The sequence below is a fragment of the Podarcis vaucheri genome, assembly GCF_965113315.1.
Source record: "Podarcis vaucheri genome assembly, chromosome: 9".
Taxonomy (NCBI): domain Eukaryota; kingdom Metazoa; phylum Chordata; class Lepidosauria; order Squamata; family Lacertidae; genus Podarcis; species Podarcis vaucheri.
In genome coordinates, this window is record NC_138767.1 from 30,995,737 (window position 1) to 31,067,825 (window position 72,089).

The 72,089-nt window shown below is 42.4% G+C and overlaps 1 protein-coding gene across 5 annotated transcripts; it reads right to left on the reverse strand.

Moving 5' to 3' along the window:
- Positions 1-13,310: 13,310 nt before the first annotated feature.
- Positions 13,311-58,248, reverse strand: ANKRD50 (ankyrin repeat domain containing 50). Of its 5 annotated transcripts, none has more exons than XM_082236893.1 (5): positions 58,039-58,248; positions 54,899-56,165; positions 34,189-34,418; positions 16,957-20,507; positions 13,311-16,228 (listed from the first exon to the last, which is right to left on the reverse strand). In XM_082236893.1, exons 2-4 carry the CDS (start codon positions 55,375-55,377, stop codon positions 16,960-16,962), a joined length of 4,257 nt encoding a protein of 1,418 aa, XP_082093019.1. In that variant the 5' UTR covers positions 55,378-56,165; positions 58,039-58,248; the 3' UTR covers positions 13,311-16,228; positions 16,957-16,959. The 5 variants fall into 5 exon arrangements, with proteins under 5 accessions (XP_082093019.1, XP_082093022.1, XP_082093021.1 ...); XM_082236896.1 differs by lacking the exon at positions 58,039-58,248 and adding an exon at positions 57,974-57,995; XM_082236895.1 differs by lacking the exon at positions 58,039-58,248 and adding an exon at positions 56,994-57,098.
- Positions 58,249-72,089: the final 13,841 nt, after the last annotated feature.

Consider the following 72,089-nt stretch of genomic DNA (forward strand, 5'->3'; position numbering starts at 1 on the left):
TTTGGACATTCTTGATAGCTAGTACAGGTAATACATTGCAGAAAAGCCTTAAAGGATAATTATACAATTATACATTCATATGTAGCATCTTCAAATGAGTTTCTACTTCACTCTTTCACTGGCTCCCCTGGCTCTCCCATTTGTAAAAAAAGGACAATTTCTAAAAGCTGCATGTTTTGCTTATTAACTTCCCATAATCACTTCTTTGGCAAAAAAAAAAACAAAACTAATTTCTACAGGACGTTCATTTCCTGAATCTATCTCTACTGCTCTCTAGAGAACCACTTGTCACAAATTGGGGGGTTAATCATTGTGCACATCATGTATATATACCATGTGTCCATTCTCCAATGATTGCAATGACTAATGATGAGATTCGGTACAGTTTTCACTTTGCAAACAGAATATCAACATTGAATTCAAACTTAGGAACCCCCCCCCAAATTCAAACCCCAACACTGATCCCATGAGTCTTTCAGATTGTTTTATACACGAAGCAGCACCTCTGAAGTTTATTGCTTGGAGAGTCATTAGAGGCATTTGTTTTATTTGCTCTGTCTCTGCATTCATAGCTGATGTCTGCATCCGAAATCACAGCCAGGATGCTAAAATAGAAAGAGCAGAGTAAGATGCAATGTATCTGGAGCATCGGGGCTGCAACAAAGGCAAGATGGCATGAGCAGAGGAGGTGTGTTCCTCGGTCTCATCGCTCCCCCTCTCTACCTCCAAAAGCATTCAGTGGCCATGGGGGTTGAAGAGTGAAGGTATTTTCAAGTTTTTGAGTGCCAAAAATCCACAGACCTTCAGCATAGTAACTGAGCATGGGAATACTGTATCAAATGGATATATAAAAAAACACAGAACCCTCTTTATGTGCACAACCACAATGGCAAGGATTTTGCCAAAAAACTTGGAAAGGTGATGTAATCCCCACAAAAACTGATTGGCAAGCAAATATGATAGAATATTCAGAACTTGTAAGGGTGACTGGGAGAATAAGAAGAAATACTAACCAGAAATTTAGTAAAGATTGGACAACGTTCAAAGAATGTCTTAAAAAGTACTGTAATAACACAAATCTCCTGACAGATTTGGATTGAATATTGAAGTTTAAGGAAATTATAAAGAATCCCTCCCCCCCCCGATAATTAACTGAAAAGAATAATAAAAATGCATATAGACTACAAAAAGCACAATGAGGAGAAACAGAAGTAATGTCAAATGAGGTGTTGTTAGTCAGTGCTATGGTCTGTTTATGTTGTTTTTTGTTTTGTTTACATTCTATGTAAATTATTTTGTAATAAAGATTTTTTTTTAAAAAAAAAGAACAACTGAGCATGGGAAACCTCCCTGAGCATGCAATGGTACATGTGAAAAGGGGAAACAGGGAGACTTGCTCTTAATTCCAGAGCCCTCAGTTGAGAAATATGTTTGAGAATGCTATAAAGGTTTCCATCTGAGCAGTAGTGGTGGGGGGGAGAGATTGTTTATCTTGTGCCCTCTTATCTCTGCAGACACTCATATAATTCTATTGCTATCACCAAGACTCTTTATCAAGAAAAAGATGAAGACAACAGACAGAAACTGGTTAGTGTGGTCTGTTTTCAGAAAAGCTTCTGGTTGGCTCCAGGCTACATTAAGCTGTTGAGGTTTTCTCCCCTTATGGCACCCATCAGCCCATGTGGAGACAGTAGAGAGAAATGTGGTAGCATCTCATTTTTACATTTAGATGCAAAAGTCATCCCCTCCACTGAACATGGTCCAAAGAACACACGGCTGCAGTGCAGAAAACACAGATCCCGGGCAGGAAATGTAGAAAAACCTAACTTTAATCTCTATACTAGATCATAACTGTAATTCAGGGCCACAAGGCTGAAATAGAGTCGACATAATCTGCTAAAACTTCAGGTGCAATGCAGAGCATTCCACTAAGTGTTCTGCAAACTGCCTGCCTATGTGTCCAAACCTGTGCATAGGGAGGGGAGATGAGGAAATAGAAGGAAACCGCACTTGGGTGCTGTGCTTGAGGTTGAGGTAGAATTGGACTGATCCCTTAGAATTTAAGGGTCTATTCCATGTGGTTGCAATCCAATGTCTCCTGCTTTGGAGACTCAACAGTATTTCACCCAGCTGATTTGATGAATCACAGCAAGCAAATGGGCCTAAAACAAATATTCAAATTTCACCAGCAATCTCACCACTCAAATTGCGAATGTGACACTTTGAATTTCAAACGTAAATTTACATTCTGAATGTGATATGCCTCCAAATAACGGAGCTCTGTGCATGCTAGTTATCAAATACAGTGGTACCTCGGGTTAAGAACTTAATTCATTCTGGAGGTCCGTTCTTAACCTGAAACTGTTCTTAACCTGAAACTGTTCTTAACCTAAGGTACCACTTTAGCTAATGGGGCCTCCCGCTGCCACCGCACCGCCGGAGCACAATTTCTGTTCTCATCCTGAAGCAAAGTTCTTAACCCGAGGTACTATTTCTGGGTTAGCGGAGTCTGTAACTTGCAGTTTATGTAACCTGAAGAGAGTGTAACCTGAAGCATCTGTAACCCGAGGTACCACTGTACAGTGAAACACTGGATACTATTACATTCCAACAACCGTATTAATGCCATTGCATGTCAACTAGCAGTGGCTTGTGACGGGGATGGAAGAGTAGGAGCAGTGGCATCCTCCTAGAAGTGATCAGAATTATCAGGATGAGGTCAGGCAATGATAGCAAGGTCAGAGTAGCTTTGGGATGGCAGTGGTGACCAACCTAGAACTCCTCAAACAGACCTCACCAACCTGGTATTGCTTCACACTGTCCCATCTCTTTCCTGACGAACACACCTAAATAAAACTACAACCAGCAAAGATGATTGAAGGTTTACCTAACAAGTAAACTAAACTACAACTCTCATTTAGTGCTGAACCAAAGTAGCCGCACAAAGTGCATGAAAAGCTTTCCTTTTCTGAGAACTCCCCCCCCTCCTCCACACAGACTGTAACAGCTGCTTACTATTCTAAGCAGCAATCAATAGTATTACCCGGGGTTTGTTTTCAAGAAAAATAATCTCTGCCTTTACTGCAAACATGACTTTGAGCAGATCTCTCAGGATTAAACTGGCATTTTGAAAGGTGTGCATGCATTGGTTTGGCTCCTCCAAAACAACATAATCACAGGGGAAATGTTGCCAAAAGTTGATAACTAGCTATCCTCCAAAGAACACAGAGAGAACCATAGTACACACCTGTCTTCAGAGATACAGTAAAGAAGAGCTAGTTCAAAGTCACTCTTTCTCAGTGGTTGCTGTGTTTTTTGATCATGTGACTAAGTATTTTTGCCCGAGGCCAAGTACATGATTGAACCCTGCTGGATCAGAGCAAAAGCCCAGCTAGTCTGGCATCCTGTTTTCACCCTGGCCCATGACATGCCTATGAAAATCTCCTAAGCACAGGAACACTCATCTCACACATGGACCCAGTAATTAGTTCATTTTTCATTTGTCACTAAGGCCTAGAACTTCATCTCTTGCAACCACCGTTTCCCCCAAATCTTCAGACTCTCCTCCTGAGAAACTTAATTCAGGTGCAGGCATCTGTCTTACCCAGCAAAAAATAGACGCAAAGAATGAACACAAATGTATGAAGTTACTTTACCCTTGTAACATGTAGTTTGGCCCCATCATCCTGTAGTTCAAAATCATGGCCTCTTCTCCAGTCTTGCCCTTAAGATACCTTTCATAAACCTTCAACACACCCTACTTTACAGGGCTACCCTGTTCAGGAAATAAGGCCCACTGACTTCAGTGGGAGTTCCTCATAGGAAAGTGAGTATATGATTGCAGCCTAAATCTTTTCCATTTCTGACTTGGTGGATGATTTCTTATATGAAAGAACTAAATTGTGTCACAAGAACATCAAGGGGCTCACATAATTTGGCAAGTTCTGTGCCCCATAATCATTTCCAAAGCCCGGGTAGCTTGGAATAAAATGGAAACATTAAAAGCTATCAAAGGAGATTATGTGGACTAGAGAGAGCTTTCGTGGCAAAATGGGAGCACAGAAAATGAAGAATATCATAAATCTTGCAGATAACTCCCCCCCCCCACATCCCGTGTGTATGGTGGAAAGAACACCTTTATTCCATTTGCATCTGCACACCGGTTTCCATTTAGAATTGTACCTAGAAGTCAATTTCCCACACTCTGAAGGCTGGTGGTGCATATCAGGTAATTGAAAATAAACATGAAGCGAATGAAGCAGAACTTACATTTACCCCAATTTGTCCCTCCACGCTATCATTGCTTGGCTCCATTGAAAGGGAATGATAGCTATGGAACATGCAAGCAGCAAATAACAGCTAATGAATGTTTAGAAATGGTATATGAAATAAAGCATAAAACACCCTGATGCAGCCACAGCTAGGGGGGCCACTTGTGCAGCACCAAAAAGGAAGAGAGGCATTACCCCCAAAAGGGCACATATCTGTATAAGATCCTTTATGATGAATATACAGATCCTATATGATGAGTATGGGACGCGGGTGGCACTGTGGGTTAAACCACAGAGCCTAGGACTTGCTGATCAGAAGGTCGCGGTTCGAATCCCCGCGACAGGGTGAGCTCCCGTTGCTCGGTCCCTGCTCCTGCCAACCTAGCACTTCGAAAGCATGTCAAAGTGCAAGTAGATAAATAGGTACTGCTCTGGCGGGAAGGTAAACAGTGTTTCCGTGCACTGCTCTGGTTCTCCAGAAGCGGCTTAGTCATGCTGGCCACATGACCTGGAAGCTGTACGCCGCCTCCCTCGGCCAATAAAGCGAGATGAGCACTGCAACCCCAGAGTCAGCCACAACTGGACCTAATGGTCAGGGGCCCTTTACCTTTACCTATATGATGAGTACAGCTGCAGATTTAAGCGGAAGGAATGGGCACCATTGAAATATAAATTATACAGTATTGTTTTATTGGATGTTGTTTTGTTTTAATATTGTGGGCACCACTTTGGTATCCGTTTTTGTACATGAAAAGCAGTACATAAATATTTCAATGAAATAGTGGTAATTAATCAATTAATTTGTATTGCAATCATAAGGAAGGCTAATCAGTCTCATCTCCAGATGTGAGCTTTGGATGAGTAGCATCAAAACTCCTGCTCTCTCTTTAAGGATTCTTTAAGCCAGACTTGGACCAGACAGCTCTTCAAATAGAGGACTGCTTTTCAAATTGAGGATGAAAAATAGGGCAGTGATGGCTGCCTCTGATCCGATTTGGGGGCCTTGTATCATGATGCAATGGGGGGGAGGATACATGCATCTTTTTCTTCCCCCTCCTGGCTGCATGTTTAAAGCAGGAAAGGGGGAATGAGGGGGCACACCCAGGCACATCTTCTCCTCTCTCTCCCTGCCACCAAACTGCCCTTGGGGTAGATAGTGCTGTTTTGACTCAGGAATGGCTCAACCCAATCTGGCCGAATCCTGGGTCAATGCGAATGCACCAGACTGATTTGGCTGGATCTGCTGCACAGCCCTTGTAGAACCCATTGACCATCCTACCCACAGATGGAATATTATGCAGACTTCAGGTTATTTATGGGGAAAGGCCCAATACATGCTTCACCTTTCAACAGCCGTTAGCTGCCTGAATCCTTCCCATTTTCTTCCAATAATTAAGCTTCCTTGTTGCAATGATACAAGCATTGATTGCAAGTGGTACTCAGATTGTATGGTTAGTTTTCATGCCAGCACTGCACTGGCACTGAAGTCACTGTGATGAAATGTAACACACATCATCTGGGTGGCCCACACGACGAAGGGTGATTGGTTAGGGTGAAGGGAGCACTGCCCCACTAACCTCAGTCAGCTGACCTGCCTGCCTTCTTACATGCTACCAGTTCAGTGGATGGCACTTACTGACAGCTGCTTCCTCTTTAGTCTCAGTGTTGCCTTTGTCAAACTCAGCAGGGAGCAGCAGACCAAGCGGGTTCTGCCTGTCATTGTCTCTGGCTCCACTTCCTGTTGGCCATCCTTCCTTCTACCCTGTCAGTTTCCGCTGGGCCCTTGCCGTTGGTATTTCTAAGTGCATGATGAATGTCCCTGTCTGGTTCATGGGCAATTGAAGTCCCAGCAAGGGACGTCAGGACCAGGGACAAGATGGCAGGGTGGGAGCAGGAATGGGAGTCCAGAAGCCGGGAGTCAGGAAGCCAAGGGTCTGAGGGTCAGAGAGCTGGGAGTCAGAAGCCAAGGGTACGAGGGTCAGGAAGCAAGGAGTCACAAAGCCAAGGGAGCAAAGAGTCAAGAAACCAAACGCAGCAAAGCAGGAACATGTTGGTGGCAAAGAGCTGAAGGGAAATGCTGACCTTATTTCCCATCCCAGTTCCTGCCACCAGGTGCTGTGAGTTACCAATTGGCCTCACCTGTGAGGCCCTGCCTTGCCTCTTCAGAACAAACTTAGGAAGGCCCCAGTCCTGGTCACAGGACCTGGCTCCTGCATGCACACCTGACAATGATAATGAGGAGCCTAAACACAGCAAAGTGTGGTATCCCCCACTAGCCCCATGCAGCAAAGGTAGTAAATTACGCCAAGAAGGAAATAGTATTTGGGTGTGGGGTGAACCTCAATAATGTGTATTGCAACTTTTTGCAGCAACGCCTTCCATCTCTACTTGATGAGTAGTGTATAGAATTATTTTTCCTTTGAAGTTGGGGAATATCTTTGCTGCGAGTTAATAAGGTAGAAAGCCAGTGCGGTATAGTTGTTAGAGCTTTAGACTAGGGCCTAGAGACAAGGTTCAAATCCTCAGTAATCTATAAAACTAACTAGGTGACCTTGGGACAGTCACTGTCTGATCTACCTCATAGGGTAGGTGTGAGAATTAAACAAGAAGGGGGAGAACCATGTATGCCATCTATCCTTGGAGGAAAAGTTGGGCTATCAATGCAATTTCATGGAAATATTATTTGGTGCTACTATTGCAAGCAAAACATTCCTGTTCTCCTAGGAACCTAATAAACTGCACTTCTAAAGAAGTTCAGGTGGACAAGTGAGAAGAAGAAGAAGAAGAAAGCAGTGTAAGTGCAGTGCAAAGGTTAAAAAAAAATCCAATTACTGCAGGAGTAAAGAGGCAGTAGAGAAGAAGCAATGTGATCCAGTCATTAAAGATCTAAAAGGCTGCATAGTAAAAAAAGAAAGAAAAGTAAATTGGATTTGGTTGCACTTTTTATTGATTTTGTTTTGCTGAAGTCATCCTGCAGAGCTTGGCTTCAGTTGGGGAAGAAAAGCAGAAAACAAAACATTTTTACTGGTTTTACTTGGGCAAGTACTTACCTGGAAGAATGTTATGCTCTGAAAGCAGCCTGACCAGCCATTTCTTGAACATGTGAGGGAATTATTTACCTTTAGATGCTGTTGCAGCTGAAGTACACAAAGAAAAAGAAAGGTCAAGCCTAAGTGGTAATACAGTGTGAAATACTAGCAAATTGCAGAACATATTGCAAGACAATTAAAATCCACTGACAAACTTGGATCTCGCATACATCTGAGACATATGCATCCGTTACCTGCCTTTTACCTATACTTACAAAAGAATTTTACATATGGAATTCAAGAGTTTGTCACTCCTTTTTATGGCACTACAATGATATGTTTCACATGTTTATTTATCAATACAATTCGTATCCTCCTCATCTTTCAAATATTGGTGAACACTGACCTGCATTATCCCATTTTAGCTTCATTAAGACAGTTAGGGCTGAGAGTGTGTGACTGACAGAATATCACCCAACAGGCTTCATGGCTGAGTTGAGATTTGAGCTCTGATTTCCCAAGCCAGCTCAAAACGTGAGTCATTCCATCACACTGACTCTTGGTGTCCAAGTTTTAGCCTCAATCTGTGGTTTCTACTTTTCATTTGTATATCAGAACTATGATTTAACCACACACAGCCTCATTATCCCCACTGAAATCAGGTACTATTACTACTACAGTGGTACCTCGCAAGACAAATGCCTCGCAAGACAAAAAAACTCGCTAGACGAAAGGTTTTTTTGTTTTTTGAGCTGCTTCGCAAGACGATTTTCCCTATGGGCTTGCTTCGCAAGACGGAAACGTGTTGCAAGTTTGTTTCCTTTTTCTTAACACCGTTAATACAGTTGCGACTTGAATTCGAGGAGCAACTCATAGAACGCGGTGTGGTAGCCTTTTTTGAGGTTTTTAAAGACTTTGGTGATTTTTGAAGCTTTTCCAAAACTTTCCCGACACCGTGCTTCGCAAGACGAAAAAAATCGCAAGACATCAAAACTCGCGGAACGAATTAATTTCGCCTTGCGAGGCACCACTGTACTATTAAGAATGATGTATTTCAAGTATAGATCACCCTTTATTTAAAATCACAGAACAGTTTACAGGCATGTGTCAATAGTTGGGTCATTTCCCACTTGGACTTATGGGATATGGTTCTTGAACGGATAAATTTATATCCATTTTAAAACACAAGACTGCAAAAATACCTTCTCCCATGCAGGTCATAATGGCTGTGAACTATCTCCAGTATCAGAAGTTGTATGGCTCTGAAGTATGTTTCTGAGAAGCATGAGTGGAGTGAATGCTCATATATATTCTCTTAAATTGTCAGCAAAATCGGAAAATGTGAGTGAGGAGACATCTGTTAGTAGAAACATTAAGAGGTCCTGTTTCCCTGACTGGTAGCTCCAAAGAGTTCTGGAGATTATGATTTATACCAATACAACTAAATTCCCACCACACATTGCAAAAAAAGTTCTGGATCTTCTAAGCCTCTGGAAACTTTTATATATTGTGGGTTATCTTTTCTGGAACTGCAAGGTCCACGCAGACTATTTACAAATCTGACTTCAGCCCAAATTTGCCAGCTTCCAAATGAGAAGTTCTGATCAAGTGCCTATTTGAGAGGTGAAAATTTTCCTTGGACAACAGTCCTTCTTGACATTTGAAACACAAAAAGAACAAGTTAAAGAATGAATAAAGGGGGGGAGACAACCCCAATTGGTTATAATATGCGGATGGAACAGTGGGAACATTTGTGAGAAAAAGGTTAAAATACACATTGTACTATGATTTAAAAGAGAATTTTTACAAAATGATTTATCATTGATACCTAACTCCTGAGAAGATATTTAGAATGTACAAAAATGTTCCAAATGCTTGTTGAAAGTGTCAAGAGCATGAAGCAACATTTTAGCATGCCTGGTGGATGTGTAAAAAAGCTAAAAGATATTGGATACATAGAGAGGATTTTGAAGGTTAATGTTCAACTGAAACCAGAACTGTTCCTACTGAGACTTATGGATCTACAGTTAGAAAGATTATGGGACTTTTTCAATATATGATTACAGCACAAAGATGAAAAGATTCATCATTACCTACCATGGATGAATGGTTGTTAAAATTATTCGACTTATCTGAGATGGTGAAGTTGACGTGTTTAATCACAGAAAAATCATTGTCAACGTTTACTAAAGATTGGAGGCTGCTTAGAGACCCTTTGTGTGAAAAAGAAAATGAACATAATATTTGGGTTTGAGGACTGAAGAGAATATTGGTTTATGGAAAGTGGATTTGTGGGTGTTTTCTTGGAGTGGATATGTTGAATAATTTTTTACGTATGGCTGACAGGTGAAGAATGGGAAGTTCTCCTTTTTCTTTTGTCTTCATCTGCTCCCCTCTTTCTGCTCTGTGTTATTATTTAGTTTTTCAGCCTTGATAAAAAAGATATCTGATGATGATGATAATAATAATAAAATAATAATAATAATAATAATAATAATAATAATAATAATAATAATAATTTATTTGTACCCGCCCATCTGGTTGGGTTTCCCCAGCCACTCTGGGTGGCTTCCAACAAGGATTAAAAATACATCAAAATAGCACACATTTAAAACTTCCCTGAACAGGGCTGCCTTCAGATGTCTTCTGAATGGTAGTTGTTTATCTCTTTGATATCTGATGGGAGGGTGTTCCACAGGGCGGGCGCCACTACCGAGAAGGCCCTTTGTCTGGTTCCCTGTAACTTTGCTTCTCGCAGTGAGGGACCGCCAGAAGGCCCTCGGCAGTGGACCTCAGAGTCTGGGCAGAATGATGGGGAATCTTTGCATTCCCCCCAAACTTCAGTAACATTGACTTTGAACATTTCCCAACTACAGTTCCTGCTGTAATATGTATTCCAGAGGAATTCATAACTATGCAAGGCAGGTTAATGCAACCATTTCTCCACCACTTTTCACCTTTTGCTATCACATTATGTATTTGTCATCTACAGCAATTTCCATTTTTAATGAGTACCACTTCTGGAAAGGGCAGATAGTGAACTGAATTTTAAAATATTGTGACTATGACAAGGAGTGAACCTTCCAGGCTACCTGGATTAGCCTGGATTTCTTGGTGGTGGTAGTTTTCAATAACCCTCACAACAGATCACTGGATTTAATTTTCTTCTCTCCATATATAAGCAAAACATTTTAAGGGCACACACCATTTCCCAGCAAGTTGTTCTGTTCTGCCAAGTCTCTGCAAGATTGAGTATGCATTTAGATGAATAATTTACAAGTCACCTCAATCAATATAAAAAAATTAAGTGCAGAGTACTCAAGTCCCCACAAGCAAAACCACCTCATCAAGGAAAATTATTAGCACACCTCTAGAGTCTACCATATAGATATTGATTATTTAATTATGTAAATAAGGCACAGCACACAAGTGAAGTTTAAAAATTAATCAGAGCTGGAAGGAAATCCAAGCCAATCTATTTTGGCTTCTTGTTTTAGAACATCACACATCAACCAATGTGCATTTCATAGAATGACATAACCCTTCACAGGTAAGTGCAAATATTGTAGCTCACCGAGCTGCACATTTAAATGTGTCATGGTACAACAAAAACCATGTAGCTAGGGCAAGCTAGTTACTCAAAAAGATTTGTGTAGCACCTTGGACAACAGGCTACTTACGTTACCCTCTGTCATTTAGGATATACAGGTCATACCTTGGTTTTCGAACAGCTTAGTTTTGAAACGTTTTGGCTCCCAAAAGCCGCAAACCCGTAAGTGACTGTTTCGATTGGCAAACTATTTTTGGAAGCCGAACATCCGACGGGGTTTCCAATAGGCGCTCCTGCAGCCAATCAGAAGCTGAGCTTTGGTTTTCGAACATTTTGGAAGTCAAATGGACTTCTAAAATGGATTCTGTTCGACTTCCAAGGTACGACTGTAGATGTCTGACTGTGCTTTCTTGTGATTCAAAATCAGAAAGTACTGATACTCAAAACATCTGTATGAACAACTGTGGGTTGTTTGGCATATTTGCTTAAACATTCAATTTGAAATCAGCTCCATTTTCAAACCCATCAACACTTTCCTCCTTAGATGCCATTTGCCTTTGCTTAGATTGGGCTCCTACCAATAACTCATTTTCAGGTTGTTGTTGGTTTTTTTGTTAACTCTGGGCAGGGGGAACTGAGGATGAAAGCCATATTTGGTATTAAAAAACCCAGATTTTGTATCATGCATCTGACACATATCAACTCAATACAATTTTACTTCAGTTTTGGAGCATACTTGTAAACATATTGGGACTTGTGTTTGGTAAATGTGCTGAAATCTCTACCTTAAGGCAAGTTCTTTATGAATCCAGCACAGAGTTAGTTCAGTAATTTTTAATAATCACTTTTGGTCTTATAACTCATTTTGGATTCTGACAGGCCCTTGGGTCGTTAGAGGAATCTCCATAACACAACAATCATGCAAAATAAACGATGGAATTTCTTTTGAAACATGCAAAATAAATCAATGCAAGTCCTGAAAATAACTATACAGTATTACACTATACAATCTCTATCACATATATACCCCCAAACCTATTATCATCTCAGGTGACAATAGATATATAAATATGCTATCAATGGATACCAGCTTTGATTTGAATTAGTGCAATGTGGATCATTATAACGTGTTTATAATGACAGATAAAATCTTCACAGAATTTCTATAAAACTTCTCAGAAGATAATAAAAACATTGGCACACGTGTAGGCTTTTTCTACTGTGTATCCAGTTTCTGGCATTGGAACGCTCTCCAGCATTGCAAAGTTGGAATCTGTAACCATTTCAAGCTTTCACTACTGTTGTTCATAAGGACTTTGAAAAGCTTCACATAATTCACTCTCCCAACTAGTCCCAAATGCAATTCACAAGTCAAGCTGTCCTAATACGAATAATAAAAGATATTTAGAAGAGACAAGAGATATTTACAAGGTTTGAGCATACTACACCAATATGGGCCCGACTGCACTGGCTGCCAATTAGCTTGTAGGCCCAATTCAAAGTGCTGGTTTTGACGTATAAAGACTTAAATGGCTCAGGACTGCTATACCTCAAGAACTGCTCTCTCCATATGAGCAAACCCAGACCTTGTGATCACTACCCAAGGCCATTCCCCATGTGCCTCCTTCACTTGAGGTCCCTGAGGGTGGCAACACAACAATGGGCCTTGTCTGTAGTGGCTTTCCATTTGTGGAATGCTCTCGCCAGGGAAGTTGTCCTGGTGCCTTCAATATATATTTTTAGGCACCAAGCAAAAACAGTCCCCTTCAACCAGACTTTGGGCTGATTAATATTCTAGGTAAAGGTAAAGGGGACCCCTGACCATTAGGTCCAGTTGTGACCGACTCTGGGGTTGCAGCGCTCATCTCGCTTTATTGGCTGAGGGAGCCGGCGTACAGCTTCTGGGTCATGTGGCCAGCATGACTAAGCCACTTCTGGCGAACCAGAGCAGCGCACGGAAACGCCGTTTACCTTCCTGCTAGAGCGGTACCTATTTATCTACTTGCACTTTGATGTGCTTTTGAACTGCTAGGTAGGCAGGAGCAGGGACCGAGCAACGGGAGCTCACCCCGTCGCAGGGATTCGAACTGCTGACCTTCTGACTGGCAAGTCCTAGGCTGTGTGGTTTAACCCACAGCACCACCCACATCCCTTCGATTAATATTCTATTAATATTATAGAATAGCATTAATATAGAATATTAATATTCTACAGCTTTTTAAATGTGTCTGCAGAAAGGAGGAGTTATTGTTTCACTGTTTTTATTGACTCGTTTTTATCCTGTATTTTGTTCTGTGAACCACCCAGAGATCTTGTGATGAAGGGCCGTATATAAATCTAATAAATAATAACAAGATACCACATTGCGTGTCCACATCCTTAACAGTATGCCATTTCCAAGCATGTTGGTACCTTTGTACCTAATATCGTTGTGCAGAGGATGAAAAAGGAGCAAGCAAATTGAAAACAAATGTCTGCTTGAAAAGCAAATATATTTATTATGCACTTTCATATACATAAGGATTTTTGCTTAATATAATACAAGAAATAAAATAAAAATTTTACAATGTGAAATTCAATGTACATTATAGGCTATTTACAATCCAATCCAGAAAAAAGTCTTAACTGTGCACCATGTTATTTGAAGAGTTTCAATGGAGGATAACGAGCATGAACAGACATTTGCATAGCAGCATAGTTGACAAGAGAAAATGATGCTTTAAGTAAAAACAAAGCCATTTCCCAATACTGATCATGACAAGGGTATCACTATAGTGTAAGATGATAAGGTTTCGACAGGTAAATTTGCCATTCAATTCCCTTTTCAGGTGACTTCCCTGGCACACATATGGTACAGATATTAATGCTCATCAGTCTTTTCCCTAGTCTCCAATTATGAATTGTGACACTTTCTTTAGTTTCCTCTAGGGAGGATTTTGGATAATATAGGGAAAAGAAAGGTGAAAGCAGAACCATAGATACAGAGATTTGTGAAACGAGAAAAAAAAGTAAGAAGTCTTGAATTCTGCTGCATTATAGCTGATCAGCCCTGCCAAGTCATGGCTTAGCAGAACTGAGCCACACACATCAATTCACAATTGCAAAGAAGACAGACCTGCCAATAATTCAGGGTGATTAATTTTACCTTTTTTTGAGAGAGAGGCCAGAGAAGCCAATATATTTTTTAAAAATCATACATTAAAGCAATGCGGAACAATCTCACACTCTTGTCAAATGGCTATTTTTAAACAGAGAAACACATGCTGCATTCCTAAGCGTTTCTGAAAATGTGCAGGAACTTTTTTTTTAATTATCTGAAAGGTAGCACTTTTCAGCTGACCTTCCTATAGCTGGTGTCTGCGTTTGGGCATGTTACCACCACCAGCTCTTTTAGAGACATTAAGATTATAGTCCGCTGAAAATCATGAAGACTTCTGCAATGTGTAGCCTTCTTGTGAAAATGGCCAGAAATATCACCATCTAGTCACAAGGTACATACTGTAATTTAAAAACACACAAATAAACAAATAAATATAATCTCAGCGACAGCTGAGATCCAGAGAAAAAGGCAGCCTTTAGGGATGTCTTTCTACAGATCAATACATCTAACATGAAAGAAGAGCTATATTCTTGTGCAGTGTTGAAAATATCCAGTACTTAAGATCAGAGCAAGTTGGGAGTAATGATTTGACACTCTTACCAAGCAACATTTTTATCTCCGGACTTAGCTCAAGAATGGGGAACCTTTGGCTCTCCAGATATTAAGACTGCAGCTCCCATCATTCCTGACCAAGATAGGCCTGATGGAGTGGGGGAGATAAAAGATCTGGCCTGCCAGACACTAACGGTTCTCCACTCCTGTTTTACATGTAGAAGGGTCCATATCCAATCCCTTGCACTTTTAGATAACGCAGGGATGGGGAAACTGGGCTTCCCCATGTTCTTGGACTACCACACCATTGGCCATGCTGACTGGGACTGATGGGAATGGGACGTCTGAAGGACCAGAGGCTCCCCAGCCCTGAGTTAAAGGATCTCTGTTACATGGCTGGGAACATACAGTGCTGGACTTAAGGGACCTAAGACCTGACTCCACCTGGAGCTATTTCATATGCTCAAAAGCAAAACCAGATAAGTCACTTTGGGTTGCCCTGGGCAAGAGAAAGCAGCTAGCAAATTTAAATAGTTACCATCATTTGAGTGGGTAGTATGAAAACTGGCCTCGATGCTGAAGAACTGTTCCTTCATAAACCACCTTCAAAACAAGTAGCAGAGACAGGACCCAATAAATTGCACTGTTGTGCTCCACCCCAGGCTGAAGGTAAGTACTGAAGTTAGCCAATACTGTCACAAGAGTTGCTTTCCTTATGAGAAACATCTGAACAACACAGAAAACCAACTGTACATTACAGCAATGCAAATGTGATTTTACGTGTACAGAAGAGTAGCTTGTGTTTTGAGCCAGTTTACATCTTCAAAATCTGCCCCACGTTACATGTTTGCTGTGGCTTCTGTTGCTTTACGCTCCCATGAGCAGATACAGAATGCAATGCATAAACCAGATTCTCCACAGACTCAGACACTGGTGTCTGAGACTGCAGTTGTGATTTATGAGCTACCACAGGTGGTGTCGACTGCTGCTGTGGCTGTTACCTGGGGATGGGCCAATTCACATTATCTATTCTCCATGCAAAGAGTACTCTCTGAGGACAGATGGGGTCTTTTATGTGGATTTTGATCATGATGGACCCTGCAGGAAAACAACAAAAGGTCTAATGGCACCTAAAGTCCTACATCAAAAGTATGCCGCAACACTTCTAGAAGTGGGTTCAAATAATTAATGGGAACTCTAGCTTCGGTCAATGGAGGAGGGGTTCCCTTAGTCTTTGAGGTGACATTGAACATTCCTTGTCTGTTTGACTGTGTGCAGAGTTTCTTTTGCACATGAATGTAAAATAAATACAGAAAGCATTGCTGTTTGTCACAAAGTCCACTGTGGCACATTTACACTGATAAAGCCTTCTGGAACAGAGAACTCAAATTTCTAGCTCTTAACAACTTTTCAGCTGTGTGAGTGGAAATACAACATATCTTGTTCTGCTACTGAGGAAGAAAAGAAAGTGCTTATTCTGTGTAGTAAGTACAAAGTACACAAAATAATTTTTGTTTTCTGAAGCACAGAAGGTTACATTTAAGAAGGCAGCCTTATTTTTTTTTTTCTTTAGGCACATTACAGTAATCAAGGTAACTGTACTGCAGTGATCACATTCGTAATTTTCAATGTGGTTCGACAAGCAAGACATGCTTTGATTCCAGCCCGGGTGACAAAACATTCCAGGCAGAAACTCTTCATTTTATTCATGGTGTCATGGAGCTGCCTTGAAAACAAAAACAAAACATAAAATTGTTACATTCTAAGTAGATCATCTCAAAACTATGAATAAGCTGCTGTATGTGGCAATCTATCTCATGTAGTCGTGATCACTGAAAATCTTGTACTTTACATTTGCTTATGCATTTTCTTTTGCAGGGATCAAGTTTGAAATGATGACACACACAGGGTCAGATAGCATGTTATTATGCTGCTTCCAGAAACAGCACCATGCTAAGCAATACAGCTAATTAACAATGGTAGCTTGGCCATTCAGTATGAGATAAAATTCATTTTCTTAAAAATATATGTGAAGCATACACATCAAATAACTCATGTTAATAATAATAATAATAATAATAATAATAATAATAATAATAATAATGTACACACAGCATCCAGACATTGGTCAGAGGTGGCTGACAGATTGGTGTGCCAGACAGTTATCAGTCAGTGCTTTTGAGCAGAAACTGAGCTACAGGACCCCACACTCTTATTGGTGGGAGTTATGCAGAGGCATTGGAGAGAAGACTATTGTTATCAATGTGGATGCAATATGATGAGACTTACATAGAACGCCTCTGGCCAATTAATACCATGAGCATGTAAGGTACTGATCTGGCTGCCCCCTGCCTCCAGTCCTCTTGCACAATGGTCTTTGGTAAGGACATGAGGTCTTCTCCCCCTTAGCTTTTGATGCCTATCTGCACTGCCACCCTGCTGAAAGTGCCTCACCTCTTACAATGGTGTTTCCTTCTTATAGTTGAAGCTTGGGTCATTCCCCTCAATTTGAAGTTTTAAGGCTTGCTTAAGGCTCAGCTCCGTCTCTGCAGAAGGATAGCCTTCCAAAACTTCCTGATGCCCTCGATCCTGTACTGTTCGTGGGACAGAAACTCTGCCAAGAAAAACCTGATTGCTCTGAAGGTGGTAGTTTGGATTAGTCATTATTCCATTTCTCTTTTTCTGCTCCCCACTTTGTTGGTGGATCAGGAACTGCTGTTGAGACCGGCAAACTTCCTGATGGGCCGGAGGGACTAAAATTTTACACTGAGTGTCACTAGGCATTGATTTAAGGGGCACACCAGCCCCACATTTGGCAACAGGTATCCTTTTATCAAACTGAGTCATTTCATATTCAAGGACTTTTGGTTGAGAGGAGGTGCTCTGTTTCACCTTTTTCCCAGCGGACCCGGATTTGTTGGAATTCTCTGTTTTCCCCGTTTTGCTGGCTTTTGTGGATTTCAAGCTGGGCTTCACCTGGCTCCATTCAAATTCGCTGTTTGGCGAACTATGATTCTGACTTAAGGAATGAGTTGTGGAGGAAGGAGAAACAATAGACTGCCTACTTCTACTGCGGGGTAATGAATGCTGCTGTATTTGTTCCGTAAAGGACATACTGTGGAAGCTGTCGATCGGTACTGTCTGGGCAGTTGCTGTAGATGAAGTTGTGCGTAGAGAAGAGTTTTTTGAGCTTTTCAATGAATTATTGGATAAGGAGGACTTTTGCCGATCAACTGTTGAATCGGGAGATTCAGAAGGAGAACTAAAGGCATGAGCTGGCCCATTAGACAAGCCACGCAAAGCAGGCTGCGTATCTCCCCCACCAGTGCTTCCCGAACTATTGGATTTTATGGTTAAGGATTGCATCTTTGAAGATGCTGATTGCAAAGGTTTTTGTTCCATTGTATGGACCGGAGAAGGAGTGCAGCCATTTAGAGTAGAAGCACCATATTTTTCCAGTAATTTAATTATCTGCGTGTGTCCATTTTTTGCAGCCACACGCATAGCTGTGCGCCCAAATTGATCCGCATGATTTGGATCGGCACCGTGCTCCAGTAATATCTGCACAACATCGATGTGCCCTTCTTGGGCTGCAATGCAGAGTGCAGTAGCACCCTGATTGCACGTGTGGTCCACTAGGGCCCCACGCTCTATCAAAAGCTGAACTACTTTGACATGGCCCTGCCATGCGGCAGACTGCAAAGCTGAGCGTTTCTCATTGTCTGCGGCATTCACATCAGCATGGTACGTGATCAGCATCTGTACCATCTCCACATGGCCCTGCCAGCAGGAAACATGGAGCGCTGTCCTTCCTTCAGCATCACTGGCTTCGACATTTGCACCATTTTCTAAAAAATACTCAGCCATTGTTAGCTGGTTTTCTAGAGCCAAGATATAAAGCGTTGGCCGGCCATCAGCATCTTTGTAATTCACATCAGCTCCGTGACTGAAAAGTAGCTCGACAATGTCTCTATGGCCTTCTAAAGCAGCAACACGGAGAGCGTTTCTCCCATCATAGCCCCTGTGATCAATGTTAGATTTGTTTTCCAGCAAGGTCTGCACACAATCATAGTGACCTTCCTGGGCAGCCAATATGAAGGCTATGCGCCCGTCATTATCAATTTCATTTGTTCGAGCACCTTGTTCTATAAGTGCTTCACATATCAACCTGTGTCCTTCAAAAGCTGCCATGTGCAAAGGTGTCCATCCTGCATCGTCCCTATGATTCTCATCCAGCCCTCTATCCAGCAGAGTCCGTACTACTTCAACATTGCCTTGTGCAGAGGCTATACTAAGAACCGTCCGTCCTTCACTATCAATGCTATCCACAGCTGCCCCCCAAAACAAAAGAGTATTTACAACTGATGCATGGCCCATGGAAGCTGCAGCAAGAAGAGGAGTGCGGCCATTGTTGTCCGTATGGTCTACATCTGCTCCGCCTTCCAGAAGCAAATCAACAACATCTACATGTCCTTCGTAGGCTGCCACTAGCAGTGGGGTCATGCCATCTTTGTCACAATGGTCCACCTCGGCGCCCCGGTCAATTAAAAGGCTCACAACTGAAGCATGTCCTTTACTGGCGGGTACACAAAGAGCAGCAACGGAGAGGGCAGTCCTTCCATCCACATCCTCATGGTTTACTTCTGCTCCGTGGTCCAACAGATGCTCCACAATCTCTTTATGCCCCATGTATGCTGCTGCAATTAAAGCAGTTCTACCTTCATTATCCGCTTTGTTGACCTCAGCCCCATGTTGCAACAGATTCAGCACAATATCTTCATGGCCTCCCCAAGCTGCTGCTCTCAAGGCTGTCCGACTGTCAGCGTCTGCACAGTCTACTTTTACTCCAGCATAGAGGAGTGCAGAAACCACCTCGGTATGCCCGCCCCAAGCTGCCGATCGCAGGGCTGTCCACCCATCATGGTCCGTGTGATTTATGTTAGCGCCGCACCCAATCAAACAGTTGACAACTTTGGTGTGGCCTTGCCGAGCAGCTAGAGTAAGTGCGGTCTGCCCATGCGTGTCTTCAATCTCTAAATCTGCTCCTCTGGAAACTAGCAGATTGACTACATCAAGATTGCCACTATATGCCGCGTTAGCCAAGAGTGTTCTACCATTCGAGTCACACTGGTTTACCGAAGCACCATTATCCAATAGGGTTCGAATAGAATCTTCTCTTTCCAAAGCCTGCCGTACAATGCAAGATGTCCGATCGTCCTCACTGTTGACATGAGCACCGGCTTTTACCAGCAACTGTAAAACTTCTTGTTCTTTGGGGATCAACGTTGACAAAGAGTCCTTGACAGGCGTACCATTCCAGATCATCCACAAAGCCAGTTCAGAGGTTTCCAGTTGCAAGTTGGAATCAATTAGGTGCAAAGCAAATTCTTGAGCCTCCAGAGGCGATAAATCCTTGGCTCGACAGGTGTAACTCATTGCAAGCATTCTGTGCCCTTCTGCTGCGTTGCACAAATATTTTTGTGTACAGTGCTTTACATCCAACAGCCATTCTGCAAAGCTGTAGTGAAAAAGGATCTTTGTGTTTCCGAGACCATCGACAAGAACTTTCGACAGAACATCTAGCTTGCGCTGGAAGTCCTCCATAGATAATGCCATGTTTTTGGTCCATACTGCATGGAACAATTCAACTGTAGTTAGTGGCCTGCAAGCAGCAAGGATTACATTCAGAATAGGTTGGACCTTTGCAAACTGTTTTCTCACAAAAAGTCTTTGACAAAGCCAAAGATAGAGGCCGTTGAGTGTCCCAGGGATATCGCGGATTTCTCGTAACATGATAAAGTTTTCCACTACTCCATCTAGGACACGCTCGAGATACAGAAAACATCCACTGCTTTTAATGTGAAGCTGATTCAACATTTCTGCAGTTTCTTTTGTGAGATGTTGTCTCAGTGCTTCTTCTTGATCTAAGCGATGAAGAATATACTGTTGGACATCTTTCACGATGTAAGCCTTTCGGAGATCATCAAGGCTTATCTTTCGAAAGCCTATAAGAAGAAAGGAAAGAGGGGAGGAAAGTAAGTTTTTCTGAAATTTAGTTGCAAAGAAGCTTATAATCGCTCATTGTATTTTTGCTGTTCTTAAGACGGTAGAAACGTTATTCTAAAAAAGTGAAAGGAAGATGCCACTGAAAAGGTCTACCTAGTCACAAGAATGTAGTGCATATGTGCCATCTACATGTTGCAGAACCACCGCTCCCATCAGCCTCTACAAGCATGGACAATGACCAGGAATGATGCGAATTGTAGTTCACCAATATCTGGACGGCCAAAGATTTCCCATATCTGATGTAGGAGAAGGACAGAATATGGTGTTTGATTTGAAGATATGAGCTCAGTGTTGCTGTTTGCCCTTGGAAATAGTGTCTGGTTTTGGCATTCCTCCCAGAACTTTTTTTTTCAGACTTAGAAAACATTACATAGTCTGCACGTACTTTTCTGGAACCAGTTCCAGAATGAAAGTAACAGCAAAATTTCAAGTGGATGAATTGAAGACTGCTTTTATATAGCTATTGCAATCTCAGCTCTCTTTTTGCAAGCAACTAACTTCAGCTGTTCTGGTTAGTAATTTGCATACTGTTCCTGAGAGTCACCTAATCGCTAACGATCTGTGGGTTTCAACTTAAGATGGTCAATAAGGCCAAATTATATTGTGGGTGAAAGCTGTTAAATGATCAACAGCCCACCCCAGTTTAAACCATGTATCCAGGGGGCTATAATAGTTAGGTTGCAATTGTTTTGAGTCATGTTTATTGTGTTTACAGCACTCTGGGATCAAAGTGCTCCACTTTCCAATAAACCTTCTTTTGGGGTATAATGGTATAATGGGATAAAGGAATCCAGCTGGAATGCTCAAGTCCTATGGGCAAGAGTGCTGCAGTAATACTAAGGGACACGAGAGATTTTTACAGCTGTTGTGCTGACTGCTGGAATTTACAGTGTCCAAACACAGCAGAGGTCCAAGGCTGGGTGGATTCACAAACATGCAGCAAACAAGTTATGAAGGGACAATTTGATTCTGGATAGAAACAGGCAATCACTCCAAAATTTTGAGAGAGATTATCAGCCACATGTGTCCAATGTCAGCTGCTTTCTGATAAGCACTTGCTACCTGATAACCACAGTTTGTGCATTTGGTCAAAGGCTGGGGAATGTCTGGAGCACAGGCCAATATGGGCATGGCAGCCTCCCCAGTTTGGGTAAGCCATGACCATCTAGCCTACATGTGACCCTACAAGTAAGAGAGGGGCTTGCCCAAAGCCTAAATCTGTATCCTAATCTTTCCCTGACAGTGCAACACAAATAGACTCCAGCTTTTATTCTGTTAACTGTGATCATGCCAGAAGTGAAATGCAATTAAGCATTTGATTTTGAAAATGAAGATGCACAACACAGGCCACTTATGCAATTTTAATGGAACTAAAGTAGCACTTTGGCATAGCAGAACCATGCTATCACGACAACATTCCAAGAGAAGTCACCGCATCCAGGAGTTGGAAGGGGGTCCTCTGAAGATTTATCATTTCTCCCAAGCCCTTTCGTGTTCAATACTCCAAGGACAAGATCATAAATCTAATACCTTACATTAATCATCTAAAGACAAGATAATTTGCTAGCCTACTTTATGTTGTTGGCTACTGGAAATCCTTAACGATGTGTGGACAAGCAAAGTGACAGAATGGGCACGTACGATTCATAAGACATTTTTCACGGCATGGAATAGCAAACAGCCGCTCCATCACTAAATACTTCTGGGGAAGCATGAGAACTCTCTAACTAATAAAGATTCACCAACTGTTTGCCAAGGCCTAATCTGTGTACAGCTGGGATGGAGATGCAGGTCTCAGAGTCCTGGGATACTTCTGAGGACACATCCCCTCCCTCTTCTAGGCTGCACACCCCTAACCAGCCTTCTCCACACTCTCCTCCAGAGTTTCTGCCTGTCTGGAAAATGTCATTGAACTGTGAAAACACTTCTTGCTTGGCAGGAATGTAGTTTATTGTACAAAGTTAAGAGTCACCACTTTTGTTTCTTTTTCTTTTCAGAAATACAGTCGTACCTTGGAAGTTGAGCAGAATCCATTCCAGAAGTCTGTTCAACTTCCAAAACATTCAAAAACCAAAGTGCGGCTTCCTACAGCTGATCAGAAGCTGCGGAAGCCCTGTCGAATGTTCAGCTTCCAAAAATAGTTTGCAGACCAGATCAGTCACTTCTGGGTTTGCAAAGTTCGGGAGTCAAAACGTTTGGGAACTAAGCTGTTCAACTTTCAAGGTACAACTGTACATACACGTCACTTTGTTTATGACAGCTAATGGACAGCAAAACCAGAAGACAATAAGGTAAAAAGCAGGAGTTGCTGGATGTGTGTGTGTATATATATTCCAATCCCTGATTTGAACTTCACCACCCACGCTAAACTAGCTAGCCACCAGTTTTCCACTGTGATTCAGCAACAGTCATCACTGGCATTATCCCTATATGGTTTGGCATTCAGATCTAGTATACCTGGAAGACGGAAAATGTGTCCACCTGGAAGCATCCTGAAAATGTATCTTAACATATTGAAATAAAATTGCTTGGTATACACATGCAAAGGCTCACAGTCTCTCTACTACGCCCAGCCACACCTAGCTGTTCTCATGTCACTCAACCCAGTTGATAGCCAGGCAGATTTGAACTCTGAATCAATCTTACATTTTGTTGAATGTATCTAGACGCTAAACAAGTCTAAACAAAATTATGTAAGATTCCTTGCCAACTGCTTCTGACTAACTCATAAAACACACACACACACACACACACACACACACACACACACATTAGGCTTGCATGGACAATAAAGATAAAATATTATGGGAAAACTCATTATGTTGCAAAGCTTGTCTCACGAATTCTTGAACTCAGCAAGTCAGGAACAGCAGAGACAACTTACAATCTCACGACCCAACTTCTGCATTGTTTAGATTTTTCCTACAGCACATCATCTTTTCCCCAACAGGAGCTCAAAAATCCATTTCCTTGATTTATTAAATTTGCTTCCAGCTCTGTAAACAAATCCATACCAAATTTAGCTTCTGGCATCTCACAGGGGTCTTGGGTCGTTTTAAGAAGTATATGGGCAGTATGCATTCTATGAAGAACAAAATACCTCTAACAAAAATGCTTTACCACTAAAAACAAAACAGGAGCCTTGTGGCACCTTGAAGTCACACAAATTTATAGCAGCATAAGCTTTGGAAGACATGATAAATCTGTGTGTCTTCAATGTGCCACAAAGCTGTTTTCCTTTTTACAACAGACTAACAAGGCTACTTTTGGGAACTACAATGCTGAATTTTATTATATTGGATCTGTTTGCCTCTTAATCCTATGCATTATGGAAAATTCCAAAACAACCCTTGTTCATATTTCTCCTTCACTCAATGCATCTTAAATATGTAATCTAAATGATGAGGCAATATTCCAGTGCCTTAAGTATGAATAATTTAGATTGCCAAGCTAAGCTGATCTAAGTAGAATTAGACATTTATAATAACATTTTATGCATACCTACTCATAAGGAACTAATCTCTCGGCAGTGAAATATTAATCAGAAAACCAAAGCCCCTCCTTACACAAGGCCATTTTAGTGAGGACTGAAGTTAAAACAGGCTGTGCACAGAGGACATTCACAGAAGCAGAATATGAGAGAATTTGCCAGAACAGGGTTAACTGAGTTTTTGAATTGTGTACAGAGGCTGACATTTATACCTGGCACAAAACAATTAGAATGCAATTCCTTTGAAATATAGTGAACTTCCCAGCCTGCTATAACTTCTAAAAACCCATTCAAATGCAAATTTTTTTTAATACAGTGGTACCTCTGGATATGAACGGGATCCGTTCCGGAGATCCGTTCGCATCCAGAAGCAAACGTAACTAGTGATGGCACATCTGCACATGCGCGCAACATCATTTTGAGTGTCTGCGCATGCGCAAGTGGCGAAACCCAGAAGTAACGCGCTCCGTTACTTCTGGGTTGCCGCGGAGCACAACTCGAACACGCTCAACCCGAAGCACATTCAACCAGAGGTATGACTGTATAGAAAATGGCTGCTTGGAATGCATTTATTTGTAAAGTTTCATTGGGGGCAACATTTCATTGGATGCAGTTTGTTCACCAAAGGAGAAGGCTGACGTTCTATCTGTTTTGAGGGTGCTAAAGGGACTTATCATAGCCCAGTGTTATATTTTATATATACTGGTTGGAGAATTTGTCATTTAAGGTATTATGAGTGAGCTTCACTTCTCAAAGCAGCCAGGCTGCCACTTTCAAAAGCAAGCATCCCGTTTTAAAGGCCTTGTTACTAAAATCTTCATGTGTTCCTCATGTGAAACAGAGTTTATCCAACTGGAGATTGCATTTCAGCAGAACATTGTAAATCCAAGTATCTCTATCTATATATTTACAATACATGCCTACTCTGAAAAAAAGTTCCAGGGGCAGAGCAATGCAAAGAGTATAAACCTCTTCCCCCTGCACATCAATACTTCTAGAGGTAGAATGCACAAGCCTATGGAAGTAAGTTTTGGGAACTCTCCTCCCTCCACCAACCTGAGTACACAAGGAACCTGGTGGACCAGACTAAAAGCCCATCAAACCAGCAATCTGTTTTCACAGTGGTCAGCCAGATTCCTGCAAGCAGGACATGAGTGCAACAGCACTCCCCCCATTTGTGATTCCCATAAGCTGGTAGTTAAAAGCATATCAACTGACACAGCAGGTAATACATAGCTGTTATGGCTAGTAGCCATTGATAGCCTGATCCTCTGAGGGTTCTCTATACATTTAGTGGCATTCTAATCAAAACATCTGCAAAAAGAATGAAGGCTACTCCAGTACACAAATGCTCAGTGCAACTTAAGGCCACACAGTTGAAGATATCAGTGACCCACAACTAATATACCTCTAAAATAGATACTATGCAAGGAGAAGAGAGTGCGGTGCCTTCGTTCAATGGCGGAGCATGTGTGCTTTGTGTAAAATGTCCCAGGATCCATGTCTGGCACTTCCAGGTAACGTGAAAAGTTTCAGCCTACAAGCTTGGAGAGCCACTGTCAATCAGAGCAGACCAACACTTTGAACAAACAGTCTGGGTTGATATAAGACCCTTTTGCTTTGTGCATTTGAAACAAAGTGAGCCAATATGATATAATGCAGGATGTTGTTTCTATGATCCTTATTAATGGTAGTACTTGATTCACCTATCAATAGTTAATCTTTCCAATGAAAATAAAAGGGATGTGTGGAAGGATTTGCACCGTCTTAAAACATTCCACTGGTGAGAAACTAGATTTGCCCTTCAGCCCTGGAGATGTGCCAGTTAGATTAGATACACATTAGTGAGGAAATTGCTGCCGTTTTAATGTTACAGCCAGAATAATATTAAACACTTCAGGCAATGGTGCTGTTTTCAAAGTTTGTCATTGTCATAATTGAATTGCAAAATTTTAGCCTTCTCCTACAGTAAGCTTTAACTTGGAAAATCTCCTCTTGGCTTCCGTAACCATTCTGTTTAATGCATCACAAAACCTCTAAGAACTATCTGTCTACATTTGCAATTTTCATTTGTGTTCTTTTCTGGGTAGATTAGATATATCGCTCTTCAAGCAATGTTGCTACCATGCTTTCTTATGTCTTTGTTTTCATCTTCCAGTTTATCTTCTTATCTCCTGCCATTGTCTGAACCAAACAATGAAGCTGGCTGGAACAAATTTCTATGTTATGACTTTTGTGTAGACAAATCACATTTAACTGGTGATCACCTACCCACGTCTACTTTTGCTCTCTGTAATTAGGATGTAAAGAGCAGCATATATGTAGTGCTTGAACATATGTGCTTTATTATGTATACTCCAATGACAAACCTTTCCCCTTCCTACAGAAAAAGCATTGGGGTTGTATCCCATTGTGTGTGGCCTTCCCTTTGGAGAAAGCAAAGGCTGGACATTTTACAAGAACTCTGGGGAGGGAGGGGAATAACATGGGGGAGCATGGTTCTATTATCTGTAAAGGTCATCCACCAGGGCAACCAAAGCTGTCTCAGTCCCATGGCCAGGTCTGAACCCAGATAATAACAGATCTAAATATTTTCAAATAATTAAAAAACTCTGACATTAAACACAGCAACATATTTAATGTATCATCTAGTTCGGCTGTACAAGAGAAAAATATGCAGCACCACACCATTTCCCAACAAAGGTGCCAGAAAGTCAACCACAGCAGCAATCCTATGCATCTGAGATTTAAGTTTATCTCATATAATTCGGCTGCAGTGAGCCAAGGCATAGTCCTAGTTCCTGCAATAATTCCACATTAGTGCTTTGCACTTATCCCTTTTGAAATCCATCTGTTTAAATGCAACTGATCAAAACCTGAACACAGTCATCTTAAAAATGACTATGCAAATGCATGGTGCTGGCATCAAGATTTCCTATCGCTAAGGGACTCTATCAACATAATTTCATGTGATCATCCTGTTTGTTGCATGTAGCTGGCCTGATCCTTCTTCCTTTGATGGATAACGTATTCCTCCCTGCCTCCCTCCCAAAATAGTAATGAAAATTTTGAGTGAAAGAGTTTCGAAGAGCCTGTGGGACCCTATTAATAACTTCTCTCAAATGTGAATGTTTGCCTTTTAGCAACATTCTTTGTCCTTCCTGCTTTGTTTACATGAGATCTTATCTTGGGATAACAGCCTCTGACCTTGCTTCAAGTCAGCCTAACTTGATTAGGAGATGCAGACACCATCCTGAAGCCAAAAATTCAAAGCAAAAAGATCAACTTGGAAATAATCAAAGACTCTTGATTGGCCTTGCTGTTCATCTCAAGATAAGTGAGTATGTAAACAACAGCAGAGTTTATCTCTGGTGGAGGGAGCCCGCATTTCCACAGGGATCTGTGAATGACCCAAGGGGGTCTGCAAACAACACACAGTAATGTTTTGCTTGCATAACAGCCTTAAATTCTCTACTGTGTGCCATGCTTGCCCTGGAGACTTGCTCACAAATCTTACCTCCATCCTAAGTGCAATTGGGTAGCAAAGGGCAGCTGTATGTGAAGGATGGAATGCCTTCCTGGCTCAGTACAGTTTTTACACCAGTGTTGGCAGACCATTATTTGTCACTTAGAAAGAAAAAGGATTAAGAGCCACAGGCATAGTATAAAATCAAGAAAACCCATGATAACGGCCCATAAACATACGTACTGAGCAAAAACAATGGACAGAAAAAAACAATTCTCATATAATATGTCAAATGCCTGGGAAACTTTTAGTGTTTTAGCCTGGCACCAAATTGTGAACATTTCACAAATGGGGAGCCACAACAGAAAAAGTCTCTCACCCCACTCTCTTGCCCTCAGGTGGGGCACCCAGAGGACAGCTTCATATGAAGACCGAACAGTTCATACCTGAAGTTCTCCCAATATACTAGAAACTTCTATCACACCACCATTATAAGAACAGTTGATCTTGAAGTAAGTGCCCCATTGCGTGCCCCATTAAGACAACCAGGATTTCTGGTCTATGGGCAAAGTAATGAAAAATGTCTTATAAGTCATGTAAAGTGGAACCCTTTGATACATGTACACATAAGAAAATGCTCACTTCAAATGAGAAAATTCCTCTCTTCTACACAGCTTTGACAAACACCCTACCCACTAAAACTCAGGATGCAAGGGAGAAATGTGCTAAGAGGAAGGCACACTTGGCAAATCCACACCATGATCAACTCTCACCCAGAATAATAATAATAATAATTTATTATTTATACCCCGCCCATCTGGCTGGGCCTCCCCAGCCACTCTGGGCGGCTTCCATAGAAACCAAAAATACACTAAAATATCACACGTTAAAAACTTCCCTGAACAGGGCTGCCTTAAGATGTCTTCTGAATGTCAGGTAGTTGTTTATCGCTTTGACATCTCGTGGGAGGGCGTTCCACAGGGCGGGCGCCACTACCGAGAAGGCCCTCTGCCTGGTTCCCTGTAGCTTTGCTTCTCGCAATGAGGGAACCGCCAGAAGGCCCTCGGCGCTGGACCTCAGCGTCCGGGCAGAACGATGGGGGTGGAGATGCTCCTTCAGGTATACTGGACCGAGGCCATTTAGGGCTTTAAAGGTCAGCACCAACACTTTGAATTGTGCTCGGAAACGTACTGGGAGCCAATGCAGGTCTTTCAAGACTGGTGTTATATGGTCTCGGCGGCCGCCCCCAGTCACCAGTCTAGCTGCCGCATTCTGGATTAGTTGTAGTTTCCGAGTCACCTTCAAAGGTAGCCCCATGTAGAGCGCATTGCAGTAGTCCAAGCGGGAGATAACCAGAGCATGCACCACTCTGGCGAGACAGTCCGCAGGCAGATAGGGTCTCAGCCTACGTACCAGATGGAGCTGGTAAACAGCTGCCCTGGACACAGACAATGTCCCCACTGTGGAAGGACGTGTGGATCCAAAATTGGCCTCCACAGTCACCTATGGACTCATCGTTAAAACAGTGTTTATGGAAGGCAATCTTACTCGGCTACGAGTGATCAGTGAAGAAGAAGAAGAAGAAGAAGAAGAAGAAGAAGAAGAAGAAGAAGAAGAAGACCCATATGATGGTTTTATAGGTTGGCTAATTTGGTCCCAAGAAGCTCCTGTAGATCAGCTGAATGAATTACACAGGGGACCACATGACTGCATCACACTGAACAAGCCCCTGAAAAATACCTGTATTGCTGTCTCTTCTCCCCATTCTGGAATTTAATTAGCAGTTACCAACATGGTGGAACTGTACCAATGCTTTAATAAAAAGTTTTGTCTTGCTTCCCAATACAGTGCTAGCTAGTTTCAACTGTTAAATCTTTTTACTTATCAGGAAAGTTGTTAAACATCATTTGTTGCCACTGCTAAGAAAGATTTATTTTAAGTTGCTAACATGCAGCATATTTTATGATGTCCCTATTAGTAGGGCTGAAATGTGAAAATAACAATAGTTTTTAAAAATGCATCTGGACAGCTTAGAAATAGTCTAGATGCAACTTTGATTATTTTTCCAAAATAAAAGGCAAGCTAATAACAGAAATATTGTAAAAATGAATTTGCCTGCTAAAAATGTGTTGGATGAACATCTAAAAATAACTTCCTTTGAGAAACTTGACACTTGGCAAGCAGGCAAGTATACCATGATAAATTAATAGCTTCAGGTATTTTAGAATCAGACGCTTATTGAAGCTACTTGGCTTTGAGGCACAGGTGGTATTTTAATGCCTTCTTTTTAAAGATGTAACTGTTTATAAACACTTACAGTCAAGCACAAAATGCTTTTTCTAGCATTCATTTCAATGGACATATTTTGAACTTAATCGTTTTTTATTCATAACGATCACAAATTGGAACAAAATTGTTACCAAGGGTTACAAATGTTAATTGCATAAGCTCAAACTTAATTTACTGCATTCATAGTACAGTAAGTAATTTTTCAATAAGAAGGCAAAATCAAGGAAAGATTAAACACTTACGCCTCACTGGTATCAACTGGACAGTGCAAATCCATCAATATGATTTCTAAAATGTTTTGACATTGGCTACAGCTAATGTTATTAATGACTTCCATAATAATTTTAATGTAGGAAGTGTCTTCACTCAGAATCCCATGCATTGTCATAAAACTCAGGGGGGAATTGTGCTTCTTAGTCCATCCATAGTGGTAGTTCATGTGCTTTCTGTACTTGAGACACTGAATAACACTTGTCAGTCAGAGCAGATGATACTATGCTCAGTGGGCGGATGTTCCAATTTGATATGACAGCTTTTTATAGGTTCACATCATAGGTACTTGGGTTTACATCCCAAATATTGAGAATTTGTAGTCTAAAACTGTCACTTCTTGTACATAGCTATCTTCCTATTTGTAGGTGACTTTTCAGCCCACAGGTTGTTTTGATTTTGATTTTTGTTTGTCTGTACATTTCCAATTTTTTGTGTTTTATGGTGGTGAAAAGAATCTGGGAAATCTAGAGATAAAGTAAGTGGGGCTGTACAGGCCACTCTGTTCCATTTGGTCTCACCGACACTCAATTGTAGCTTCATTGCGTTCTGTTTTGTGTGCATTTCTTTCTCAGAATCCACAAAACATTTAAATGGCATGCATTTTGTAAGCACTTTTTTTTCCTTACAGAAAATATGCTCCTTTCAATAATTTGAAAAGAAATAAAATGCATCTACTTGCATGCACTTTTTGCACACTAAAACTGCATTGCAAAAATGAGAGAAAGAAGAGAGCAATGTGAATAGGAGTTGCATTCCGACCCACAGGCAAATTCAGCATATCACATCAGACTGGTCTTCTGAGAAAAACAGACCAAATAAATTCCTCCCCCCCCCCCTCTGTTGCTGAGCTATGATCCTTTCCTCTTGCAAGGGACACAAATGCATGCATGCTGTAAAATGCATGCTATGAAAACTATGCAAAAGTTATATTTCAAATTGCCTTAGCTCTGCAATTTGCTCACTACTCAAAATTATGAGTGTGTTTGCCTATAAAGAAGGGGAACCTTCCCTTTTCATCTTCTGAAAATAAACTGCTCCACCCTGTAACCAACTACATACTAACATACTTCTGGAAAGTTCTCGACCTTCAGTTGTCTTAAACAAAGACACATCTGTACACATTGGATGGAAGAAGCAACATACCTGAAATGTTACCTCCTTTTTTGTATCTAGGAAGGGGATGATGGATCGAGGGAAGGCAGGAGAATTATGCAATTTGGGAGCAGCAGCAGGAGGAACAAAAAAGAAAACACTGGAAAGAGGAGAGGACAATGCTGCTCACAGTGCAAATGCACGTGTTTATTCTCAGGCTATAGAGGAAAGCAATCATGGCTGCTGCAGCTACTTATAAGAAAAAACCTATTGTGCATGTATAAAATTACCGTATTTTTCGCTCTATAAGACGCACCAGACCATAAGATGCACCTAGTTTTTGGAGGAGGAAAACAAGAAAAAAAATATTCTGAATCCCAGAAGCCAGAACAGCAAGAGGGATCGCTGCGCAGCAAAAGCAGCGATCCCTCTTGTTGTTCTGGCTTCTGGGATAGCTGTGCAGCCTGCATTCGCTCCATAAGACGCACACACATTTCCCCCTACTTTTTAGGAGGGAAAAAGTGAGTCTTATAGAGCAAAAAATACGGTATATACAAGACACTACACACGCTCCATTAACTTGTGATTAAGTGAATCAACCAAATTTGCATGCCTCGTTTTTTAAGAAATATATGAAATAGTGAAGGCGAAAAGGATTTAAATCAATTATGAAGCAAGACCTTTTTATCAGAGACTGAAAGATCAGCTCCAACCCTGAATGATGCGCCCATAGCAAGTATCAGAAGCAACCAGACTCAGTGGGTGAGGCTGTTATACGAAGGTTGAAGAAATGAAAGATGCGCCCCTGAAGCATAATTCATTCATTTTTTCCTGTAACCTTTCATACCTTTGGGGGCAGGGGGAGTTGGAGGGAAAAGAATACTTCAAAGATGAAAAAGTGAAATGAGATGCAAAGCAAAAATGCAGTAGCTGTATGCTTTCAAGTTCACACCTTCTTTTCAAACATCCACATGGGCTAATAAAATATTCCATTCAAGGAAGCTGTTATCAGATGGATTGCGGGCCCTGCAGAAGCTACTATGCTTATCAACAAGGTACAATTGTATGCCTAAACAGCAAAGGGAACATGTAACTTTTCACTGAAAGGACCTGAAACTGCTCAAGAAATTCACTCAAACACGGTGCCGTTCAAAAGCTCTTGCCATACAGGAAATGATAGCTCAGGTAAGTCGTTCATAGATCCAGAACTTCTGTTATAGTAGGTCAAGTCCAACTCACCACTCAGATGCCTTGCCCAAGACTCCTACATTGCTGCCAACCAGTTGGCATTAACCCGGGACAGGGCCTTCCTTGTGGTGGTTCCTTGTTTGCGGAATTGCTCTCCCTGGTGAGGTGTGCCTGTCTCTCTCATAAGTGATTTTTTGGAAATACGTGAAAATATTCCCGTTTACACAGGTATGAGATGGCCAAGATATACTGGTTATGGCAACCGTGAAATAAGTAACTGTCAGGGTATGTGATTGCGTTTAAATGTTTTTATTTGATTTGAAATTGCACCGTTTAAATATTTTGCTGGGCTCCCACAGGAGAAAGGGTGGGATACAAATTTAACAAATGATGATCATAATAACAGACTGCCCAGGACTCTCTTGGATAGCAAATCAACTCAAGACATTGCTAGTCAAAGCACCATTGCACCCTCTTTCCTGCAACGTCCCGTGGTGACAGAAAAAATCAGCCAGTGACATGCATGGAGGACAGACTGGCGTGGAACACAGAGGCCAAAGAGGAGATTTAGAGGGTCGAACTAAACAATATGGTTGAAACCAATGATGCCACTGCAAGAACAGAACCAATTTCTCTTAACACAAGGAACTTCCTCTCACCATAGGCACTTCAGGTTGGGAGGGCAGAAAGGAGAAGTTCACTCACACAACATTAGACTTCACCATATCTAACACCAAGGCTTTTTTTAGCCAGCACTCACTGGAACTCAGGTGGGCGCCATTGCCATTATAAGAGAACAAGGATGGCATTTGTGGTGAGTTCTAGCACCTCTTTTTCTACAAAAATAGCATTGTCTAACACCATATGTTAACTGTGCGATCACACAATTAAATGCACCTCAGTTTTTAAATCTCCTCTAAAGAGACATAGGGAGGCATTCTTGATTTTGACTATGGTGCATTCAGACTGTCTCAATCCTTCTCCTCTCTCCCACTTCAGACCTAGTGTATATACACAGCACCCCTGCTTGCCCCAGGAGAAAAGTTGCCAATGGCATTACTAATGCCTTTAAGAAATTAATAATAATAATCTTTATCAATTTTCGAAATCAAATTATCATAACCAAATGCATCATTGAGCTTTGCTGTAAGGGTGAAGAGACCAGGGATTTTTAATCTATTTATTATTATTAATAAATTAATCTACTTATTATTATTAATCTATTTATTCTTACTGTTAAAGCTTTATTATAACTGCAGTTTTATTCCACTCATTGCCTGGTTTCAAGCTGGTTTCACATGAAGGCTGGGAATCCAGTGTTTATGCTTCTCTACGTTTAAGAAAAATCCCACGAACAATAGCAGCGGAGTGATAAAATGAGCTCACAATTCAGCAAAGACTAGAACAACAAGTTGTAGAAGATTCCCAATAGTCTGCCAACAGCATACTCCCAGGATCAAATACAGCTACACCCATACAGTGAGCTTGCAAAAGGTAATCCTCAACTCCCAGAAAAGAAGATGACAAATCTAGATTTTTAGACAGAAAAAAAAATTGCTGCACACACACCAGAATAGTGGATTCAAGTCTTCAATGCTGTCATGTTTCATGCACTCTTTTACTGGGGAAGAACAGCACAATAAACCCCATACAATATATCAGCATCCATGTAGATACACCCATGTAGCACTATGTACAATAACCGCTGTCAACTGGGTAAAGGCTCCAAGAAAATGGAGATTCCAGAAAGTTAATTGCTGAAATTTAGTGATGAGTAAAACATTTCAGAAAAGGATAAATTTTCATTAGTATTTGTACTCACCGGTAAACATTTTTGTAACAGCTTTGCTCTGCTTCCGGGCAGAACACAGGAGCAGCAACCATGGAGGGAAAAACTCATAGTGACTAGCTAGAAGCTCAGCTATAGTTCCAGATAAGCCCGTAGATGTCTGGTCGCCTTCTGCAATGTTACATCCCTCATCCACGGAATCTACAAGGAGGAAGAGACTTTGTTGAGGGGGCTTGGCTCCGAGAAGAGGCAGCAAAATGCACCTGCAAGGAGAAAAAGAAAGGAGAATTATAACACGCACACATAAAAATCCAGAAATATATTCTATATGGGTAGTTTTGTTTTTCAGCAAAGGAACGTGTGTGTGTGTGTTTGTTTGCGTGTACACAAAGAGGTGCTCACAGTATGTACTAAAACGAGGTCGCTAGGGAATTCTTTTTCCAGTGTCGTCAGGGAGTGCAGACTCACTTGCAGCCACTTTAATATTTGATTAAGCCTTTTAACATGTAAACAAATGCAGCAGTTCAAGTGCTGAGGCCAACGACAAGCACGTCTGGATTACGCTTGTGCAGCTACCCAACATGGCCATAAACAGGGAATTTCAAGTTTAACAGGAGCTGGATACGCCCAGCAGAATGTATGTGAAATCTGAATAGAGGTTTTATTAGTACCAAGCGCAATCCCAGCTAAAGTTCTAGTAACAACTATTCGCAGCAGTGCTCCTGGTCTGTACAAGCCCTATTAGAAGGTACTGCAGATACACAGACCAGCATTGCTCTCTTGTGCGAATGCCATTCATTTCCATGGCTGAGTGCGCAACAAGTGGATGCTCTCATGATGAGACAGTACACAATCACAAAACCACCCAGTAAGAGCCTCTTTGCATGATCTCTGAAATAACATTCCTGAATTCAAGTCAGTATCCAGTTTGTTTACTCTAGCAAGCAGTTAAGTCCAAAGCTAAAGTGAACTGAAGGTGAACCAGCAACTCTTGGCAAGATCAGAGGTGCTTGCTCACCCCTTGTTCCTTGGAAGCTACATGATTATTCACTGTATGAATACAAGATATTGCAGGGCCATCTCCCCAAACCAAACCAGACTGTCTACCTCGTTTGCCCCCACGCAAAAGGTCATGGTGGTAGATGTCTAAGTCCTTGCATCAGTGCTAGGAAGCAGGCCATCACCCCCCCACCCAAACCGGTTGGGGGGGGGGTGAGAGCATATACTAACAGTAAGTACAGCATCAGAGCTATGAAAGCTTCAGAAATGAAGAAATAGCCCTTCAAGGGAAGGCAGCTCTCCCCTCCCCCAACAGCATGGTTCTCTCTGATCACAAGATTTGCAATTCTTAGGCTGGGGATGGGGGTGGGAAGGAACAGGCAAAATCCAGAATCACTTAAATAACTCAAGGGTGTGTTCGTGCTCCGGAATTCTTTATGACAGCATTTTATCAAAAGATGTGTCATGATAACAACCTGGATTATCCCCTTGGAATATAATTATAATTATAAATCCCCAATACATGGGATTTAAGTAAAGTGTGAAGTAAAAAAAGTACATGCCAGATAAGAAAAAAAATACACAACTAGCTCAAAGTCTGTACAGTGATACCTCGGGTTACAAACACCTCGGGTTACGGACTCCGCTAACCCAGAAATAGTACCTTGGGTTAAGAACTTTACCTCAGGATGAGAACAGCAATCATGCGGCGCCAGCGCCGGGAGGCCCCATTAGCTAAAGTGGTACCTCAGGTTAAGAACGGTTTCAGGTTAAGAACGGACCTCCGGAATGAATTAAGTTCGTAACCAGAGGTACCACTGTACAGCCAATGAATAATTAGATGTTAGAGTTGCAATCCTGATACATTTGCATTCTAGTTAGTCTCACTGAACTCTATGGGGCTTGCTTCTGGTTGAATAAGCCTAGGACTGCACAGCAAACCTCTGAAACACATGTTTCCTTCATTATCCAAAGACCTTACTCATCTAATGGCACTTTTTGCCACCATGAAATGCGAGAAAGTCTTGGTAAACTAGTGAAGAAAGCATGTTCAATTATCCAAACGTCTGATTACTCAACACAGCTATTGGGATGAATAAGGCTGTAGTACTATTTTGTCAACTGGCAGGGATGGGGGTCGGTAGAGCCTTCAACGCAACTTGCATTTTTGCCATACCAAGGAAGTGATTCACCAACCGCTTCCAGTAATGTAGCCCCACTGGCTTGACCAGATGAGTGAAAAGGCCTGACACACTTCCGAAGTGTCGTTTTGTATTACTAACCATTTGCCTTTTTGTGTGTGTTTTTGGACTGGAATTCCCCCATCACCTCCGAGAATCCATAATTTCCATCATACTTTTTCTGTGTGCAGCTCTTTATGTCCCTATTTAAGACCAATTTTATCATAGCGGTGATTCCTAATTTATTTGAAATGGTTAAAAAAAATCATCGGTGCATATTTAAATGGAATAGATGAGCATCACTTTCTAATACAGTGGTGCCTCGCAAGACGAAAAGAATCCGTTCTGTGATTCTCTTCGTCTAGCGGTTTTTTCGTCTTGCAAAGCAAGCCCATTGACGGATTAGCGGATTAGCGCTATTAGCGCTTTTAGCAGCTTATCTGCTGATCGGATCAGCTGATAAGCGGCTTAGTGGCTTAGAAAAAGGGGAGGGAAAGGGAAAAAACCAGCAGGAACTCGCAAGACATTGTCGTCTTGCGAAGCAAGCCCATAGGAAATTCGTTTTGCGAAGCACCTCCAAAACGGAAAACTCTTTCGTCTAGCGAGTTTTCCGTCTTGCGAGGCATTCGTCTTGTGGGGCACCACTGTAACTGTAAAGAGCTAGGCATTCCATATGTAAGGTAAAACACATTCCATGCAAGCTCACCACAGTTCACATTTAGAACAGTTTGGCTATTCCCCATTTCCACCAGTGCTTTCTGACTAAGATTTTTAAACACAAATTTAATTCTAGCAGGGGAAAAAAGAATGCATTACAACACATTACAGCTACCAGTAACTCCCCAAGGCTAGAGCATCATTACAACAGGAGATATCACACAAAAAGCAGACTCTTTTAAGTGTCTGCTTCAGCGCATCCAGAATTTTCTAACTTCCAACTGCATCCTGACCTCAGGCCTATTCAGCAGATTCTTCAATAAGGCAACTGTTCCTGCCATGAAATAGTCTTGACTAGAAAATAATCCCTTTATTTTCAAAAATGCCATCTTGGTTTCAAAGCAGAATGAACTGCGGCAATTCGCCCCCTTCTCACGCCAGCCAAATGTTTCATTATCTCTAGAGAAGGTTAGCAGTCATCTTGAAGACCGTTTGAAAATAATCATGAGCTCTGTAAAATAAGATGTAAACAATATGCCATCAAACCTAATTATATGTTTTGAGTGAGAAATCAATCTTCAGAGTGACAATGAGTGGAACAAAGGGCTGGGAGCACCTGAAACTTCTGCATCTCCACTAACACTGGTTTTACTTCCAAATGCAGATGTGCAGCTACACTGTTAGGTAAAGGTAAACCGACTCTGGGGTTGCGGCGCTCATCTCGCTTTATTGGCCGAGGGAGCCGGCGTACAGCTTCTGGGTCATGTGGCCAGCATGACTTAGCCGCTTCTGGCAAACCAGAGCAGCGCACGGAAACGCCGTTTACCTTCCCGCTGGAACGGTACCTATTTATCTACTTGCACTTTGAACTGCTAGGTGGGCAGGAGCAGGGATCAAGCAACGGGAGCTCACCCCGTCATGGGGATTCGAACCGCTGACCTTCCGATCAGCAAGTCCTAGGCTCTGTGGTTTAACCCACAGTGCCGCTCTTTATTCACTTGTTTCTACTCTTTCCCTTAGATTACCTTAGGTAATCATTCCTACCCTTCACTCCTCCCTTCAATTACAAAAACACTTTTATGAGAAAGGTTCTTCATGTTAAGCAGACACTCTTTAAAAATATGTCACCAAAGAGCCTTCCTTTCAAATCCACAGCACTAAACTTTTCCATCTGTGGGAATCCGCCATCCATGCCATGTAGCAAAAAGGTCTCCACAGAACTCCATTAAACAGCAGCCAGTCATGTGGCCTTGGTTGGGAGATGCAACCAGGCCATGCCTTTTATTTCATTTTCCCCGCCTTCCCACTACATTCACGCTTGTGTAGTAATTTGTGATAAAATGTTCATGGCAGCAGCAGCTCACACTAAACACGTTTCCCTAGAATGGCTCATTTTGGAATGATCAGCATCAACTTTTCCAAGAGAGTGCTATTCAAAAACGTCTCCTGCAACCTTTACCAACAGTCCTGCAAGTGGTAAAAACCTGCACTGCTACACCAAGAAATGGGAATCTGTGGCCTTCTGAATTTTGGCTGCCCTAGTCGGTATGGCAAACAGTGAGAGGTGATGGCAGTGGGGTCTAGCAACACCCGAAGGTCTCTGTACTACATATTTTACACATGATTTTCTTTATCCGATGTAAATCAGGTTAGCCATGCAGGCATCAAAATTGCACGACACATTCAGTTCCTAAGAAACAGCACAAATTGGTTTATGTGTTCATTGATCATTTGGATATAATTTCAGCCTCATCTCACCAGAATAGGTCTATAAATACAGAAGACTAATTCCCTCATATGAACCTGTCTGGGCTCTGAGATATTCAGGGGAGCCTCTTTATCTTGGTCCCACCACCCTCAAAGGCATGGTTGGTAGAGACGCAGTACAGGGCCTACTCAGTGGCTGCTCCCAGAGTTTGGCTGCTGCCTTCCTAGAGAATTAGATTGGCTCCCTCCTTGTTGACTTAAAAGGGCTAGTGCTGTCTTGTTTTTATTGTAGTGATCTATATGTTTGTGTGTGTAAGGGTAAAAGTAAAGGTACCCCTGCCCGTATGGGCCAGTCTTGATAGACTCTAGGGTTGTGCGCTCATCTCACTCTAGAGGCCGGGAGCCAGTGCTGTCCGCAGACACTTCCGGGTCATGTGGCCAGCATGACGAAGCTGCTCTGGTGAACCGGCACCAGAGCAGCACACGGAAACGCCGTTTACCTTCCCGCTATAAAGCGGTACCTATTTATCTACTTGCACTTGGGAGTGCTTTCGAACTGCTAGGTGGGCAGGAGCTGGGACCGAACGACGGGAGCTCACCCCGCCGCGGGGATTCAAACCACCAACCATGCAATCAGCAAGTCCTAGGCGCTGAGGTTTTACCCACAGCGCCACCCTGTTTGTGTGTGTACAAATGTTTAAATGTTGTTTTTTAAATGAAAGCTTTCCCCTCTATGTTTCACCTGTTTCTATTTTAGCTGTAAGTTGCTTTGGGTTCCTGTCAGGGAAAAAGGCAGGATATCAATAATGATATAAATTAAGAAATAAATGAAGATCACCCACAGGAAATCTCAATACACTTTTCCAGCAGCACTTCTCCTTTTGTGACATTTGGTGCCATTTTCGAACTGCTCAACTGCACCAATTCTATACAGCTTCTGAATTCACCTGAATTGCCAATTCATTTCAGCGCTAAGAGAAGTATCTTGCCAGAGTTATCCGCTGAATGTTCGGACTTACAAGATTTACAGTTGCCCCTGGATCTCTCATTTCCTTTCCTGAATCTATATCTTACAAACAAGGAAGAGGCTTGACGCATCTGAAAAGAATTTAATGTGATAAAAAGAGGATGCACTTCTCCAGAAATCAAAGGACTTCCCTGGATAGATATGAAAAGGAAGCTACAGACAATGTAAGAGTAAAGACTTCTACTCACAAAGGCTTCCTCAAAGGACACAATAATTCTTTATAAGAAGTTTAGAGTAACAATACTGCATTTTATTTTATTTTTGCACCAGTAAAGCCACTGGTACCTCTCCCCACTTCCTCCATATATTTCAACTTTCACCTTAATAAATTTAACATAACTTTCATTGATCTAAGCACTTGAGGGGAAGTATAAAACCACAGAGAAACTGCACAATGTCTGGATAGTTCAGTGCAAGACTTTGTAGTCATTCTTCGGAATTAGCAGACTGTGAATGCATCCTTTTTAACACAGATGACAAGAACTGGTTGTAGCTTTCAAAAGGAACCAGTGCCATCTACGATGCTATCAGAACTTCCTTTTCCCTGCAAAAAAACACCCCTACCTAACATTCAAGAATTTCCCTCGTCTCCTTAACAGCCACACAAAACTGCTGGTTCAGTAACCCTGAAGTGCACCAGGATCCCTAGATCCTCTCTCGTTTTCCCACTGATACAAAATATGCTATAGCCCCCAAAGCATATGACACAACACTGGGTGCTACTAGATTGCATTCCATTTCTTTCATTCATCTTCATGACATCATTCCATGCATCCTGCACAATTCCTCAATGTCCATTTAAGTTAGCTATTTCATTGGCAACCCCACACTTTCCTTCCTAAAGATACCAGCAAAAAGAATGAATAAAACAGGTTTAATGACTATGGCTGCAACGCTAACTTTGTCTGCTGAAGTTCTGCTGAATCCAGTGGGACTTATTCTCTAATACTTAAAGGAAGGGCACCAATTCCTACTTGATTGTTTATTTCTCTCCTTATCTATTTCATACACTTCTTGATTGCAACCAACAAACCTCAAAGTGGTTTACAAAGAGATTTTACCATGTAGTATTTCCCCATCTTCGCTTTGTTTAGTTCTTCATTCACCTTGCACTACACTGCATTACTAAACTCCAAATGGATTACTCTACCTATCTGTTTAAGAAAATGCAACTTTGCTCAAAATAAGTAATCATAAACCTGTCTGGCAGGTGTTAATATTCTAGGTGGAAATCCTTCTGCTAAAAACACACATAATAATAATAATAATAATAATAATAATAATAATAATAATATTTATACCCCACCCATCTGGCTGGGTTTCCCCAGGTGAATCAAATAAGATCAGGGTCTGATATCCTATGGTCACATGTGCTTGGCCTTTTGGGGGTGAAATTGGAAACACTATCTGGGAACAAGTCCCAATGAATTCAGCAGGACTTACTCCTGAGTAGATGTGCACAGGATTGCACTGTTAGCCTGCCTTTTCTAATTGCATTATAATTTATGAGCAGGCAAGCAGAGTGCACTGTAGTTCATCTTTCCATAACCGCTGACCTTCTTCATAGTCTTTTTGACAGCAGAAGTGCTCTGAATGGGAACGACGAATTCAGCACTTTAAAGGTTGCAAAGGGAAGGTCTCACACAAACCACCATGTAACACCCTGAATTTATCTGTACTGACTTTCATCTTCCTTTTTCAATTCCCTTAGTTAATCCAGCCAAGCAATGAGTTCAAATGGCTCACTATCATCTTATAACTTACACTTGGACACCAACACAGCAACCATAATTATGAAATTTCAGTGTCTCCTCTTTCACCGTTACTGAATCCTTATATAAAGCTGCTTTAGCCACAGTCTGCTTTAGACATAGATATCTTTGTTTCATCATTTTACAGATCATTAATATGTTAAGCTCATGTCCTCCAGGTTTATTAAATGGCTGCAATCTATACTGTAACAGTCAGTACTAATACAGAAACAGACTATTTTGACATGCACTTAAAATGGTAAAATTATAGCAAAGGTAGTACCTCTCTATTTTTGGTAACATGCTCTGTAAAATCAAGCTTTCCCCCTTATTTGTTCTCTTCTACTCACAAGCTGGTTCTCTAGGTCATAACATACGCTAAATCAAGCAGAATTCCTTCTCTACACCATCTTGATTTATAACTAAAGCAGTCTGTAGCACAACCATGTATGGTGGTTTGTTCCATCTCTCCTAATGAGTCCGTTAGAAAGGAGAGAGAGAGCACTATGTAAAAAAGATTCACTTTTTGAACTGACTCATACATAATAGAACCAGTAACAAAAACTTAGAGTGAAACTCTGCACCCAGCAGAGCTGAGGGGAATTAAGAGTCCAGCAACATTTTAAGAACCACAGGTTCCCCACCCTTGGTGTCAGTTTTTAAGGACACTCAGTGATTTCAAAGAAAACAACTATATTCCCACAATCCCTTCTATACCCTGATAATCAATTTTCTACCTCTTTCCCTTAACTTCTGGTATTATGCATTGCCTATTTGTCAAAAACAACAACTGGAACACAGCAAAATTAACCTATGTTCACTGTATGTTTGCCATGACTGTATCTTGCTGTAGTCATTTTTGCTTTTCTTAACGTTCTGCAGGTTTCAAAAATTATGTGCAAGTACAATTCAGCCTTCCAACTTTGCCGCTGGACAAGTTGCTTCTTTCTGCCATTCATCCTTCCTCCTCTGATTCCTTTCCCATCTCCTTTGAAGTAGTGGGTTGTCACAAAGTGACTCACCTCAGCACCAAAAGCTGAGGCATAAATCACACTAACGCTGTTAACAAAATCTATTCCACAATTTATGTCTTCAGCCTCTTAGATATACCATGATTGCAAGAGGAAAAGGAAGACTTTTAAACAGCACTGTTCCACCTGTGCTACCACCAGCGCATATTTTATATGGCAATTTCCCCCAAAAGTCCTACTAGTGATTTAATGCAAAAAGTTCTCGGAAGTCCCAGAAGTCTGGGTTTGGAGATTTAGTAAAAATGACAGACAAAGCAAGTTAAGAACACCAAAATGAATTGAAAGAAAGATTGTTCAATTTTCTCTGCACTGCGTTTTAAGCTGTTTATATCTATCCAAGCAATGGATGTTGGGGAGGGGCGAATTCTCATGACATTAAGTCATACTGAAAGCAGTTGTGTCCAGCTGGATACAGTGCTGGCCCTGGATGGCAAGGGCTCAAATCCCAACTCAGCAATGGGTCACTTGAGGTCTGGGGTAAGTGACTACTGGCAAGCAACACAGAGTTGCTCATGAATAAACACAATAGGGACAAAAAAGCCCATTACTGACACAGGAGTCATAGAGAGTCAACAAAAAACTGCAATCTAAAACATATATAAATTGTGAATGCTTATGACTTAGTTATTTACTTTGTTGCTTCAAAACAACAGAATTCTTGTTAAAGTGTGGATTATGAAGTAATCTAGTTCACTCCTACTTGTTCAAGTTATTCCTTGTGCCAAATGTACAGACCACGTAGTTTAGTGGGGAAATGTTGCAACCTGGAAAAATGAAAGAAAATTTGTCACTTGGTACAACTAGAATCTCCAAAGGGTGAGGCTGGCTCATTTTCAAAAGCCAATAAATGCACTGATGAATTAGGAACAGAAACGTGTAGCTGAATTGAAAGGCAAGGATGAAAAGCACAATAGCAGGAATGGCAAACAGGTCAGAACAAGGTTGATAATCATCATTTTATTTATACACTCATGCATTTTGATCAAATGATCTTCAAGGTGGCTTACAACCTAGGTAGTGGGGTAGGAAAGCTGGGGGGGAAATCACATTTGGCAACCAATGTGCCCTATTGGTTTCAGATAGCACAAGGGTAGCCAAGTCTACAAAGCCCGGGACACAAATTTTCACAGCCCTCTAGCAGCTATGGTGGCTCATTTACAAGAAGTTATGTGTTTTGTGTTAATTCTGGGAGTGTGTACTAGATTCTGACCAAGCTTAGTCTCCTAGAGCACAATATACATCAGGAGGCTTAGTTTGGTCAGAATACACTACGTTGCCAGACACGAAATATATTGGCATTATTTTCAGCTGTCTGAAGGAGACCTGGTTTGTCTGGCTGGTGACAGAGGACAAAAGATCCCCAACCCCTTGCTTCTGCAATCTCAGGGCAACTGGGGCACTGGTTTTGGGGGGGCTGGCGTGGAGTCTGCAGCTCTTCATTCACTCTTCAATGGCTGGTGAAAGGTTAGTTCTTCCAGGATTTAGAACAGCTGGTGCACAGTTTGATGACATACTCATCCTACTCTGTGTTCACATCTGCATTGGCATGAACAAAGGGAAAAAGCATTAGGTATGGGCTCTGTACAGTTTGCATACCTTGTTTGGTGCAGAGATATATTTCCTGGTGATGTTAGGTAACAATACCCCAAAGCTACCATCTGCTTAATTTTGGTCTCTAATGGGCACCTATAACGGAGATCCCTGAGAAAGGGACATGTCTAGTCAGGCAAGGTTGGGATTAACTTTAACCTGGATACAAATCGCCCAGACAAACCTGCAGAGATTGCGTTGCTTCATGTTCATCTGTCTACAGTCTACTTCCATTAAGAAAGACGGCTTTTCTCAGCCAGGAAAAATATAGTAAGCCCAATTCCCAGCACTCAGAAAACTGTCGCTTAATCCTGGGGGGCTCATGTAAGTTTATCAGAACCAAAGCTGGTTCTGAACAGTGCCTAGTTAAACTATGGAATTTGTTTCCACAAGATGTAGTAATAGCCTCGAACCAGGATGGCTTTAAAAGAATTAGGCAAAGTCAAGAAGGATAAGACTCTCAAAGGCTCTCAAAATATAGCCACAATGGCTATATTTTCCCTCCACTGGTTGGGGTAGTATGCTCTGAAATACCAGTTTCTGTGGGCCAAGAGGGAGTCTGTGCAGCACATTTCTGTGGTAAACTACGTAGATTTTGCATTAATCTAAGTCTCACTCATCTCCTGAACTGCTCTCCCAATCAAACGGAGTGGACTATTCTCTGCTTATTCCCATGAATATCCAGCAAATATGAAGCACAAAGAGTTGAAACAAGGGAAACATTTGCTTAAAAACAGCCTTTTTGTGTGAGCATGCTGGTAATGCTTTGAAACCCAGTGACAGAGTAATAGCATCTCATTTCTCTAGAATGATGGTTCAACAAGACAGAAAGCGTATCCTGGTAGGAAAGCCAACATCCTCCCACTCCTCTAACGCCTCAGGCTTCTCTACTGGGATTTCTTCCAGTGAGTTATCCCCCACACACACACACACCAACAGCTTTCAATTATTTTGAAATAGCAAAAGTCATCCTAAAGGAATTAGGCTATTACCTCAGATCTAGTGCAGCATATTTAAAGGAGGGAAATCTAGCCGTGAGTGAATGCTATCGCTTATGCAAAGGAGATACTATAAATTTCAAACAAAAACAAAAACAAACCACATGTGCCCCAACCATTAAAGCATGGGCAAGAATAAAACAAGCAACTGGCCAAAATCCTTGTTACATTTTCGACAAACAATTTCCAAACTTTATTTTAATCATATTCATTCCCTCTAATAGTAAACTTTGTGTTGATCAAAAGCGGAGCCGAAGTCAAACTGGGACAGAGACAAGGCAGAGAGGGCTCTGTATACTTTGGAGCTTTGCCAAGAATGCATTTCCTTTCTGGTTCTGGGTGTTTTGTTTTTTTGTTTTTCTTAGAAAAGCAAAAACAACAACCAAGTCCTCCTAGAGGAAAAGAATGACGTAAGGAACAGTTAAGAAGTCTGAGAGTGACAAAAACAATCACCTCCATCAACAAAGACAGGAGGCGGGTGGGTAGACATAAGATGAAATAGGAAATACAAGCCCTCAGTGGGTTAAATGACCATTAGTTCCTAGGGATGCCACTTGCTTCCCTTCAACCTGAGGCCTGATGGGAGGGGAGAGAATTAGGGTTGAGGCCTGCACACCGGCTGGAGCCTATTTGCTGACCCACTCTTCTCCGTCCTTCAAGTTCAGTCCCAATATGGGTGTGCCCTCTTTGCAACATAAATGGTCCTTTGGGGGTGATTAATAAGAAGGGGAGGATAGAGAAAGCACTTTCTCCAACCCAAATGCATTGCTTCAATAGAACATTTTACACTCTAGGGGAAAGATTCTCAAACGGGGAGCAGAAGAAAAATTGGGAATTCACTCTCAGCACTCTCCCATACAGCACCAGCAGACACATATAAAACTACTCTGCCCAACACTGTATCACTCAGGAATGCTGCATGGGGAACCTCAGTACTAACTCTATTACAACATAATTTAGCCAGCAGGCAAGCCTAACATTTTCTTCTTTCCCACCCTCTCAAAATCTCCTACCTCCAATCCTGTCATACCACACCTAGCTCTGGAATGGACTATGGCAAAATACTTGTGTGTGTACCCACTTATAATTCTCTCTCTCTCTCTCTCTCTCTCTCACACACACACACACAGGATGGAAACTTAAGTGGCTGTTACTGTCATAAACTGTCCATGCCATAAACTGCCCATACCTGAAAGCACAAAGTCATTCACTGATTGAATGTCAGGCTACTACAAGATTAGCATTGCAATGCTTGATCTCTTAAAAAAGAACACTTGAATTCTTTGCGAAAGCCAAGTGACTGCTCTGTGACAGACAAGTCCTGCTTTGTCAGTACAAGCTTCCTTCTGCTTCCCACATCACTGATTTTCTATATGGTCCAGGTATATAGCAGGATGGTGGTACTTGCGTTTTCTGGGGCCAATATATTTGCAAGCCATTTCCAATTAAGACAGTAAACCTCTCTCCAAGGTTATATTGCTTTCTGTCATACTGGTCTAACCAGTTCTAACCAGATAATATACAGAGAGCATTAATATTTAGCATCTTTATAGCACATTCAGGTGTTCAGTGCCAACGTATATTTTCTCAGTTATCCTTACAAAAGCCTTACAAGCCTGTTTTATCAAGACTGGAGAACCTCCAGACCAAACTAGACCCAACAGGAATCCTAATTTGGCCCATGAGGCAAATCCTCACAAGTCAAACCCAATCACCCTACACCTGATGTCATCTATGACAGCCACTATGTGGCAGGTTGCAATGAAATGAGGGGTGTGGAAATAATCACATCATTAATTGTCTTAAATTTGAAAATTACATAAAATAGCAGACAATGAAATGAGTAACTTTGTATTTGGCAGAAATCAAATTGCAGGAGAACGGAAACAGCACTGATTGTGACAGAGACGGATTGGAACAGAAATCCCTAGTTACCACTGACTTCTAGGACTATATACCGCAGCTAAATTCTTTAGCACTGTTATGATGGAGAGGAGAGGTGCAACCATGCCAAACAAGAAGGGGATCTAGACTGATCTGGCCACTTCTGATTCTTCCTCACTGCACCCACAACTCCATTGTTTCTCTCTTCTTTCCCCAACATCATAGCTACTGCTGCTTCACCAATTTAAACTTGCTCCAGTGTATCATCATCATAATACTTCTTCGTGCTAGAAACTTGAGCTACATTAGCACTGCCATAGGGGTTTTAGTTGCAGTCCCACCATCAACCAGGTAGCATAATGGTACGAGTCACATAAGCATTGGTAAAGTGAGTCATGAAATTAGCCATCTAGGGCTTGCCGATCAGAAGGTCAGTGGTTCGAATCCCTACGACGGGGTGAGCTCCCATTGCTCAGTCCCTGCTCCTGCCAACCTAGCAGTTCGAAAGCATGTCAAAGTGCAAGTAGATAAATAGGTACCGCTCCAGCAGGAAGGTAAACGTCGTTTCCGTGCACTGTTCTGGTTCGCCAGAAGTGGCTTAGTCCTGCTGGCCACATGACCTGGAAGCTGTCTGTGGACAAATGCCGGCTCCTTCGATCAGTAAAGTGAGATGAGCACCACAACCCCAGAGTCATCTGTAACTGGACTTAACTGTCAGGGGTCCTTTACCTTTTTAAATGCAGCTTAGAACTAAGAGTTATAACAAACTAACACTCAGTCCTTTCCATCACCTACACAAGGCAAAACCTTTGCAATAACCATTTAGCTAAAACTTTGGCCACAATGCTTAAATCACAAGACAATCAAAAGCTGTCAGCAACATATATATATAGGGATCACCAGGTCAAGGGATAATAAAAAAATCACACAGGTACATAGAGGACTGTAAAGACATTAACAGCACCTGCTGTTATGGCAAATCAACTTTTATGTTTTAATCTGGACCACAGTGTGCGGATGCATTTTGATCAATTTGTTCATATCAAAAGTTTCCTATTGAACTCTATTCCTACCAAGCAAATGCTGGTCTGATATCTGAGCAGGTCACCCACAAACATACCACAGGCAGGAGGAGCTCCAGGTTTTTCCAGTGATGCACAAATGGTATAAAGCCCAGAGAGACCAATGGCCACACAAATTCTCTACCATATATATATAAATCCATACTATAAGGCATACTGTCCAACTATTTAACCCCTTGTCTTCAACAGATATTGTGCTGGCTTCAAGGTTGTCTTTTATCTCAAGGCTTAGTCCCAGAGTAGCCTATTGTATTCCACATCAAGCTGCTCTTGAAAAGAAAGGGGGATTGCAGGACTTAAGTACCAACAAATGATAAGGATAGAAGTTGGAAGGTGTGAGAGACAGGAAGACACCAGTACAGAAATGGAAGATATGTACTGCACACCTGAGGGCGATAAAGCAAGTTGATTAGGATCTCTCTCTGGGAGCAGAGAAGAAAGTTCTTGGACTAAATTAAGGACTAAAAAGAGGACAAAATAAGAGCAGTGTGTTACTTTGTATCTTGTAACATTTGTTTGTAACTTTTGGGGAATGCTTCCAGTAAAGCTCTGAAATTCATTCTTGTGGTGGAGAGCTTATTCCTTTCTGTTCTGTGCAAGGTCCAGATCATGGATTCTGTTGCAACATCATACTAGCCATGATGACTATGATTTGCTTCCACAGTTAGAGGCAGTAATGTTGCTGGAAAGCGCTGGGGAGGGGAGGGGTGGAGGAATGTCCTTGTGCTCAGGTCCTGTTTGCAGGTTTCCTACGGGCATCTCGTTGGCCACTATGAGAGCAGGATGCTGCACAAGATGTTCCTTTGATCTGAACCAATGGACTCTTCTGACTGCCCTGAGGAACTTATGTTTGCAATCCTAAAAAACATTTACTTGCAAGTTCCATTCAATCGATAGGATTCACCTTAGGGCTAAACTGCTAGTTATAAACTCTTGCTCCAACCATCTTGAATTACAATCTTGAGAGCAACCACCCCTAAAATGGTCCCAAGGAAACATGCATAGGAGTTGGGTGCATGGCATGCCTAATTTACTCTGATGTGTACCTGCTTGAAGAGGCTTGCATTTTCTGGAAACTCATGAACAGCTGTTAGGGATGGTACAATCTGATGCACTTTTGCAGCTGTGTTCAAGTCTATTAAAATTTAATTTTCATGGCCTTTGAAGCTTAGAGGCTTGAAAGGGAGGCAAAGGGAAACACACAAAACAAAGACTGGGAAAGGACAACATGAGATGTTTCATGCAAATAAAACCTCTGTGCACTGCAAACAGGCAATTATTTGCCTGGACTTTCATCAGATACCTTTGCTAGCGAAGTAGCTCCCTTCTCTGCTACAGATGGAGAGGGAGCAGATAATAGACAAGAAGTTCCAGACAACATTTCCTCCCCTTTCTGTTACCTCTCTCCTTGCATATACCTCAGGCAGAATGTAACAGACATTTCTCTTTTGTACCATGAACAAAGGCAGCATGATTACCAAAGGATTTGCCTGCTTTATACCAAAGGTGAATCCGTATAAGGCTTTTGATTTGATAACATTTGTAGAGTTATAACGCATAGGCACAATTACAGCCAGATGCCTAACTTGTATACATGTGGCAAAATTCTGCGATTCACCCTCCACATGTTTCTGGGCTCCCATCTCCCCTCAGCCTCAGTGAACATTGATTATGGGAACTGTAGTTCAAAACATGCGCAGAGCACCACATTTGCTACCTTTGAGCTATAGCATTCCATGGCTTGTGCCACCAAGCTTGATGTGTTTCAGAGCACAGAGATGCACCAAGCCACATTCTTCTTTGGCATGAGTCCAGGGACAGCTTTTACTCAAACTTCAAGAGTGCAGTCCTTAAATGTTTTAAGACACACAAAAATGTTTTTCTTGAGTCAAGATTGTCCAAGGGAGCTTTTGTTTCCTCCTTCACATGCAGCAGGTGGATTAGCTCACCTGTACAAATCTGGAGATCTACCCTATCAGCACATTTCTTCAACACTGTTTAGAAAAAATCTATAAACCCCTTAATAAATAATAATAATAATAATACCTATGTGGTATACATAAAATACACACACCACCATCCTCAGGATATATATTGCAATCTGGACTGCAGAAGTAGATCTGCAGGAAAGGTGAATTGCTGAAAAGTAATGTACCACAACTCCTGCCAACCTAGCAGTTCGAAAGCACGTCAAAGTGCAAGTAGATAAATACCACTTCGGCGGGAAGGTAAACGGCATTTCCATGTGCTGCTCTGGTTCGCCAGAAGCGGCTTAGTCATGCTGGCCACATGACCCGGAAGCTGTACACCGACTCCCTCGGCCAATAAAGCGAGATGAGCGCCGCAACCCCAGAGTCGGCCACGAATGGACCTAATGGTCAGGGGTCCCTTTACCTTTACTAATGTACCACAACAGGAGTTGGGACACTCATTTTCCAATCCCACAACCACCACCAGCAGCTTGAGGCAAATATTGCAGGCAAAATGAAAAGGAAAAAAATACTTTGCTTTCTTTATGTGCACAGGAGATAGAAGATGCTGTTTGTGTGCAGTGTCGAGGCAAAAGATGCTCTTCTTGTCCCCAGGTTCGTTGCTTTTCAGGCTCAAGTGCACCTCTGCAGCTGATGACCAGGAAAGCAAAGCCTAGACTACTTGCTCACCTTAAGACCCATATCGTATATTTGGCATATGCTGTCTATATGTTAAAAACCACTGATAACACAAAACACATTTCAGAAGTATATTTATGGAGGTATTAGGTGTGCAAATGAAGCATCTTGTCACAGCTGTGGGTAGATTGCATGCATCTCTTGAGGACAGCACAAGTCCTTCCGATTCCTTCCAAGAGAGTTTGTTTTTTTCCAGGCAAATTGCATCTCAGTTGTTCCACAACAGTGATGATACTTAACTACCCACCTTTTCCAGCTGGCCCTAAACAGGTTCAGAATCTAAGCTGTTACAGTATTATGCATACAGTCTCTCCAAATGTCCTAAGCACATACAGTATTTAAAGTAGTGCGTATCCTTTCAGAGTCAAATAACTTCAATTAGCAATACACAGGCTCAATCCTGCATCTGCATGTAGCCTTATTCATTCTGCCTGTGGGCCTAACACTGGTGTCCATTTCAAAAGAAACCTCTTTACATCCTAGTTTAATAGAAGTTTCTTTTTTAAAAAACAGAGAGAGAGAGCGCTACAAGAGTTGAGGCTACAATATTTTCTCAAAAGGCAGAATGGCTTTCAATGATTTCCACCATTTCTATAAAAAAAAGTGAGAAAAGACACTGAACTCATGTAAACACAGTTTATTCTCCTCAGTACAAGGCCTGCTTTTGAAGCATGATCATGTGGGGGTCCTCCACACACAACAAAACAGCTGGAAGTCTTACGCTAGGTGAATTAGACCTATCAAACAGGATCTCCAAACATTCAGGTATGAAGTCTCTCCATATGATTAAGAGATGCTTATGAACATTAGCACTGTCATGCACAAGTACTGTTAAGAGCCACAACGAAATCCCTAGAACTTTCTCTCAAAAGAGTCCAAAGTTATGTCTCTTATCAAGAAAGCTGCAGTAAATCCTGTCTTTCCACATGGCTGAAAACCAGCCCAGAGAGTTGGGCTATCAAAGTCAACTATTGTAAAACATTTGACAGTCAGTCCCCATTATGGTGCAAACATCCATTGCCTCCTTCATATACTTCCATACTTTTGAGATCTCCTAACAAATGCTGTTTGTGACATTATTCATATTTAGACTTTAAAGCACACGAGTTTCAGGTTTCTAACAAGTCTGTGCAAAACACATACTATTCTTGTTTTTAATGTAACCAGATTCAAATCTTCATTTTTAGTATGTGCTTTCCCCCCCCCCCCCGCCCGAAAGAACTTTTACAGGCATTCCAACAACAAAGCTTCAAGCTGCAGCTTTGTTTACAGGTATTTAAAAATGCAGTTATAGCACTTATACTTGAGTAATAGTTGCAGCCAACAGATGCTTTTCTTAGCTTTTAGAGAGACTGTAGCCCTTGAAATTCCAGGGTTTCAAACAATGATAACCTCCATCTCATGTTTTATTAGGCATAGATGCTCTCAAATTAGCTTCCTCATCATTACTTACCAATGCTATTAAGCTGCTGCAATGACTGCTACTTTCATCCCACCGTGGCTTGCAGCTGTTTTATCCAAATATTAAAGAGCAGAGTTGAAAACTTGCATAATTCCTTTGCAGAATGGACAAGGTTCCACTTCTAATTCAATTTAACCAAAGCAACAGAACAGAAGAATGCACTGCTGTTGTTTGACATTCATTTAGCACCAGTGTGCTAGGTGCTGCATAAACATAAGTAGCAAGTCACTTTCCAAGAGAACTGTTGAAGAACAGTAATGTGATTCTACAATGGTTCAGAAAAGGGTTACAGATGGGAAATGCCTAGCAAATGAGGAGTGGAAGATACTTCTAGACATAGGAATGCGAGATAGCAGGCACTTGAACAGGAGGAGGACTAAGAAGGTAAACAGGAGTGTTGGAGTCAGCTGCTCCCTAGCGACTCTGCACAGGGGTTCTCTCTATTTCTGTGGTACAGCTCCCAACAACTTGGCAGATGTTTCCACCCAAAAGTGATACTGCCCCTCACCCCATCCAAAACTGAACCAGTTTTCTGGAAACTACAGGTGGATAATTACAGGTGGGAAACCATTAATAGCCCAATCTGAACAACTCACATGAACCCACTAGAATCAACCACATAAGAGATTTCTAAGTGTAAGGCTGAGGCTGGATATGACATAGAACCAATATAAACAATTACTGAGAATAGTATAAAATGGGAGAGATGGGGGAAGAGTTTGATTTACCTTTATATTCCACCCCCTCAGTCTACTGAGCTACCTCCTACCAGTGTCTTAAAATACTAGCTATGGTAATATACCCTTTTGCCTCCATTTTAACAGTGGGTGCTAGTATCCCCCTTGGCCTTTCCTATTCAAGTGAGGTGTCCTCTTTTTATAGCACTAAATTAGGATCCCTCAAGAAGCCTGAAAATGCAGACAAAGGTAACAGGCTTTTAACACCATTAAGTAACTTCCAATGCAGCATATGAACACTGGAAAATTACCATATTTGTTTACACCAGCCTTTGCTAAACAGATGTTTTGGATGACAACTCCCATCAACTCTAGGTAGCATGACCAATAGTCAGGAGTGGTGGGAATTGTAGTCCAAAGTGACCCAGTTGGTATGAAAAGTTGGACTGCCCTAAGTTAGATGATTACCCACAAGCCACAGAAGGGAACCTCTTACCACAGTAACTCAGTGACAGCAATACCAGCAAACATGGTGCTCTCCAATGCTGCTGGCAAACACCTCCCATCATCTCTCAACACTGGCCATGCTGGCTGGAGCTGATGTCAGCTATAATAGAAAACACCTGGAAAGTACCATGTTTGTGAACATTGGCCTATACCATCTTTGTAAACCAGCCTGCAGTAAGGAGGATACTACTTTTCCTGGATTTCTGATCAGGTGTTGATGCAAAGTAAAGTTCTCTTTCATCAGAGTGACATTTTAGACATTCGATACATACCATGCTAAGGTGCCACTTGGTGAATAATGACTATTAAAACAGCTTTTATTAAATTATGAGTGCTGGGCCTCAAATCAAGAATGCATTTCTTTGTGTGGTTATTTACACAGCCACCTATTTCACAGAAACGGTTTAACGAAATAAGTGTAACTGGACAACCGCTGGAACTTTTTAAAATAATCACTGAAACTTTCAGCTTTCATAAAATACTCTTGAGAAACTAACCCCTTAAAAAAACCCTATTAGGTCAGTCTTGCTTATTTAACAGACAGCATACTAAATTAACTCTAATTAGATGAGCTTGGCAAGTTCATGAGCAGCATTTATTCTTTTCACACATTCCTAAGGCATTGCTTCTCCTGTCTTCTCTCCCCCTGCAGGTTTCTCTGTTCCTATATTCCCAAAGGAATGATTTCAGGTTTTAGACACAAGGAAAGGCTTCACACATGGGAAAATGAAACCCTTGTTAAACTCTCGTGTCAGCTCTTCAACCTCCTTCAAAATCCTAGTTCAATTATTGTTTCCCAGGTACAAGACCTGGAAGGTATCATAGTAAGGTAAAGGTACCCCTGCCCGTTCGGGCCAGTCTTGCCAGACTCTAAGGTTGTGCACTCATCTCATAGTAAAGGACCAAAAAAAAAAAGGGGGGGGGAGCTCAATCTTTTTTTTATGCTGACCGATATAGGAGTTCCCATGTTGCATAAAGCCTAATCTTTTTAGAGGCATCAAGTTATAGCTGGAAGTAATTCATGGCATCACCAAGATGAAACTAAATTGATTAAATCCCTCAATAACCACAGCCTCACACATGGTGCTTTGTTTTTGATACTCTTGTTTCTAGACTTCCCCAAAAGTTCCAAGTCAGAAGTAGTTCACAACACTAGCAAGAAAACCTGTGTCTTTAAAATCAAGGCCTCTTGTCAATACAACCATGGAACCAGTTTCCTTTTTGTTATATGAAAAAGAAAAAACCTCTTCCACTTTATTCCCCTCCTCCTGCCCCTTCTAAAGCCTCTGTTTCCAATTACTATGCAATCTTTGGAAGATGCCAACCTGGAATGTGTTTCCAAGTGTATCTTGTCTGCTATAAATGGGTATTTTCCATACGGGCCATTGGAACAATTCATGCAGGGAGACAATACCATGTGAGAGATAGGTTTTACCTGTTTTTATGGCGGGCTGTGTTTTTATCTGATCAGGAGATATGAAGGAAGCAGATACAGGGTGGGTGTTTTTTTGTTTGATTTACCTTTTAAATGCTTCAGCTGGGTTTCTCTCGCACTCCCCAGGCTGCAAGAGACTTTGAACAGCAGGATCTCTCAGTTTGTCCTCGAATCCCTGAATCAGTCCACTGCGACAGATTTGGGCCACTAACCCTCTGATAAAGCCTCCCACACAGAGAGTGTCCGAGTCCTGAGCCCTGCAGAAGTGGAAAGCCAGGGCTTGGTGATGTAAACCCCTTTGCAGACTGGCAGGTGAGCTCGGCCACAGTAATTCAGTACAGAGGGCTGTTTTGCCACTACCCGGCCCTCCTACCAGCAACACACCCCAGGCAGCTCCCTTGCCAGGGACGACGCAAGTATTAGTCCCAGAGTTCAGCACAACGGATGGTTTGTTGGCAGTGCTGTTGCTGCAGCTCGTCTTTTCCTGCAGGCAGTGCTGAAGCTTGTGAAAAACCCACTCTCTACAATAAAACTGTTTCCCCTGCAGCAAGCTGGTCTGAGCCATTTTATAGACTTTCTTCTCTGGTACAGGTCAGAAACGACAGCACATCTTTAAAAGTTGCACTCAAGGCAGGTCCTTAAATCCAAGTCGACACGTGCGCAGCATGGAGCTTGGTCACTGGGCAACGCAATCCGCGAACCTTTCATCCCCTCACATAATGGTCAGTAGCATCTTTGCAAAGCCGAAGAGGCATCTTTCCATCCAAATGCTCTCCTGATTAGCACATGGTGTATTGCCGATCATCCGATTTAGAAATAAAGCTACGTTTGATACCAAGGCTCAGAAATACTTCTCATATGGCTTAAAAGGTCATGCAATGCCATGGCTACAGCTGCAGCTTATAGTGTTTGCATTTCCCTCTAATACAGATGATACATCTAAAAAAGCTGAGTTGCTAACATGCACAGTTACTGCATGTTCTCTGTGCCTCTCTAGGTTTCCAGTCATTCCAAAATATGTGGCTTTTATAACCCCCTTCAAAATGCCGCCCACATCAAGATGTGACTCTTGTCAAAAAAAGGCTTCTTTTCTGTTCCGTGAATGTTTACTGAAAATGCATGGATCTGCCTTGTTTATCGAGAAGTGGTTCACTGGAGTCTGTGCAAGCTTCTGTGGTCCAAGTAAGCCCTTCAAATTATGACGCACCGTGTCTCCAATGAGATGGAAACACTCAAACTTCTTGCGCAGGAGGAGACGTTCAGCAAGTGCTTTCTTTGCAGTCTCATGGTCTACTCTCACACTCCAGGTGTCTCAACTGCAGATGTCAAAACACTCCCATCTCTGCCCCAGACCTGAAATTAAGCACCACAAACACTTGTTAGCCGACATGCACCAGGGTATTCCACTCTTAAGTAAATCAACTGAAGCCAGTTGCTTATTAGGGCACAAAAATAAGAAACCGCCTAAGAAAGAATTCACTTTATGCACACTATGTCCTGCTTTTTTTAGTATCGGAGGAGCAAAAAACAGACAAAAACCCCAACAAAGCCCTACTAGCACTGCCTAGATTCACATTTGTGCCCTTTTCGTGCAAGATATGTGACCTTGAAGCCACAAAAGAGCCCCCTATCCCATTCTGAAAACTGATATTCATCCAAGGACTCTCCTCTCTCCTCCTTCCTCTCCCCCCCCCAAAAAAAACTTGGTCATCTGAACCTCCCTTGTACCTGCTTCCTATTATGCCTACTGGTCCTGCCGCCCTCCAGCTTTTTCACAGCCGCCTTTGTTCAGGGCTCTGGAGCATCAGGAGCAAGACAGGAGCCACGTTTCCACTTACCGTCTTCTCTCTCTCTCTCCCCGCCCCCCTCCACCCCAAAAGTCCCCCGGCATTGTTGCTGGGCAGCATGCTGTCGCTGTCATCGGCTCGGCTCCCCGCGGTTGGATCCAGCAGCCAGCGACGCGCTCGTTGCATTTGTCCTCGGCTTTGTCTCTCCTCCGACCCCCCCCCCCTTCGGGCGTCCCGCACGGCTGGGCTTCCCGTTTCAGCCGATAGCCGAAAGAGAGAAGAAGGTCCAGCAGGATGCAACGATCCCTTTCCCTAGGGAAGCCTCCCCGGTTGCAGAGCCTTGAAGTCTAAGCTTAGGGGGGAAAGAATGGGAAAGAAGGAAAAGCGGACTCACTCGAGCCAGAGAGCGCTTGGCCCGCCTGCTCGCTTCCCAGATCCTCCGCTCCGGAGAGACACACGCCCGCCCTCCCTCCTCCGCCCACCCCACCGAAACGGAGGGGACACGCACGCAGCAGCGCTCCACGGCACAAAGATCCCCGCCCGCCACTCCCATCGCTTCAGCCCCCACCCTCCATCGCTGCACGGGAGTTGCATGCTCCGGGAGGAGGGCGTCCCGCCGCGGCCTCGCTCTTCTCCGCCCGCCGGTCAGGCTCCCAACTCGGATCGCACGCCTCCCCACCCCCACTCCCACGTTCGCGGGGTTCAGATTTCAAACACTCGCAGACCCAGAGAGAGAGAGTGAATTCGGGCAATCCCCGCCCGGGTTTCCGACGACGCTGCGCGCTGGCCCCTTCTTCACCTTTGCCACTCATACAGCCTTCCACGAATCGGGAGGGGAAAGTTGGGGAGGGGGCAGGCAAGCAGACGCGCGCGCGCGCGCCCCGACCAAAACAAACAGAAACCCCGAGAGAGAGAGAGAGAGCGCTCCCACGTTCCCACAGCCGCACCAGCGCCTCGCAGAAGTCCGGGGAGCTTGGTGATCGCAAGAAGACAGGCGAGCATTTGTGGCGGATTGAGACGGGGACACCCCCTCCTCCCATTCACACACACACACACACACACACACAAAACAAAGACCTTTGCACGGGGCGCGGCAAGCGTGCAGAGCAGACCCGCGCGCGAGCCCACCCGCTGCACACGGAGCTTTTTGCACAAGGCAGGCGCTCATCCACACGGGACGAGGCGGCGATTCGCCGGGCAAGAGAGCCGTGTAGACCCGGGCGCAGCCCCAGCAAGCTGAGACAGCTGCCCCGCCGCGGAGACTGCCTAGCCCCTGGGAGAAAAGAGGGTCTTCTTAGCTGGGGTTGACACCACCCCGAGGGAGGGAGGTGGACGGGCGAGTGGCTGCAGCCCCTTCCCCAGCCCTCCACCCGCCCTCTCACTCGGCGAGAGAGAAAACCTCCCTTCCCGGGCTGCTGCTGCTGCTGCTGCTCAGTTACCTCCCCTGCTTCCTCTCCTGTGGACAAGGAGGCGGCAGCTGCTGCTGCTGCTGGTTGGCTCGTTCCCCTCCCGCCGCCGCCGCTTTCCCCAAGGCGGGCGAAAGCCCAGACAGGCGTGTCCGCGGAGCTTCCCTTCGCCTCGTCCCTCTTCACTCCCCGCAGGGCCGGCCTTCCGGCCTCGCTCTCCCTGTCCGGCGCAGCCGAAGCGCGGCCGCCGCCACCACCACAGCTTCCCCCGCCCCTTTCCCCCTCTCCCCGGCCTGATTGGGCGGCCTCGCTCCGGCTCCTCCTCGGCGCTCGCCTCCTTAGGCCCCGCCCGCCGCCGCCTGCTGGTTTGGTGCTTCGGCCGTGGGCGTGGAAGGGGCGTGGCCAGACGCCGCTCGGCATCGCCCGGAGCGGAGGGAAGGTTCGGTGCGCTGCGCTCGATCCTCGCAGCTGGCCGAGGTCTCATGAGTCGCTCCTTTGTTTTCAGGAGCAACAGGCTTTGCCCTACACCTGCCTCTCGAGTAGGTTTACTGTGCTGGTTTCTATGAGGCTCATAGGAAAGCCAACTCCTTGTTGCCGTGGCCCCTTCATGAAATATTTGAGGGGGTCTGCCTCCCTCCCAAAGTTAATGGGCATTGTCATTCAAATACAGTAGCTTAACGTTCAGGGGTCCCTTTACCTTTACAGTAGCTTAACCCCCAACTCCCCAATATTTTATTCAAATTGGCCAGTGGCGTAGGGTTGTCAGCACCCGGGGCAAGGCAGGTAATTTGCGCCCCCTAACCCGTGGATTTGCGCCCCCTAACCCTAACCCCCAGATGTTGCGCCCGGTGCGGCCGGCCCCCCCTGCACCCCCCACGCTACGCCACTGAAATTGGCACCTGGGATGAGGCGGGATATAGGATCTCAGCCCTGGTCACTTGCTATAGAATTGTAGAATTGTAAGGTTGGAAGGGATCGCGAGGGTCCAACCCGCTGAGATGTAAGAATCTTTTGCTCAACATAGGACTTGAATCCACAATCCTGGATTAAGAGTATTATGACCTACCAGCAGCGATTTAGAACCTCAAGCTCAACCCAGACGCTTTAAAAGAAACACACACACCCCTAACAAAATAATACCGCTTCCCACGGGGAAGCCCATCCAGTTTCACTTCCTGAGGCCAATGGCGCCAACTTGAATAAAATAGGGAGGGGGAGTAAGACCCACCCTGCATAATTGATCATAAGACACAGCACACACACTATTTGAATGGCAATGTCTATCAACTTGGGGGGACGACGATCCCCTCAAATACTTTTTGGGGGGTGGAGGGCAAAGAGCTTTTATTCCCAAGGAGTTGGCTTCTGTGCTCCTCATCAACCAAAACTGGGAAACGGCTGCCACCACCTCTCCTCGCTTCTTCGATGGCAGTGGCAGCAGTGGGTGGGCCCTACGGCACTCAGGCACAACAGTGGGATCTGTTACCTCAGGATCCCTGCAGGATTCCTTCAGGAACCCGCCACCTGAGGCAGTCACCTCACTGTGCTGCCTTATGGTAATGGCTCTGCCCCTTCCCTACAACAGCATCCTCAGAGCGGAGCTTTTCCTCCTCTGAGACTAGAGGTCTGATTGTTAGCATGAATAAGGGCAAGGCTTTTGCACCTTTCCTCATGTTTTGCATGTTATCCGTGGCCCTTAACTCCCAGGAAAGTGGGTATGGAATTGCACAGGGCTGGCACAGCAATCACTCAGTGTGAGCAGGAGCAGCATGCCCTGTTCTGAGGCGAAATAGGAAGTGCCCAGCCCCTGCTGCTGCTCCTGCTGCCACCATCTGCACCTGCCATATCCGCCACTGGCAGAGAAGCACTGCCATCATCATCACCCATTTTGGATGAGATCTGGTGTGCTTCAGGCGAGATACTGCTTCACCACTGATGGAGGTGACAGGGCAGGCTGCTGCCTCAGACAGCATAAACCCCAGAGGCAGTACCCCCCTGCCCCCTGCCATCTCTTCCAGTGGCAAAGCAATGCAAGCATCAACACCAATTTAAGGCAAGATCGCATCCATTTGGGGTGACATCTCACCTGAAATCAGCACCGATGGTGGCACCACTTCTCTACCAGTGGTGGGTGTGTGACAGGGCATGCTGCAGTGCCAGCTATAGGGGGCAGAAGGAGCTTCATCCCCCTTGATATTTCTAGGCAAAGAGATGATGCAAAGAGTTGCAGCAGGGGCTGGGCAAGGCAGCACTTCCCCCAGCTGTTCCCTAGCTGTTCCCCCAGCTGTTTCCCCCCCCCTAGGTTTCTTACACTTGTCCCAGGACTTATGTCCATCAGCATTGGTGCAGCCTAAAGTAGACCTGTGGTGTCCACTGAAATGATTAGGAATTAAGTTGTGTGATTTGAGCTCCATGCTTTGGCTAATGCTGCCAATGAAACTTTAGATATACAGTGGTACCTCAGGTTACAGACGCTTCAGCTTACAGACTCCGCTAACCCAGAAATAGTACCTCAGGTTAAGAACTTTGCTTCAGGATGAGAACAGAAATCATGCGGCGGTGGCACAACAGCAGCAGAAGGCCCCATTAGCTAAAATGTAACCTCAGGTTAAGAACAGTTTCAGGTTAAGAATGGACCTCCGGAACGAATTAAGTACTTAACCCGAGGTACCACTGTAGAGTTAATATGTAGGGTGCCATCCTGACCTCTTTTGGGTGCATCAGTTACACTCAGGAAGAAGGAGGGGAGGTTCTGTGGTCATCTGTGTTAGCCTTGCAGGTGCTTTGAGCTGCAGATTGCATAGCATTCTTTGACCACATGTGAAGTTTAAATGTAAGTTATGAGCTTTGGGCCGGTATCATTTTCACTTTTTGCTTCACGAAGCCAAATCCCCTTGAGAAAAGTGTGGTCCCTTGCTGGCCTATACTGTCAAACCACCTTTAAAATAGAATCATGTTCCAAAGACTTTTAAGTGTGAGTAACTCTGCTTTTGCAGTGATTCCTTCATCAATTCATATCCTGTTTCTAAACTTACCCTTTTGGGGAAGTGAGTAATCAGTTACTCTGCCTTTATAGGCATCCCTGGATAGCTTAACTTGTGTAATTTAAGGCTGTTCAGAGGGATTTTGATACAGAGAAACTGTATTTTGTTTTATAATGATAACTTACCTTTTCTTAGCAGCCACTCATATCTTTGCAATTTTCTACTCTAAATTGTCAAGAACTTAAAAAAATAATCATTGCTGTTCTGAGTGCACTTTTCCCAAAGTAAATCAAGAGCTTTCAATAGAATTCACAAGTGACTGAGTTTAGGAATGCAGCATAACTTCAAAACACATGCATTTAAGGTGACTGTACTCTGTATTCTTGCTTACGATGATGACGCAACATAACATGATATTTACAGTGACTATTTGAAGAGCTTACAGTAGTCAGTCACAGAAATTTGAATCAGGCTGGGAGCCAGAATCTAGTACCAAAAGAGTTTTGGAACTGATTCAAGAATTTGGTCAGGTTGCAGGATTTAAACTGAATAAGTTAAAAACAAAGGTTTTAGAGAAAAATTTAACAGCGGTTGAGAGAGAGAGGTTTCAGAATGAGACAGGTTTAACAGTGGTCAAGAAAGTGAAATACCTGGGGATTAATATGACAGCTAAAAATGGGAATCTATTTAAAGACAATTATGAAAAATGTTTGACTGAAGTGAAAAAAGATTTAGAAATCTGGTCAAATTTGAAGCTTTCACTGCTAGGCCGTATTGCTGCGATAAAAATGAATGTATTGCCTAGAATGTTGTTTCTGTTTCAAACATTGCAAATTTTGGATAAAATGGAGTGCTTCGAGAAGTGGCAGAGAGATATTTCTAGATTTGTCTGGCAGGGCAAGAAGCCCAGAATAAATTTAAAATACTAACGGATGCAAAGGAAAGAGGTGGATTTGCCCTGCCAGACCTTAAACTTTATTATGAATCAGCAGCTTTTTGCTGGTTGAAAGAATGGCTGCTTCTTGAAAACACAGACATTATATGTATTTGGATGGCATGCATATATATGCATATATATATATGTATTTGGATGGCATGCATATTTGTGGTACGATAAGGTCAAAGCACACAAAGCATTTAAGAATCATATTGTCAGGAAAGCACTGTTTAATGTCTGGATAAGATATAAGGACCTACTTGAAAATAAAACCCCAAGGTGGTTGTCACCGATGGAAGCGAAGGCTCAGAAAAAGCTCAATATGGAGGCCAAATGGCCGAAATATTGGGAAATTTTGGAACAAGAGGGAGACAAATTGAAATTGCAGAGTTTTGAAAAACTAAAAAATAAAGTGCGAGATTGGCTTTATTATTACCAGATAATGGAGGCATACAATTTGGACAAGAAAATTGGCTTCCAGGTGGAAAAATCAAAATTGGAAACAGAACTGTTAGATCCCAAAACCAAGATTTTGTCAAAGATGTATAACTTGCTGTTGAAATGGAATACCCAGGATGAAATGGTGAAATCTGCTATGATTAAATGGGCACAAGATGTTGGACATAACATAATGATGGCTGACTGGGAACAGTTATGGACCACAGGTATGAAGTTTACGGCATGTAATGCCTTAAGAGAGAATATTATGAAAATGATATACAGGTGGTACATGACACCAGTCAAGCTTGCAAAAATTTATCATTTGCCCGATAATAAATGTTGGAAATGTAAAGAAACTGAAGGTACATTCTTTCACCTTTGGTGGACGTGCCCAAGGATTAAGGCTTTCTGGGAGATGATCTATAATGAATGAAAAAGGTATTTAAATATACCTTTCTGAAGAAACCAGAAGCCTTTCTCCTGGGCATGGTTGGCCAATTGGTGTTAAAGAAGGATAGAACTTTCTTTATGTATGCTACAACAGCAGCAAGAATCCTTACTGCAAAGTATTGGAAGACACAAGATCTACCCACCCTGGAAGAATGGCAGATGAAGGTGATGGACTACAGTGGTGCCCCGCAAGACGAATGCCTCGCAAGATGGAAAACCCGCTAGACGAAAGGGTTTTCCGTTTTTGAGCTGCTTCGCAAGACGATTTTCCCTATGGGCTTGCTTTGCAAGATGAAAACGTCTTGTGAGTGTTCCGATTTTTTTCCGCTCCTCCCCCCTTTTCTAAGCCGCTAAGCCGCTAATAGCCTTTTAGCCGCTAATCCGCTAAGCCTTTAATAGTCGCTAAACCGCTAATAGCGCTAATCCGCTAAGCCGCTAATAGGGTTGCTTCGCAAGACGAAAAAACCGCTAGACGAAGAGACTCGCGGAACGGATTAATTTCGTCTTGCGAGGCACCACTGTATATGGAACTGGCGGAAATGACTGACAGAATCCGAGACCAGAGAGAAGAGTCGGTGGAAGAAGACTGGAAGAAATTTAAAGACTATTTACAGAAATACTGCAAAATTAATGAATGTTAGATTGATGTCGGAATGAAGTTAAGTGGTTTTAGCAGCAATGTTATAAAGGAGTATGTAAAAATGGATTGCTAATAGGTGAGAATCTAAAGTTATAATATATTAAGATAAAGGATTAAGATAAAAACAAAGAGGGAAAGGATTTGCTGAATTAACAAACTGAACTGGAATACAAAAAAGGGAGGTGTGAGGAGGTCAGGGAAACAAGTAAATGAAAGACAAGACATGGAAAGATTGATTTGTTTTTAATTGTTTTTATTTTTCTGTATTTTGTATTCTCTTTTTTCCTTTCTTTTCTTACTTTTGTAATTTTTTCTGAAACTTTAATAAATATCATTTTTTAAAAAAAGAAATTTGAATCAGGCTGAATCAGATGAGGGTTGAGTCCTAAGCAATGCTGCTACAGAGTTCCACGGTGGCAACGAAACTTGAAAAGCAAGAAAGGAAGCTGCTTTAGTTATTAAGTGCTTTGCAATGGACTTAAAGCATGCTAACTTACACTCTGACATGAATGCTGCAATATAAATAATAATGCCCAAATATGATCTGCAACAAAATGTTCATTATTCCGGCTGGTTAGCCACACTTTTCTACTGGACACAATTTTCACAGTTGACGGTTTATGCCTTTTTGCATCTTTCCCCCCTGAGATTTGAAGGTAAATCCTGTGTAAAACATGCATTCAATTTGAAAATGCCTATCTTTCATTTCCTGTCCCCCTTGAACACTCATAGGGGGATGAATCCCAAAGTAAGATAACAATCTGAACCCCTGATCTGGACTGCTTGTGGGCAGTAGGATTCAGCAGAGGTGTCCCTTTCCCTAGGCTCTGTCAGCAAGGCGCTCCAATGCTATAGAGACAGCCTCTGCACCTGCCAAATGCTGAGCACACTTTTGAGTAAGTTCATACCTCTTCCCTATTTTCCATGGTGAGGGAGCAAGTGTACATTGTTTTGCATGTTTAAATAATAAGGAAAATCTGAGAAAATCTCATTTTACATGCAGAATTGGATTTTATCAGAGGCAGGCTGCGAATGGAACAAATAAGTATGGGGAGGTGCTTAAAGCAAGTGCTCACTTGGTCTGTCATGAGTTGTACATCTGTATTCAAATGATTACATTTTCAGCAGAGAAATCTTAATTACCTGACTCAAGTTTAATTCATTAATTGGCATGCCTAATTTATTATCATTTTCCCGTAAATCACTGTGAGGTGTAGATTTCTCGTACAGATTAAAAAGTGAATTGTTTAATGTTAGGTTTCTCAGATACAATCAACAGAATCTTATTTGGCTTGCCAAGGGGGCAAGCGGAGGTTTGCATGTTTGAATCCTCTCCTACCTCGAAATATGCAAAGGTCCACATACAATGAGAGAAAATGCACATTTGGATTCTCCCCCCCCCCTCCAATTTCATTTCATGCAAATTGGGCCAAACTCTTTAACCTCTCTATTTTTCACCTGTTAAACTTGAGGAAGCTTGATCACTTATTTATCATTTGCTTTAACCAAAAACAAAAAAACAAAAAACTTTTGTTCTAATGGATTGCCTGTGTTAGCTTTACCCAGCTAGTACCCTCCGGATTGTGAACTACAAATCCCATCATTCCCAGCCAGTTTAGGGAAGACTGATCTACAGCACACACTGATATCAATAATGCAAAGAAACATTGCTGGGAATGTTAACAGGAGCATTGAATGTGTATTAAATTTCATTTTAAAGGGCAAGGAGCCTGCTGACTTGAGTCAATTACAGAAAAGCTGTGTTTCAATTAGATTGTGGCTAATTGAATTTTATAATATGAAAACTGGTGCTTTCTTGGGAAGGCTTTGCCATCCACATCAGAAACCACAGAGAATTCCATTTTGACAGGGAAATCTCCTTATATTTTGGTATGCTGTATTTGAGATTCATCTGAACCTTGACACTGAACAGTAGCTAAGCTAATAAGGAGGCAACTGAATGAGGGAAAGAGAGTGGGAGGACTCATAGCTCATTGGTGGAGTGCATGCATTTTATGCAGAAAGTTCCTGTGAATTAGATGCTATAGAGCTACTGCTGATAGGAGTTGTACTTGCCAAGTTAGGGAAGGATGGACCAGTTGCCTTACCTGGTATAAGGCAGATTTTTATGGGTCCCATTGCCACAAGATCCCTGCCTGTAATTGCTCCCTCCTCTTCTCCCCTTGACTGGACTTCTGACAAACTTATCTGACTAATTTACTGCAAATACAGCCACTATAACTACAACCACTATAAGCAGGGTGGTCCTGTGAAGTAGCCTTATTTGCATGTCCAGGTATCAAAGGGATGGCTCTTGAAGCATTCCAGGACTGGTTAACATCAATGATGCCCCCTGCTGAAGCTCAAAATTAATCAGTTGGTGAGCCAACTTCATAGTTCTTGAATATATAGTCAGCCCTGATTTCAATTCAATGAATTTTAATATTTTCATAATTCTAACTGACATTGGTTATGAGTTAATTTTTATTTTCTGCATCTGTACAGTCTGTCTGTCAGTCTCTTTCTCTCTATGTGGAGGGAGTTATTAGTGAACATTCAATGATATAAAGTGGTCCAAATGTTTTATTATTATTATATTTGCAAGTATAATATATTGCAAATATAATATTGTGCAAGTAATAAAAGTTATAATTGGGTTTCCGCACAATTAATGGAAAGGCATTATCTTTGGCTGGCTCCTCTTCCCTTCTATAGCTTGGATAGGCAACTCGTCCAACATTGAGGACTGCAATCATAGTGATGGAGGATGGCACAATAAATTTCTTATTGAAATAGTCTGCATTTAACACCATCTGTATATTATTTTTATGAACCTGGTGGAAGGCAAACGGTACCTGGTAATCTTTCTTTTCTGTAGGTGATACAAATGCAAAACCTTGAGAAAAATCTAGTGGGGTGACTAAGGACATAGGGGATATTAAAGCCCATGCCTTCTTCATTCCTGTTCTCATTTTGAAATCAATCTCCACAAGCATAAGCAATTAAAAGAAAGCTCCTTCAAATAATTAAAATGGTTATGCTCTGAATTCCAATAAGCTGCAAAGAGAAGCCAGAGGGTGGGTGGAGGAGTTTCATTTCGCCCTGGCTTTCCCGCACAGTTTCTTATTATCCATTCTCTGAGCCACTTAGTGAGAGGAGTCATCTTTTCTTATTCTGTAGCTTTGTCTCCTCTTTTTCTGAGTATTTCTCTGCAGATACACAGCTGTGCTTCTTGAGTTGTACAGACCTAGATGCTCACTCAGTTGTTGTTGTTTTTCCTAAATGAGTCTATAATTATTCTGTCCAAAATAGTTCGTCTCCTCCATTCTTAAATGTATTGTTATGAGTTTGTGGGCGCCAGACTCCTATAATCCCTGGATCCAGTAAGTGATAGAATTTAATCAAGACTTGGGCTGTTAAGAAGGTTGCCAGACCTCTCTAATCCCTAGATCCAGCAAGTGCTAAGATTTAATTAAGCCAGGCTCAACTGTGTTGAGGTGAGTGTCCGGGTAACAGGCCATCAAGAGAACAAAGGATCAAGGCAGCTCAGTGCAAGAAGACAAATGGGTGGAGTCCCCCTTCCTCAACAGATAAACCCAGAGTTTAGTGTGGAGAGGTTAGAGCAATATTGTGACTTAGCTGTAAGGCAGCAAGCCAGAGAGGCAGAGCATGGCATTTGACATCTGTTTGAATCCAAGGCTGTGGTTATGGGAGAAACAGGACCCTTTGGGAGTGTTAATGCTACAAACCTCTCCATTGTAGGCTCAGGTTGCATAGATGTGTAAGTAAACCATATATCCTAAAGATACCACAGTCTCCACTGTGCCTCATTCCCAAAAGGAAACACAAACCCTGGCCCCGAACCCCTGAATTTCACACCGCTTGGAGATTGGGGTGGTGTGCCAAGTATGTATGACCAGCTGAACATCTGCATGGAATCTAAACACAGAAGAGGCTGGTGGAACCTAGACCTAGGAGGTCATATGGCCGGCACCTAAAAGGTCTCACTCCTCCCCTCTTGAAAAAGAAATAGTGGAGACATAAGCAGTACCGTTGTACAAGTACTTAGCACTTAAACTGTCTTACTTTCAGAAGGGGGTCTCTGCAGTCACAATAGCTTTTCTTCTGGAACAAAGGTTGTGTGTTCTGGCACAGAGGAAGTCCTGTATGCATAGGAACCAACTCCTAGGGGCCATGGGGCTTCAACCCCCACAATAAAATATTTGAGGAGGCTGGGCCCTCGGAAATTGATGGGCATTCACATTCAAATGTGTGCACTGCATCATGTGACTGATTATGTGGGGCGGGGCTTTCCTGGGCCCCCACAACATTTTATTCAAGTTGGCACCCCAGCCTGTATGCAAGTAGATTGTATGCAGCCATTTAACTGCAGTCACAGCTATCTCAGGAGAGCCAGTTCTCCACTCAGTGTGCATTCATTCTCTGTGGATATTTCAGGAGCACAGACCCTGGGTTTACAACTTCTTACAGCAGTGCCTGAAGAAAGCCCCACTGAGGGTTCATCCACGTTCCCCCTTGTGCCGTGTCTAGAAAGCATGGGTCCAAGCAGTTTTCTCCTTGCCCCACTCCTTTCCAAGGGAAGATTCACTCTTGAGTTATAGATCCAAACAAATGGCAATGTGAGGAAAATGAGGAAAACTGAGGAAAACAATTGTTTGCTCCAATTGAGTGCAAAAGAGCAGTTTTCTGCAGGGGAAAACAGCAGCAGAAGAGGAAGTGTGGATAAGCTCTAGGTTAAATAGGGCTTACTCTCAAGTAAGTGCACATAGGAGCGTAGTCCTACACTGCTGTCTACTCAGATGTGAATCCTATTAAATTCAACGGGATTTCCTTTCAAGTAAGTCAGGTTAGGATTGCAGCCTTTAATTTCTTTGTCAGATAATGCCTTTTCACAATAAAGGTCACACGCAGACCTCTATTCCTTTGTTCCTATTGCACCGGCTTGCCTTACTTCAGATCAGAGTCCTACCATTAAGCAGGTTTAAAGCCAGTATTTATTCAGCTTGAGTGACAAGAGCACAATTAGAGCTGCGTGTAATCGTAGTTGGTTATACGGAGGTAAGCCAAAGTTGATAATAAAGGCTAATACTCTGGAAAACAGGTGTCAGAGCTGATAACTAGCTGAGTAAGATTTTTTTTTTTTTTAAGGGAACACATGACTTCACATGCCATTAAATAATATTATGAAACATAATATAGGCTGGAAAATAAAGTCAGTCACCAACAACCCATTATAGAAATTAAATTCCAAAACTGACCTTTCACATGATTTTGGCAATAAATATATCCATTATAACTATATAAAATATAGTTAAGTGCTTAAGTCTGAGGGAAAATGCATTTATGATTGATAAAATGGACTATATAAGTTATTAAATTATGCCTTTCAGAGGTGGCAGTATTCCCATAGGTCAATCCTATGCACATTATCAGTTTTGAACCAAGATTCAGGAAATTCAGAGAAGCTTCTGGAATCTTGAAAGTTCATAGGTTCAATCTCACAATAATACGTTCAGAGATAGTCTGCCTCTGACTGTTATATATAAATTAAGGCACCAGACACATTTACTGCTATTAGCATAGAAATTGCTCCATCTTTCCACACCAGGCTGTTAAACATTGGAATGCAGGAATCACCTGGCACGCATTTAAACACAGGACCAATTGAATGGCCCCTTCATAATTAACTGTTGCCTGACCAGGATTGAGCAAATGAGGCTGAGGAAAGGGATGGCTCTGACAAAGATGTGTCACTGCCCTAAGCAGCTGGACCACATGATCTAAAATATGCTTTTCAATATCTCTTGATGCATCACAAAAAGATGTTCAGCATCAGTTTTGAAGCACAAGCCGCAGCACTCGATCTGAGGCAGAGAATATGTCTTTGGGGCATTGCAAGCGATTTTGTGGCCACACCATTTGGATCCCACATTGCTGCATTGGTGCCTCAGCTTGGGCTGCTGGTGCAATTGGGAAGGTCACTACTATAGAAGAGGGTCTACCAGAGGACACTTTGCCAAGTATCTCCTCAAACCACCAGCTGGATTTGGTGACACCTAATAAATATATATATATATATATATATATATATATATATATATATATGAATGATAAACAATAAACACGTTCAGGCTCACTTGTGTGAAGTAAACAAATATGGTGGCAAGAGGCTGCCCCCACAGATTGCATGGTTCCTCTTGCAATTGTCATATTGGGGCATAGCTACTGAAGTGGGGTCCCAGATATATGTATGGAGGCTCCCAGTCCTGCATGAAGCATGACATGAGGTGAATTCAAGTTGTGCTCCAACACAGAAACAGTGTGGGAACAGGAGGAGGAGCCACATGACTTTGTGTGGGGGGGTAAACATGCAACCCTACAGCCATACTTGCTCCCTTTGTGCAAATAATGTCTGAAGAGGGCTAAATGGCAGAGTTCTTTTAAACATCGTTGTGCCATTTGAACTAAAACCTACAAAGGTATGCATGATTACACCGGCAAAGCTAGGACCATGGTGGCTGAAATGCATTTAGGGAATTTTGAGGCTCATAGGCTTGGGCCTTTTAAAAACCTCACTACCACCCAGTTATTCAGTGCAATTCAAAATTGTCACAGAGCTATTTGCTTTCAAGGAACCAAATTGCAATTTACTGCATTATTCTAATCAGTCAATATCCACATTATGAAGCTTTGATGTTACAAGATATAATTATTCATGTCAAAGTATAGTAACAACAAAAGCAGGCATTTGACATTATATATGTGTGTGTTTATCTTCCATAACTTTCAAAACAGAATGCAAGGCGAATGAACGATAAATCATAGGGGAGGTTTGGCTGGTTTTAACAAATGTGTTTTAAAAAGAACATCCAATCTTTGAGATGTCAAGTGAGCAGCAGGGATAGATTCATAGAATGGATGGTGAACTCCACAAATAGGATTTTAGCCATTAAGAATAAATTAGGAAAGCGCTAAATTACCGCTGCATTTATTGGAAAGTGGGTAAATTATAAAGCGACACTTCTAGACAAATGACATGTTCTACTTGCAGCTTTTTACTTGTTAACTAAATGCTACCAGTTATAGAATTCCACTTCACGGGATAATCTGCATACTTTTGATAAGCATGTGCTGTGCTTTATAAAAATATGCCTACACTGCCAACTTATATAAAGCCCCAGTGCATTGTACAACAATATGTGCAGGCACAATAAGACACAAATTATGATAAAACACGCACATACAGAATAACCATTAAGAAATGAATGGCCTGCAAGCATAAAAAAAACAGCCTCCAAGGAAAATCTCCTGAGAGCCAGTAGTGAGGCTGCTTCCTGAATCTCTGCTGGTAAGAGAATTGGAATCTCTGCTGGGAAGACAACATGGATCCAGAATTTCTAAATTCCCAACTTGAAGCTAGTCAAGCTTCTGTGGCCTGAGGAAAGACTAACAGTGCTTCTTCAGATGATCTGGATTTAAAAAATTATGTATTTTGATCTTCTAGTTCTCTGGTTTGAGTAATGAACTACAAACTTTTTGTCACATCTAGCAAAAAATAACAATAATGTCAAAGTCTGCATGGTGACCATCTTCCTGGGTGAAATGAAAAGGAGGAGGAGGATGACGACAAGCGAAGATACTTCGCGTTTCCCCACCACAAGTATCTGCAGGAAGTGTTGTTTTACAGAACAATTTATCTGCAAAGATGCTATGCCAGTCTATAAAATTAATATTGATGATGCATGTGCTGCAGTAGAATTCCATATGTTACAGTTCAGTAATTTCCAATTAGGATAGGATATGGCACATAGTTTGAGCAGCAGTTCAGGTTCTACATTAGGCTTTCCTCTATGTTTGCAATGTTTCCAAGGAATGTAAAACTATTGTTTGCAAGTTTGAACTAGGGGTTTTAATGGGAAGATAGCAAATTCACAGCTCTATATGGAGGAGACTGGGTTACAAGTGCATATAATTCTATTGTTGTTACTATTAATTTATTTAGTACCCATCCTTCACTGTAAAGTCCCAGGGTGGATTACAGCATTAAAAACAACATTAAAAACATTTTAAAACAGCAACCATAAAAATGAGGTGGGTCCTAAAACAGATGCTAAAAGCAAGACCTGAGTGCAGCAGCACACTCCCCACATGTGATTCTCAGGTCCTGGTATTCGGGGGCAAGCAGCTTCCATCAGTGGTGGCCGTACCCATTCACTGTGGATAATAATTACAGAAGCTTGAAGTAAAAACCTATGAATCATGTCAATCCTATGGAGCTGTACAAGGTGTTATGGCACAAGTAGTGAGCTGTACAGGGTGTTCTGGGAAATTCTATAGTCAGGTACTAGAACATCTCTCCCCAACTATACCTCTTCAAGCATTTTCAGAAGCGGAATGTGTTTTATTAGGCTGTTGTTGGCATCCATTTGTACCATGAAAATAAATAAAAACAGTATGACAGACAGACAGACAGACAGACAGAATGGATTGTGCCATTGACTGGGGTTGACGTCAAACTGCTCCTTGTTGTCCTGGGCTGCCAAGACAACAAGGCCTTCTCTCTGCCTCGTTGATGCAGTTCAAAGGAAAATAGAACAATATATCTGGCACC

Excerpts from the sequence above, each read along its gene's own strand:
- ANKRD50 (XM_082236893.1), bottom strand. The coding sequence starts at position 55,377 with ATGGCTCAGACCAGCTTGCTGCAGGGGAAACAGTTTTATTGTAGAGAG. Across the intron at positions 34,419-54,898 it reads CCAGCTGAAGCATTTAAAAG|GTGCATTTTGCTGCCTCTTC; the intron begins GTAAATCAAACA and ends TTCTCCTTGCAG. Across the intron at positions 20,508-34,188 it reads TGTTACAAAAATGTTTACCG|GCTTTCGAAAGATAAGCCTT; the intron begins GTGAGTACAAAT and ends TTCTTCTTATAG.